The following is a 72,089-nucleotide window of genomic DNA, read 5'->3' on the forward strand; positions in this document are numbered from 1 at the left end:
GTGCAGATTTTTGGTTTCAACCTTTTGCAAGGCTTCATTAGTTTATTAGCTGTGCATGTGAATGTATGGAGGAGGATTCTATTGACGGTCTTATTTGAGTATATAATTATGTGCATCGAAGCTATTGACATTATTCAGATGTTTGAAATTGCCAAAATGATAAACGTTTATCTGATTAGTTTGGGGGGATTCATATCCATTGGGATCACCTCAGAAGAGCTCCCACCTGTCTCATGACCATCAAGATCCTCCCTGGAAACAGCTTGCAAATCTGGCCACTGCCGATCAGCTTCCTCTTCAACTAACTCCTCAAGAGATGAACATTTGTCTCCCTTGACTCCTCCTCTGAAAGGGGATCCCATCTCTGCAATGCCAGTTGTGCAGACTATGGGGATCCTCTGGATGGCGTGTGTTGAAGAGATCCACCCGATCTGTGAGGTACCGGAATCTCATGGGGAACAGATCAATGGTCTGCACAATGATGGACCTAGTGGTGCTGTGATTCTCAGTATAATGATGTTCAGGTTCTAACCAAGAACTTCTAACAGGTGTCTTCAGCCATTTCTTCAGAAGGTGATCCTTATCACCAAGCAATCATCCTCACAGAGTTTCTTGACCCAAAAACATCCCTGGCACCTGAGACTTCTTGAGGATCTAAGAGTTGTGGCTTCTCCCTGGATACGTTGCACACAGCTACCTGATACACTGCTGGCGGTCGTACTTCATCTGTATATTGATGGGGTGGTAACCATTTCTGTTTATAGTACCCCTGGTCATTGTGGTGATGGACGTTCACAGACACCCTTAAAGGGTCAATGACCACAGCCACCCAGCTGGTGACTTGATGGTGACACGGGTACAATCAATAACCCCATTCACCCTTGTGAAACCAGACATGGCTGCAAAGCCTCTAGCTCTTTCCAAATCACTACTGTTGAGTGTGGTGAAAGAAATGATTTGATGGACATGGAGAAACATGAGATCCACGAAAACCTTTGTGCAGTGACGATCTACAGGCTGGGGACGCGCTGGGGGTGGGAGGTGGAGAAACCCTACCCACCACGGGTACAGGGCAGCTGGGGGGAGGGGTGGACGGTGTCGCCTTTGGTAGAATTAGAAGGTCCCACCAGCGGGAAGGGCCAGAAAATCCTGCCCTTTATATCCACACCCTTTCCAGAGACACTGAAAAAAAATCGATTTACCCATCTGGCGTGTTTCACGCGCACCGTATTATCACGCTGCGAATATATTATCCCGGTTAATCTGGCTGCTAACAAGCTTAATCAGCCACTAATTCCAAAATGGTGGCCAGGCTGCCCAGTCTGGGGCACTCCCACCGTATTGTGCGCACCGGTGTGATAACATCAGGTTCGGGACTCGGCACCATCGTGCGCGATACGTATCCGCGGGACGACAGCGCTCTCACTTTCAGTTTGTAAAATTCAACCCCAGGTGAAACCATGGAAATGAAAATCAGGCACCAATCAGCTAATCCAGCTTTACATATGGGTAACAAACTGAAAATCACCCCCAGGGTCTTAAGCACCTTAGCAGTGGGAAAAATTAATTGGCTAATGGTTCGATCGAGACAATAAAGTCAATGGTGCAATAGCGAAAAATAGTTTTGTGGCCCAGTTTACATCCCTCTCAATTTTTATTTCCACAGACGTTATTGTAAATAAAAATCATGAGAGATGTAAAAAGGACTGCCTCGGCGCCATGAACTATGTTGTGGCATCATACCAGGTAAAATCTACCCCAGTAGTGGTTGAGTTGGAATGAATGACTTAGGTCCGGAGTTTTGCCGAAGAGGCTCTCAGTCGTGGCGAAAATGCCGGAAATGGATGTTCTTGAACACGGCATGATCCATTTTCACAGTGGCAGGAGTGGAGTCGGACTGGCATTGATGCCCATTTTACAGAGGTAGCTGGCATTGAAGTCTCCAGCTGCCTCCTTTGAAGTGGGATCCTGGTAGGCCAAGAGTGTGAAACTTGGAGTGTGCAGGTTAGAACAGATAAGAGATCTGAACTTGGTGGATTCTTTTGGATAGCCGGATATGGTCGGAGGACAACTTTGGGACAGGAAAAGCACTCTTTGGGATTGTTCAAGACATATCCAGGGAGACATGAAAACTCAGCATATGTATATAGGTTGAACACGATTATGCACTTTTTACACACAAACTCATTGAAACTGTCAAGCTGCCAGAGTGGCCAAAGCTGTCAAGGAACTTTCAAAGCTGTGAAAGGATACTAGGTGAGTTTGTTTGGAGGGGGGGTGAGGACAAAGGCTATGGGTGGGGAGCATGGCCTGGCATGAGTTAGCACTAAGTTGGCATAGGGGCTATAAAGGGTCATGGTTGGCATAGGCGTGTGAAGGATCATGGGAATTGCGTAAAAGGGATTCGGTTGGCATAGACTGGAATGGACAGGTCATATGCTGTTTGTGGGGGTATGAGTGGGTGAGTGCGAGAGGAATGTTTTTTTGTTTTATTCTTTATTTTAATTTCTTTGAACAGAGTGTAGCAGCACAGAGGTGGGTCCCCGCCCACCCCACCTCCACACCTGGCAGCCCCCGCACTCGTCCAGGGGCAGCGGGCCTGACCTCCCATCCAGTCGTGGCCCGCCCTACCTCCCCTCCCACCCAGAGTGAGCATGGAACTCCAACTCCGCCTCTAAGCACCCAACTTGTTGTAAAATCTGGGTCTTACTGACCTTTTCATCGACATACTGGTCTTTGGCTCCTGCATTGTATTGGTGGTTGAAAATGATGACAAATATCCGAACATAATTTCAAGACTGAGATGGTGGGAATTGTTCAAGAATTGTTGAAGACATATCCAGGGAAACATGAAACCTCAGCATATGTTTATGGGTGAGGATCATTCCCAGTCTTTTACAAATTATGAAGGTATTCCTTCTTTGCAGCTTATTTTGCTCACAAACGGAAGTTCAATATAGCGACAGAAATTAGTGAATAAGTGACAGGCCAACCAAAACACTGATGTTGGTTTAATAGTCTGCTTATCAGCAAGCCAGAACTGTTTCTTTTTGAAGGTGTTTGCGGGGAATACAATGGACGGGACATTTCTAAGTATTGACACTAGCTGTCCTTGATTCTAACTAGGTTCTTCCATTGTCTAATAGAGACACATTTTCAAATCGCCCAGTGTGAAACTGGAGCAGGGTCATTGAGCAACACAATAATGAGTGTATTCATGAAGCAGCGCGCCGGGGAAAACATCAGCTCGGAGATATGCAAGGAATGAAGAGAAGGAAAACAAAAAATCTGCCCGTTGAGGGAACAACGGCTTGAAACAAATGTTGTGCTACGATTTGAGTGCTGTTAATATTCTGATCAAGAACCATTATCATTTGGCATTTAAGATGACCAGTTCGGAGAGACAGACAACATTCGGCGAGAAATAGTAAGGTGTGGTTAGAGTAAGAGGGAATGGAGCAAGATAAATAATATTGGCGATCCACAGGGCACAGGTTGGCGGTGATAATGGAGCCCTGTCTCAAACAAGAAGAGCTGCACTGAGCACTTAAATATCCCTGGATACATGGAGTTCAGGAAGGAAAGGGGAGGAAAGAAAGGAGGAAGGGTGGCCGATTGATTAAGGAGGATTTGGAATGCCAGTGAGATAGGATATCCTATTGGGGTCGGTTAGCTCAGTTGGCTGGACAGCTCGTTTGTGATGCGGATGCCAACAGCCTAGGTTGTATTCCCATAGTGGCTGAGGTTATGCCTGAAAGCCCCGCCTTCTCAACCTTGACCCTCACCTGAGGTATGATGACCCTCAGGTTAAATCACCACCAGTCAGCTCTCTCTCAAAAGGGGGGGGAGCAGCCTATGGTCCTCAGGGACAAAGGCAGCTTTCATTTCCTAGAGGGTTGAAGAACAAAATCTATTTGGTTAGAGGTAAGAAGCAATAGAGGTACCACCGTGCGACTGGGATATTTTGACCACCAATCGGTGAGAAAGATGCAGAGGAATAAATCTGTATTTACAAGAATTTGCATGAACTAAAGAGTTATTATAATTGTCTGAATATAGACTGGGATAGTAATAGTGTGAAGGGAAGAGAGTTTCTAAAATGTGTTCAGGACAATCTTCTTGATCATTATCGTACTGGCACAAGGAGGAAGGAGGCACAGCTGGATCTGGTTCTGTAGGCTGAGGAGGGTGAAGAAGATTGAGTGTTAATAGAGAAACATTTGGGGAACAGTGATAAGACTGTCATAAGGTTCAGGCCAGTTGGCTGTGGAAAACTACAAGAAGCAATCCAGAGAAAACATACTAATTGGAGGAGGGCCAAATTCAGTGGGTCGGAACAAGATCTTGTCTAAGTCTATTGGAATGATCGACCGGCAGGCTAAACTGCAATGGAACAATGGATTGCGATTATAGAGGAGATGGTATCAATTAGGTACAATCCCATGAGGCAGAAAGATAGAGCCAACAAAGTCTGAATGATGAAAGAAATAGGGAGTAAAATCAAGCAGAAAGAAATGTGTATGACAGATGATGATACAAGTAAGAAGCAGCTTGAATATAAAACGCTCAGAAGAGAAATGAAGAAGCAAATGAGAGACAAAGAGAGACTATGAGAAGAGATTATCAGCTGACAGGAATGGGAATTCAATTATCTTCTCTGATCATGTAAGTAGTAAAATGAGGAATGAGGTGATTAGGGACCTAAAAGTCGATTAACACATGCTGACTGGCTAAGGTACAAAATGAGCATTTGCGGCCAGAAAGAAGCTGCCCCTGAAGTCATAGCAAAAGAGGAAATGATTGAGATTCTGGATGGGTTAAAAATTGATAAGGAGGAGGTATTAGAAAGACTGGCTGTGCCTCAAATTGATTTTTAAAAAACAGGGCCATTTGAGATGCAACCAAGCCTAGTGAGGGAAATGAGGGAGAAATTTGTAAAATTTTCTAATCCTCTTTAGATAGAGTGGATGCCAGAAGACGGAAGAATCAGAAATGTTATACCTGTGTGTGGAAGGTGAAGACCATTGAAATTAATCACGGTGGTGAAATCTTTTAGAATCTATCCTGGTTTACTTGGATAAATGTGGATTAATTAAGGAAAGTTAGCATGGATTTGTTCAAGGCAAATTGTGTTTAACTTGCGTGATTGAGTTTTTTGATGAAGGAACAGAGATGTTGATCAGGGCAATGTGGTAGATATACTGGCAAGACATTTGAGAAAGTGCCATATAATGGACTTACCAGCAAAGCTGAAGCTCATGGAATAAAAGGAACAGAGACAGCATGGATATGAAGTTAGCTGAATGACGGGCAACAGAGAGTATGGTGAATGGCTGTTTTTTGGAGCAGGTATACATACAGAAGGAATCCTCAGGGATCAATACCAAGAACACTGTGTTGTGCTCTCTGTTTTAGATCTTTCAGGGTGTTGAAGATTGTTCTGCTAACAAAAAACAGCAAGCTGTGTTTAATAAGCAAAGCTAATGTATTACACAACTCTGAATTAGATTTGAACATATTAGGAAGGAATTAGTTAAGTAATGATTACACTGCACTTCTTTTTTTAAATAAATTTAGAGTACCCAATTATTTTTTCCAATTATGGGGCAATTTAGTGTGGCCAATCCACCTACCCTGCACATCTTTGGGCTTTGGGGGTGAAACCCTGCAAACACGGGGAGAATGTGCAAACTCCACACAGACAGTGACCCAGGGCCGGGATTCGAACCCGGGCCCTCAGCGCCGTAGGCATCAATGCTAACCACTGCGCCACCGTGCTGCCCACACTGCACTTCTACACTATTAACTATATCATTAGTTCAACTATCTCACACCTACTCTGTGTTGCTCCCTTCCACTCTCTCCATCTATCTCCCAGAAATCAAGGAGGCATGCGATATTTATCCGGCTGTTCTACAGCACCATCTAGTGACTAGAGTAGTAATATTACATTAACCCTTTATGCACTTTACAATATCCACATATCGTGACACTGTTTTCCTGATCTTAATTGATGACCTAGAGTTAGGCACACAGGTCAGAATTTCAAAGATTTACAAATGACACAAAAGTGCATTACTATATAGTGAGCCATGAGGAGAATAGTGATAAGCCTCAAGAGGGCATAGACAGGATGGCAGAAATGGCAGACACCTGGCAGATGAAATTAAATGCAGAGAAGAGTAAAGTTTTGGTAGGAAGCCTGAGGAAAGGTAAAATAAAGAGTACAATTCTGAAGGTGCAAGAACAGAGAGACCTGGGGCTATTTATGCACGGATTGTTGAAGGCAGAAGAGCAGGTTGAGAAAGTGGTTGAAAAAACAAACGGGAACCTTGGTGTTCTAAAGAGAGGTGTAGTGATAAAGGCGAGGAAGATATGATGAAACTTTATAAAATGCTGGTTTGAACGCAACTGGGCACCATTCATTAAAGATGCGAGGGCTTCAGAAAGGGCGCAGAAGGATTTATGAATTTTACCTGCAAAGGTGAGGGACTTGCATTGTAAAGATAGATTGGAGGAGCTGGGGCTGCTGTCCTCATTGAAGGGAAGGTTGAGGGGTAATTTTATAGAGGCATTCAAAATCACCAGTGGTCTCGGCAGAATAGGTAGGGAGAAACTGGTCCTCTTGGTGGGCGGGTCGGTAAACAAAGGAAAACGCTATAAGGTGAATGACAAAAGAACCAATGGCGAGATGAGAAAAAATGTTTTAATGCAAGGAGTGGTTAGGATCTGGAATGCACTCTCTGGTCATGTGGTGGGGGCAGATTCAATCATGGCTTTCAAAAGAGAATTGGATAACTTTGCAGAGCAGTGGGAAGTGGCACTTTCATGTGCGGCCAAGTGACCTGCTTCCATGCTGTAACCATTTTCTGACTGTCTGATTCCAGAAGGAGGCACTCTCAATATGCTAGGAACACCGTAACCTGTTGCTGATCGATCTCTTTCACAAGCATGAGCTTTTGAAGCTTCTTCTTTGATGGGAAAGAGGATTCCGATTGGTTGAGCGAACTAAATCATAATTTCTGCTAAATTGTCCTGAACAAGCCCTCCCACATGTTGGTACAACACCCTCCCATTCCCGGCCAACTCGTACAAACATTCTACTCTTCTCCTACACACAGCTATGTAAACATCCGACCCCATCCAATTCCCCACCCTGATAAAGCAACAGTGGGGTGATTTTCACCACCTTGCTTAGATAGTAAACCAATGGAGTGGATCACCCAGTCGTTATACAGCCCATCCAATTTGTATTCCGATTGGTGCCTGTCACTGAACAGAATGGATGTATATATATGGCGGAGTCATTGAGAAGGTAAATGGATCAAGATCACAGGTTTCTATTGAAGTAAAAATTGGATGATCCAATTGGCCTCCTTGGTGCCATAGGCTTGGAGGGCCGAAGGGCCCATTTTTTGTGCTGTACTTTTCTTTGTTCTTTGTTCTGTCTGTGACCTTTGTTATCACCTGGATTAAATTTCATATTAGATGATTTAAACTATCAGATAATAAGTTAAACTCATTCATCTAAAAGCAAAAGCTGCTGGAAATGTGAAATAAAACTGAGCTCTCAAGAAAGGTTATCGAGCCTGAAACATTATTAACTCTGTCTCGTCGCAGATGCTGCTGGTTCCTTGCTGATTATTTCCAGAATTTGTTTCTTTTATCAAAGAAAAAGCATGCTCTGTAAAGCTTTGCCATGAGATATATATTCAGCCTACTTTAGCATAAACTTAACAGAGCAGTCATCCTGATGTTATAAGCACTTTTATATTTACTGCTTGTGTGGTTTGAGACACAGACAAGAGATTTGTTTTAATTATTTTTTTCCTATTTTGATTTGTTCAAGGGATATGAGTTTTACTGAGAACCCCACGATTTTGTGTCCACTGCTAAATGTTCTTGATAAAGTGGCCAAAAATGAAAATTCCACCAGCACATCTCCTGTCCCACCAGGGGCGACAACACTCTTGACCACTGCTACACAAAAATCAAGGGCGCCTACCGTTCCATCCCCTGACCGCACTTTGGAAAATCAGACCATAAAACGGTGCTCCTTCCCCCGGCATACAAGCAGAAACTTAAGCGGGAGAATCCAGCTAAGAAGGTCATGCAGTGCTGGTCCGAGGAGACAGAAGAGCTCCTAGGTGACTGCTTGGAGACAGTGGACTAGTCCATATTTAAGAACTCAACGACCAACCTAAATGAGTATGCCACCACCGTCACAACTTCATCAGCAAATATGTGGACAATTGCCTGCCAAAGAAAGCAGTACGTACGTTCCCCAACCGGAAACTATGGCTTAATCGGGAGATTGACTCCCTACTGAAGGACAGGTCTGAGGCGTTCAAGTCAGGCGACCCTGACCTATACAAGAAATCCAGATACGACCTCCGCAAAACCATCCGAGATGCCAAGAAGGAATATCAGACTCTCGGCGGTTGTAGCAAGGCCTAAACAACATAATGGGCTACAAAGCAAAGCCGAGCAGTATCTCCAGCAGCAGCACATCCCTCCCCAATGAACTCAATGCATTCCATGCTCGGCTCGAGCAGGAACCATCAATCCATTTTCGAGTCCCCCAGCAGCCCATAGCACACCCATACCCACTGTCACAGCTTCTGAAGTCAGATATGCCTTCCTGAAAGTGAACCCTCAGAAGGCGAAGGGCCCACACAGGATCCCTGGTCATGCACTCAGAGCCTGCGTGGTCCAGCTGGCAGATGTGTTTTCAGACATCTTCATCCTGTCCCTATTCTACTCCAAGGTCCCCAGCACTTCAAGAAGACCACCATCATACCGATGCCAAAGAAGAACCAGGCAACGCGCCTCAATGACTACCGTTTGGTGGCCCTGACTTCAGTCGTAATGAAGTGCTTTGAGGGGTTGGTCATGAAGCACATCACCTCCATACTCCCAGAACGCCTTGATCCACTGCAAGTCGCATACCGCCACAACCGGTCCACAGCAGACGCCATCCCCCTGGCCCTACACTCACCCTTAGAGCATCTCGACAACAAGGACTCCTTCATCAGACTCCTATTAATTGACCACAGCTCTGCCTTCAACATCACAATCCCAGCCAAGCTCATATCAAAGCTCCAAAACCCAGGGCTTGGCTCCTCACTCTGCAACTGGATCCTCGACTTTCTGTCCCACAGGCCACAAATTAAGAATAAACAACAACACTTCCTCCACGATACTCCTCAACACCAGGGCCCCACAGGGCTGCGTACTGAGCCCTCTACTATACTCCCTACACACACAGGACTGTGTGGCAAAATTTGGCTCCAACTTCATCTACAAGTTTGCTGATGACACGATCATAGTGAGTTGGAGCTCGAACAACGACGAGTCAGAATACGGGAGAGGTGTAGAAAACCTAGTGGAGTGGTGCAACGACAACAATCTATCCCTCAAAGCCAGCAAAACTGAAGAGCTGGTCATTGACATCAGGAAGCAAAGTACTGTACACACCCCTGTCAGCATCAACGGGGACAAGGTGAAGATGGTTGACAGCTTCAAATTCCTAGTTGTGCACAGTACCAAAAATCTTCCCTGGTCAACGATACCACCAGGAAAGCAAGACGGCGCTTATTCTTCCTCAGGAAACTAAGGAAATTCAGCATGTCCACACTGACTCTTACCAACATTTACAGATGCACCATAGAAAGCATCCTATCTGGCTGCATCACAGCCTGGTATGGCAACTGCTTGGCCCAAGACCCCAAGAAACTTCAGAGAGTAGTGAACACAGCCCAGTCCATCACACAAACCTGCCTCCCATCCATTGACTCCATCTACACCTCCCGCTTCCTTGGAAAGCAGGCAGCAGAATCAAAGACCCCTCCCACCCGGCTTACTCACTCTTCCAACTTCTTCCATCGGGCAGGAGATACAAAAGTCTGAGAACACGCACTAACAGATTCAAAAACAGCTTCTTCCCTTCTGTTACCAGACTCCTAAACAACCCTCTTATGGACTGACCTAATTAATAATACACCCCTGTATGCTTCACCCGATGCCGGTGTCTATGTATTTACATTGTGTACCTTGTTGCCCTATTATGTATTTTTATTTTGTTTTCTTTTCATGTACTAAATGATCTGTTTGAGGTACTCGCAGAAAAATACTTTTCACTGCACCTCAGTACAAGTGACAATAGATTAATCTAAAACTAATCCAATTGGGATAGTCATTAATAAATCCAATATGGACCTCTGGAGAAATGTCTTCAGTCACTGTGGTTGAAGTAAGGGGCTGGAGAATGTTCATTTGGAATATAACGCTGGGGTAGACCAGTTGGGCCAAATTGACCTGTTTCTCTGCTATACATTGATCTTAATTCTATGCAAAATAGTGACCATCAGACCATCTAGTGTTCAGTCAGTTTGTCCATTGACCCTATAACTGTCCCGTGAACGTCTATTTTTGTAAAGTTGAAAATCAGACCCAGTAAGTCCAGGAAAATTGTAGGGTGTATTGTCCTGCCTTATCAAAACACTTGCAAACTGTACTTTCAGAACTGCCCCTAAATCTCTCATTGCACTGAAGCTAATGCAGCATATCAAGTGAGGAGCTGGCTGATTTTTGATTACGTTTGATTTCAGATGCAGCAGCTGCTTCATTGGAAGATTAAGTTCCCTTAATAACGGTTTTTGTGTCGAGGAGCTCATTGATGAAGGAATGTTCCATTGCATGCCGTGCCCTTGCCATGTGGCAGTCAGCACAGCCTTTTGCTATCACTGGGCTGCACCACGTTTCTTCATGTGGCACAAAACCAATGTTTTTACTGTGTGAAGATCCGTATTTGGCAGCAGAATGACATTGTTTGGACAGAACAGCAAAAGGCTGAGTAAACTCATCGGCATGTGGCATGGGTCACAACAATCTGGGCTCAACATTCATCAGGAGTGTTTCCAAGGCTGTCGGAGGAGATGGGCTGTGTGAGACATTCACTTTGAGAAGTATGTGTCAGATTACAAAGTTCATCGCATCACTGTTGGATGATGTTGGACGCTGTGTTGGTCACTATTAAAGTTCTGGTGAGTTGTCATCAGGCAACACAGCATCAACAACACACCTATTGCCACCCATATAAAACACCTTTCTTCATTACTTTAACAAAGGGATTAACAATTGTGTTTCAGATGGATTGGTGGCTTTGTTATAATATGACTTCATAATGAATATATAAATGTATTTGTGCAAAGAGCTGGGCCCTAGGATTATTTATGTATTAGCCTGGCAGAGAGCTAGCACAGGCACAATGGGCCAAGTGACCTTCTGTGCTGCAAACATCTATTTTTAAAAAATAAATTTAGAGTATCCAATTCATTTTTTTCCAATTAAGGGGCAATTTAGCATGGCCAATCCGCCTACACTGCGCATCTTTGGGTTGTGGGGGTGAAACCCACGCAGACACGGGGAGAATGTGCAAACTCCACATGGACAGTGACCCAGAGCCGGGATCGAACCTGGGGCCTCGGCGCCGTGAGGCAGCGGGGCTAACCCACAGGGTACCGTGCTGCCCTCTGCAAACATCTATGATACATTTGCAATGAGCATTGCACGGCACAATTTCAAAATGCAGGTTGATTCGCCGTGCCCCTGCTCTCCAATGTTCAGCACGCTGTGAATTCATTGCAGGAAATCACTGGGGGGGGGGGGGGGGGTTCTGAATGACCATCAACTCTCACACAAGTGGAAACATCTCGAGGTCCACCCGATTCATCACCATCCCTCAGTATTGTTTCAACTATAAAGTTTTAAGATTGTTATGTTTTAGGACTATCTATTTATTTTAAGGTAAAATGGAGGAATCAAGGGAATCATGTGACCTGTTCCAAATATTGCCTGACAAGCTTTAATGGCTTGGTTGTTAAAGGTTAAAGGGGGTGGCAGGTTGCCTTATTGGGGAAAAGGTGCAAGATAGTCACAGCTGTAAACAATGACAAAGGCAGGTTGTGCTGAAAATGGATAGAATGTTAAGGCCAGGTTTTCTCAGAGCCAGGAAGACTTTGTGGATCTTTAAATATGGTAGCAAGGTTTAGACATGGATGTCCCCCCACATTCCCAATTGATTCATTTTTTTCTTATATTGGAAGGGACTGGGACTGATTCACACAGATGGGCTATTTGAACTTAGTCCTCAGTTCAAACACATCCCATTTTGGCTGGCCTTTACTTAGTACAAAAGTCATAAATTGATAGAATAGCTATAAATGCTCTTGAAGGGCGGATAAGGTGAATTTGAAATGTTTTAAATCCCCTGTTCTTTAAATCTTAATTACAAACAGGCTGTAATTTCCAGCGAGAGGTTTTTATTAAAAATTCATTACTGGTCGTCCAGTTTCAAGATAGTTCTTTGCTGACATCTCTATAAAAAGTTATTATTATGTCATTATGAATGTTTGGCTGAGGCTCAAAAGCTGTCTTATAGCAGCAGGGGGCAGGATTCTCTCACACCAGGGCCGGGCTGGAGAATCGCTGGGACCGGCGCAAATCGCGCCACGCCGCCCTGACGCCAGTCCGCCAATTCTCCAGAGAGCGAAGAATTGGCGCTGGCGCGGTCGGTGCGGCGCCGTTCGGGGCTGCTCTACTGGGACCCTCCCCGGCAATTCTTGGCCCGGAATGGGCCAAGCGGCCATGCAGAATAAGCCGAGTCCCGCCAGTGCCATTCACACCTGCTATTACCCGGTGGGACATCGGCTTGGATGCATCCGGGGGTGGCCTGATTTTGGGGGGGGGGGGGGGGGTCCGACCCTGGGGGGGCCTCCATTGTGACCTGGCCCGCGATCGGGTCCTACCAATCGGCGGGCCGGCCTCTCAGGCTGGGGGCCTCTTTTGTTCCTCGCTGGCCCCTGTAGACCTACACCATGTTGCGTCGGGGCCGGCGCAGAGAAGGGATGCGCGCATTGGCGGCGGTCCCGCTGCGCATGCGCAGACCTGCGGCACCCATCTGATGCGATGGCGTTTACGACAGCATCAACACTTAGCCTCAGGATCAGAGAATCCCACCCTGGGTGTCCTTAGTTCACAGTTTCATTGACAGCTTAAGGGGTCTACTGAAGGACTATCTCACATTGATGTGGAGCCTGAATAGATGTTGTTTTTTTAACGAGATTAACCAATGAGGAGATTTGTGAGATTTGAATGGGATTGGGGTGGGGATGATTAGGAGAATTATAATGATTTTTTTTGGAGCCACTTTCTTAACATCGGTTGATTGAGTTTATAGTAAATATCCGTTTGCTGAATTATGCAGCAGAATGTGTTTTGATGATTCACAGCTATTTTATTGTTATACTATTGTTCAGTACAAAGACCAGAGGCAGGATTCTGTGATATTGAGGCTAACTGTTGACGCCGTCAGAAACTCCGTCGCATTTCCCAATGGCATCAACATGGCCTCAGGATCAGCAATTCTGGCCCCTACAGGCCGCTCCAGCTGCTGATCCCGGCGTCAACTGGGCACCGTGGGGTCCACACATGCGCAGTGTCACCGGTGTCAACGTGTGCATGCGCAGTGACACCAATGCCAACGCACACATGCACAGTGGCTCCTTTCTCCGCACTGGCCCTGACGCAACATGGTGTAGGGCTACAGGGGCTGGCACGGAAGAAAGGATGCCCCCAGCACAAGAGGCCAGCCCGCCGAACGGTGGGCCCCGATTGCAGGCCGGGCCACAATGGAGGCCGCCCTGGGGTTGGACCACCCCTCCCCTCCCCCAGCCCCTCCCCTCCCCCAGCCTCTCCCCTCCCTACCCCCCCCCCCCCCCCCCCAAGCAGGCCGCCCCCAGCCCTTCCACGCCGAGGTCGCGCCGGCTGAGAGCAGGTTAGAACGGCGCCGGCGGTACTTGGGTTTTTAGGTACGGCCGCTTGGCCCATCCTGGGTCGAGAATCGGTAGGCGGGGCCGGGTAGAGTGGCCCCTGACCAGCACCGTGCCGACCACACCGGCACCAATGGCACCTATTCTGCGCTCTGCAGAGAACCGCGTCCCGGTGTTGGGGCGGCGTGGGGCGATTCACGCCGATTCTCCCACCCAGCCCAGGCTGAGAGAACCCCGCCCCAGTTTCTCACTCTTCCTTTCTGGATCCTCTCCCTGTCTAAAAGCACCACCCCTTTGTGGGAAAACCCCAGATCCTAAATACAAGCTTCAATGAGCATCACCTGTTCTTAATTCAATCTGAAGCAAGATCTGGTATATTTTTGAAGGGACTTGCATTTTTAACATTGAAAATCGCTTATTGTCACAAGTTGGCTTCAACTGAAGTTACTCTGAATAGACCCTAGTCAGGACATTCTGCCGCCTGTTCAGGGAGGCTGGTATGGGAATTGAACCCGCGCTTCTGGCATTGTTTTGCTTTACAAGCCAGCCGTTTAGCCCACTGTGCTAAACCAGCCCCATTGTTACATTGCTCTGTGATCAATTATCCTTAGAGAATCAGCATTGGCATCCAATTTCCCCATTGCTACAATCACTCTGCCGTTTGCATGCAGCATAATGAAAGAGAAACAAAAGCTACATTTACATAGCAGCTTTCACGATGTCCCAAATCACTTTACGATCAATTAAGTGCTTTTGAGTTGGAGGCAATGTATCAAATGGTGGAGAAGGCCCGATGGACTGAATGGCCTACTTCTGCTTCTAATATACATGTTTGTATGTCATTGATGATGGATGTGATGAGCTGCGTTAAATGGCCTTTATCATCGATAATCATCTTGTGAACAGTGGGTGGAATCAAGCCTGGACTTCCCTTTATTTTGTTGCTGATGGTAATTTACTGTGAGTGGGCTTTGTGGGGTGAAATTGCCAGGTCAGGAGTGCACAATGGATTCATAATGAATCAGCAAACTGTTTTACAGTACATATTATTCTCATTTCCATTTACTTCAATCTTGTCCTTTTGTCTACTTACCTATTGGGCGTGATTTTCCGACCCCCCACCGGGCTGGAGAATCGGCGGGGGGGGCAGCGTGTATCCCACCACACCGCCCCAACGCCGGGTGCCGGGATCTCTGGCACCAGTTTTTCGGCGGGGGAAGGAATCGCGCCGCTTCGGTCGGGGGACGCCGATTCTCCGCCCCGCGATAGGCCAAGTGGCCGCCCATTTTCGGCCGGTCCTGCCGGCATAAATTAGACCAGGTCCATACCGGCGGGACCTGGCTCAGTGAGCACACTGTGGAGTTCTTGGGGGGTGGGGGGGGGGGGGGGGGGGGTTGGGGGGTATGGCCCCGTGGGGGGGGGGGGAGGGTGGGGGGCCGCAGTGGCCTGGCCCATGATCGGGGCCCACCGATCTGTGGGTGGGCCTGTGCCATGGGGGCACTCTTTCCCTCCGCACCGACCGGTGTAACTGTCCACCATTGCCGACCCTGAGAAGAACCCCACTGCGCATGCGCTGGGATGACGCCAGCACACGCTGGTGCGGCGCCAAGCCCGCCAGCACCGGCCTAGCCCATGCAGGTGTGGAGGATTCCGCACCTTCCGGGCGGCCCAACTCCACCGTGTGGTTCGCGCCACTCCTCGGCGCCGGTACCGGCACCGGTTGGTGGAGAATCCCGCCCATTATCTCACTTGTTTTGGTCCTTTTACAAGTTTTCTGAGGAATGAAATAGTGTGATAAAGTTGTGTTGCTCAGTAGATATTGAAAATTTATTGTCATAAGACACAGCGATGAGGAGAATTTTCAGACTTACTGAACAAATAAACACAGATACAAATGTGAACCATTCAATCTTTGTCCTGTTTCTGTCCATAAACAGAAGGTGCTTTTAATTATTATTTTAAACAAATAGGTAGGAGCATGTTTTCCCAATTCTGCAGTTTTTGTGATCCAATTTTATTGATAACCCTCAGCAAACTCAAGTTAGGATTAACTGAGAAGGTTAGTTTATTGTCCGTACTCACAACCTGTGATAGGAGTGTTGGCCACATCCTACTCTGCACACACACATATACACCTGCTTACAGACAAACAATAAGGGAGGAGGGGTGGAGGGTGGGGGAATAAAGAAAAGGAGTTTTACAATACAAGGACCACAGAGAATTAATATTAGTTCACATGTTTTCCAGAGTCAGAGTCTAATGAGGAATTCTTTAGGCAATGGTCCAAAATCTTCTAGCAGATTAAGGCTAGATGGGCATGTTGTTCTGCCTGGAGGAACTGGATTCTTTGTGGTCTGCTAGTTTTAATGCTAAAACAGCAGACTATCTTTGAATCCCAAAGATGTGATATTAAAACTGTCCAAAAGGACAGGAATTCCAGTCATGTGACATACTAATGGTTAATAAGACCATAAGACCATAAGACATAGGAGTGGAAGTAAGGCCATTCGGCCCATCGAGTCCGCTCCGCCATTCAATCATGGCTGATGGGCATTTCAACTCCACCTACCAGCATTCTCCCCGTAGCCCTTAATTCCTCGCGACATCAAGAATTTATCTATCTCTGCCTTGAAGCCATTTAGCGTCCCGGCCTCCACTGCACTCCGCGGCAATGAATTCCACAGGCCCACCACTCTCTGGCTGAAGAAATGTCTCCGCATTTCTGTTCTGAATTTATCCCCTCTAATTCTAAGGCTGTGCCCACGGGTCCTCGTCTCCTCGCCTAACGGAAACAGTTTCTTTGCGTCCACCTTTTCTAAGCCATGTATTATCTTGTAAGTTTCTATTAGATCTCCCCTTAACCTTCTAAACTCCAATGAATACAATCCCAGGATCCTCAGCCGTTCATCATATGTTAGACCCGCCATTCCAGGGATCATCCGTGTGAATCTCCGCTGGACACGCTCCAGTGCCAGTATGTCCTTCCTGAGATGTGGGGCCCAAAACTGGACACAGTACTCCAAATGGGGCCTAACCAGAGCCTTATAAAGGCTCAGTAGCACATTGCTGCTTTTATATTCCAACCCTCTTGAGATAAATGACAACATTGCATTCGCTTTCTTAATCACAGATTCAACCTGCATGTTTACCTTTAGGGAATCCTCGACTAGCACTCCCAGATCCCTTTGTACTTTGGCATTATGAATTTTCTCACTGTTTAGAAAGTAGTCTATGCTTGGATTCTTTTTTCCAAAGTGCAAGACCTCACATTTTCTCACGTTGAATTGCATCAGCCATTTCCTGCACCACTCTCCCAAACTGTCTAGATCCTTCTGCAGCCTCCCCACTTCCTCAGCACTACCTGCCTGACCACCTAACTTCGTATCATCGGCAAACTTTGCTAGAATGCCCCCAGTCCCTTCATCCAGATCATTAATATATATGGTGAACAGCTGCGGCCCCAACACTGAACCCTGTGGGACACCGCTGGTCACCGGCTGCCATTCCGAAAAAGAACCCTTTATCCCAACTCTCTGCCTTCTGTCAGACAGCCAATCCTCAACCCATGCCAGTAGCTCACCTCGAACACCATGGGCCCTCACCTTACTCAGCAGCCTCCTGTGTGGCACCTTATCAAAGGCCTTTTGGAAATCCAGATAGACCACATCCACTGGGTTTCCCTGGTCTAACCGACTTGTCACCTCCTCAAAGAATTCTAACAGGTTCGTCAGGCACGACCTCCCCTTACTAAATCCATGTTGACTTGTTCTAATCTGACCCTGCTCTTCCAAGAATTTAGAAATCTCATCCTTAACGATCGATTCTAGAATTTTACCAACAACCGAGGTTAGGCTAATTGGCCTATAATTTTCCATCTTTTGTCTTGATCCTTTCTTGAACAAGGGGGTTACAACAGCGATCTTCCAATCGTCCGGGACTTTCCCTGACTCCAGTGATTTTTGAAAGATGGCAGATGAACAATCAATTTCTGTGCTTCTGGCCAGAATTCCATTGTTTCTCCTTAGGAGAAAGTCAAGGTGGTTATTAACATTCCTTCAAATATAATGGGGCTATGTTCCCAGTCCAACGTCAAAACGCGGGTCTTTCACTCTGGACTTTCCTGAAGAAAGCCCAGAGTGATTCTCCAATTTGCAGGGGGCTAGCAGGGCCCCGGAGTACTCCTCGCAGCTCTGCCTGCCGATACGGGGCCCTGCACTTCTGGTTGGGAGTCCGCGCATGTGCATGGTGGCGGCCTGCATCGGCTACCCCGTGTGACATGGCAGATTCACACCGTGGACCGGCCCCGAAAATATAGGCCCCCCTGAGATTGCGCGCGCCCAGGGATCGGTAGCCCCCAATCGCTATCCTGGCCGGTCGTGAGGCCCCCTCTGGAGAAGGATCCCCCCGCCCCCCACCAGGGCGGCCGCAGACTGACTCCGCAGCCACCACTGGCCATTCCCGACAGGCAAATCATGGTTAGAACCATGCCGTCGGGAACTCGGCCAGTTTTCGTCGGAGAATCATTGCAAGGGCATCTGTCAATGGCCCCCTACCCGTGCCGTGTAGACCGCGTGCATGCAATTCGCGCCGATTCTCCGGGGACCAGACCCGCGCCGGATTTCGGTGTCTACACCCATTAGGGGCTGGTTTAGCACAGAGCTGAAGAGCTGGCTTTGAAAGCAGACCAAGGCAGGCCAGCAGCGTGGGTTCGATTCCTGTACCAGCCTCCCCGAACAGGCGCCGGAATGTGGCGACTAGGGGCTTTTCACAGTAACTTCATTTGAAACCTACTTGTGACAATAAGCAATTTTCTTTCTTTCTTTCTTTCTCTGCCCCCGTGCAAATCGCGATTTTGGCGCAAAGGCTTGGAGAATTCCACCCTATAAGTTTCTGTCTCCCTCTTTTGTGACTGTTCAGGATGGGGGAGCCAGTTCGTCTGCACCTCCTCTGCTTTTGTTGATTGCACAATGTATAATTTGAACACTGATGCATGAAATTTCAAAAGCTGAGAAGATTATTATTTTGTTCCTGAAACCTCTGGGGATAGCTCCCCGACAAAGGATCAACCCAATGATCAGGTAACTTGTAGCAGCCATCTTTTCTTTGTTCAGCAGGAAAGTCTATTTTTTAAAAAAAATAATAATAAGGATGTATTTTTGAACATACAGTGTTGGATTTCTTTTTATGTCATAGAAATCTAACCGTTTTTATAATAATAATCAGTTCTCCAGCATCTTTACAGTTGTGCTGCACAGAGACACCTGAGGGTTCCAATGTTACTCACTGACTGTAAGATTTGTTCAATCACCCAATGTTGTTTCTGAGGAGTTATTTTATCTTTCTATCTTGTGCAATTACCAAGCTTTTATCAAATAATTATATTGAATAATATCAGGCACCCAGGCAGGAGGACATCTTCTAATTCTTCTACTGAATGAAAAATATTTTGTGCAATTTATCTAGATTGTAAGTCTTGAATCTTTGCCTCAAAAATTAATTTTCTGTCACCATGTCCATATGGTGGAATGTGAACAATGTATTAATAAGGGCTGAAGTAGTCACCAAAATCAGTTTTATCTATGGCTGTAGTCATGCTTTTTGAGTGTTGTTAGAGCTGCACTCATCCAGGCAAGTGGGGAGTACTCCGTCACTCTCCTAACTTGTGCTTTGTAGATGGTGGACAGGCTTTGGGGAATCAGGAGGTGGGTTACACGCCACAGGATTCCTGGCCTCTGACAGGCTCTTGTAGCCACAGTATTTAGCACAGTGGCAAAGTGGTTAGCACTGCTGCCTCACACCACCAGAGACACGGGTTCAATTCCGGCCTTGGGTGAAGCATTTGGACATGCTTCAACATCTGAGAAATAACAAATGGTGCTGGACATACATAGAAACATAGAAAATAGAAGCAGGAGGAGGCCATTTGGCCGTTTGATGATCATGGCTGACCATCAAGTTCAATACTCTGATCCCACCTTCCCCCCATATCCCTTGATCCCTTTAGCCCCAAGAACTATATCCAATTCCTTCTTGAAATTACACAACATTTTGGTCTCAACTACTTTTTGTGGTAGTGAATTCCACAGATTCGCCACTCTCTGCACTTAACCACTAAAGCAAAAACTGAAGCAGGAGAATCTGTCAAAGAAAGGCATACAATTTTGGTCTGAGGAATCGGATGATCTCCTACGGGACTGCTTAGAGTCAGTGGACTGGCCAGTATTTAAAAACTCTGCGACCAGCCTGAACGAGTACGCAACTACAGAAACTGACTTCATTAGTAAGTATGTAGAAGACTGTGTGCCAAAGAAGCAAATCTGCGTGTTTCCCAATCGGAAACCGTGGATGATCAGGGATATCCACTGCTTACTGAAGTCTAGGTCTGAGATGTTCAAGTCAGGTGACCCTGACCTCTACAAGAAAGCCAGATATGATCTAAGGAAATCCATCAAAGATGCCAAAATATAGTACCGGACCAAGCTCGAGTCCCAGGCTAGCCACACGGATCCCCGCCGTCTATGGCAAGGTCTGCAAGACATAACGGGCTACAAGATGAAGGCATGTAAAATCACCGGCTTCAATGCACCCCTCCTTGATAAGCTCAATGCATTCTATGCCCATTTTGAGCAAGAGGTCAGCGAGAGCGAGCCCTCCACCCTGGAAGCCTTGGATGAACTTGTATCTGAGGTCACCATTGCAGATGTCAGAGCAGCCGTCTCGAAGGTCAACCCACGGAAAGCCACTGGCCCGGATGGGGTACCCGGATGAGCACTCGGGTCTTGCGCGGAGCAGCTGGCGGGTGTATTTGCAGATATCTTCAACCTCTCTTTACAACAATCTGAGGTCCCTATCTGCTTCAAGAAGACGACCATCATCCCAGTGCCAAAGAAAAGCCAAGCAGCGTGCCTTAATGACTATCGTGCAGTGGCTCTGACATACATCATTATGAAGTGCTTCGAAAGGTTAGTCATGGCACGAATCAACTCCAGCCTCCCTGATTGCCTTGATCCACTACAGTTCGACGACCGCTGCAACAGGTCCACAGCAGATGCCAACACTGGAACACCTAGATAACAAAGACACCTATGTCAGACTCCTATATATTGACGACAGCTCAGCCTTCAACACTATTATTCCAACAAAACTCATCACCAAACTCCATGGCCTGAACGTCGGCTCCTCCCTCTGCGACTGGATCCTGAACTTCCGAACTCACAGGCCACAATCAGTAAGGATAGGCAACAACACTACCTCCATGGTCATCCTCAACACCGGTACCCCACAAGGCTGTGTCCTCAGCCCCCTACTATACGCCTATAGTAAGAAGTCTCACAACACCAGGTTAAAGTCCAACAGGTTTGTTTCAAACACTAGCTTTTGGAGCACTGCTCCTTCCTCAGGTGAATCAGAGCTCTGATTCACCTGAGGAAGGAGCAGTGCTCCGAAAGCTAGTGTTTGAAACAAACCTGTTGGACTTTAGCCTGGTGTTGTAAGACTTCTTACTGTGCTCACCCCAATCCAATGCCGGCTCTCCACATCATACTCCTTATAGACCTATGACTGTGTGACTAAATTCCCCTCCAACTCAATTTTTCAAATTTGCTGATGACACCACCGTAGTGGGTCAGATTTCAAACAATGGCGAGACAGGGCAGAGGAATGAGATGGAGAATCTGGTGAACTGGTGCAACGACAATAATCTCTCCCTCAATGTCAACAAAATGAAGTAAATAGTCATCGAGTTCAGGAAGTGTAGTGAAGAACATGCCCCTGTCTACATCAATGGGAATGAAGTAGAAAGGGTCGAGAACCTCAGGTTTTTAGGTGTCCAGATCACCAACAACCTGTCCTGGTTCCCCCCATGCTGACACTATGGTTAAGAAAGCCCACCAACGACTCTACTTTCTCAGAAGACTAAGGAAATTTGGCATGTCAGCTAAGACTCTCAGCAACTTTTGCAGATGCACCATAGAAAGCATTCTTTCTGGTTGTATCACAGCTTGGTATGGTTCCTGCTCTGCCCAAGACCGCAGGAAACTACAAATGGTCGTGAAATGAAATGAAATGAAATGAAAACCGCTTACTGTCACAAGTAGGCTTCAAATTAAGTTACTGTGAAAAGCCCCTAGTCACCACATTCCGGCGCCTGTTCGGGGAGGCTGATACAGGAATTGAACCGTGCTGCTGGCCTGCCTTGGTCTGCTTTAAAAGTCAGCTCTTTAGCTCTGTGCTAAACCAGTGAATGTAGTCCAGTCCATCAAGCAAACCAGCCCCCCATCCATTGACTCTGTCTGTAATTCCCGCTGCCTCGGAGAGGCAACCAGCATAATTAAGGACCCCATCCCGGACATACTCTCTTCCACCTTCTTCCGTCAGGAAAAAAATATAAAAGTTTGACGTCACGTACCAACCGACTCAAGAACAAATTCTTCCCTGCTGCCATCAGACTTTTGAATGAACCTACCTTGTATTAAGTTTATCTTTTCTCTACACCCTTGCTATGACTGTAACATTATATTCTGCAGTCTCTCCTTCCTTCCTGATGTACGGTATGCGTTGTCTGTACAGCATGCAAGAAACAACACTTTTCACTGTATATTAATACATATGACAATAATAACTCAAATCAAAATCAAATCAAATCTTTGGGTGAAGAAATTTCTCCTCATCTCAGTCCTAAAAGGTTTACCCCTTATCCTCAAACTATGACCCCTAGTTTGGACTCCCCCACCATCAGGCACGTTCTTTCTGAATCTACCCTTGTGATGGAAGGAAGGTCATTGATAACATGGATAAAGCAGCTTAAGATGGTTGAGCCGAGGGCAATACCCTGCGGAACTCCTGTAGTGCTGTCCTGGAACCGAGACGATTGGCCTCTTACAACCTCAACCATCTTTTGTGACACATGCGGCATATATATCAGAATATTTATAACCAGGTGTCAACAATGGGCATTACCATTTTACTAGCACCTTTCTGTGATTGGTAAATTGATTTGTGAAACTTGAAAAAGGAAAAAATATCATGCGTAATTGAGGGGCCCAGAAACAGAAGATACTCCAGCGCCCATGAATTCTCTCCCTCACCCATGGATATGGGAGAACCACTGGATGTTGTGTATTTGTACTTCCAAAAGCACTCAATAAAGTGCCACACAAGAGGTTGTTACACAAGATTAAAGCTGGGTTCATAAAATTGGGGTTAATAGATTATCATAGCTTTAGGATTGATTAATGGACAAAAGCTAGAGAGAAGGATGAAATAGGTCGTTATTGGATCAGCAGACTTTAATGGGTACAGTACTGCAAAGCCTCAACTTTATAAACCAAATCATTAATTTATATGAGGGCTCTGGGAGTACTGTATCCATGTTTACAGATGATGCCCAGTTAGGTGGGAAAGTAGACTTTGAGGAGGACACAAAGAGGGTGCAAATAGGTTAAATAGGTGAGCAAGAATATGCCAGGTAGAACATAAGGTGGAGAAATCTGAAGTTACCCACTTTGTGAAGAGGAGGTTGACAGGAATGATCCCGGGAACGAATGGCTTGTCATATGAGGAGCGGTTAAGGACTCTGAGTCTGTACTCGATAGAGTTCAGAAGGATGAGGGTGATCTTATTGAAACTTACAGAATACTGAGAGGCCTAGATAGAGTGGACGTGGAGAAGACATTTCCACTGGTTGGAGAGACTAGAACCCGAGGGCACAGCCTCAGACTGAAGGGACGATCCTTTAAAACTGAGATGAGGAGGAATTTCTTCAGCCAGCGGGTGGTGAATCTGTGGAACTCTTTGCAGCAGAAGGCTGTGGAGGCCAAATCACTGAGTGTCTTTAAGACAGAGATAGATAGGTTCTTGATTAATAAGGGGGTCAGGGGTTATGGGGAGTAGGCAGGAGAATGGCAGAGCAGATTTGATGGTCCGAATGGCCTAATTCTGCTCCTATATCTTTATCGGAACAACAGAAAAGCACCTTGGGCTGGATTCTCCGTCCTTGAGACTAAGTGAAAAATGAAATGAAAATCGCTTATTGTCACAAGTAGGCTTCAAATGAAGTTACTGTGAAAAGCCCCTAGTCGCCACACTCCGGCGCCTGTTCGGGGAGGCTGTTACGGGAATCGAACCGTGCTGCTGGCCTGCTTGGTCTGCTTTCAAAGCCAGCGATTTAGCCCTGTGCTAAACAGCCCCTTATAATGATGCCGGGGCAGTAATGTGGGCTTTCACGACAGGAAAGCTGGCATCGAACCTGGACCGATTCAGTGACTGTGGAGGAGCTAGCACGGTGGCACGTGGAATAAAATCGATTCCAATGAAAAAGGTAAAGGATTCGCCGGCTCCATGATTGACACTTGGGAGGCTGACAAGCTGCAGCCGCACATACACATTACAAACCACACACACACACTCATCCCTGCCAACAAGATGGCACTGGTTATGCTGGAGCGCGCCCATACAGCTGATGGGTCGGCTGGGGCCAGAGGGCATCTGTGGGGGTGGCCTGGGGTTGTCACCTATACAACCTGTGACCCTAAGTTCACAGTGGGCTGTCAGCAGTGTGTGCATCTGCATGGCTGCCTTTCTGGCTGCGGCAATGGTGTTCCTTGCCCGTCTACCCCGACCCCGCAGCCCACCTCCTGGCTACCCCCCACTACTCCCCCCAGCCCTGGCAGAAGCCCCTTGGCCAGCGGCACAAGTGTCAGCAAACTATGGCGATGTTGGACACTTTCCGTACCTCGTCTCTCTCCGTCAGCAGCCGCGATGCCGGTTTAATGATTTTTAAAAGCACAAGTGACCAGCGCCGTCGGGAACTCAGCCCATCGGAGGCGTGGAATCGCGGAGGCCCCAGAGAATATTGGGGCAGACCCACTAATAATATGCAAATGGTGTTAATTATGCGTGCGTTCCGGATTCCATTGATGCTGCTGTCGAGGTGACGGAGAATTGCGATTTGGCGTCAAATCGGCGCCTGCCATGATTTTGGTGTCGGAACCTATTCTCAACCTAATTGCGTTTCCCGATTTTGCCGTCCCTTATTTTTTAAATGCTAAACGACTGGAACATTTTGTTATTTTCTGTGCCCTTGTGCATAGATAAATGTGGTTGATTCTTAAATGCCATCTGAAATGGCCTGACAAGCCACTCAGTTCAAGAGCAATTAGGAATGGGCAACAAAAGTTGATCTTACCAGGGATGCCCACATCGCTTGAACAAACAAAAAGAAGCCCAGAAACATGCAGGTACAGCAAGAAATTGTGAAAACAAATGGCCAAAGGTATTGACATAAAAGACTAAAGATGTGTTACTATTATTGTGTCGGGCCTTGGCAAGACCAGACCTGGAGTATCATTGATAAGAAAGAAAGGTGATCTCATTGAAACATTTACAATTCTTAAGAGGCTTGTCAGGGTAGATGCTGTGAAGATGTTCCCCAGGCTTTGGAGTCTAGAACTCAGGGTCTCAGCGTAAGAAGTTGACCATTCAGGACTGAGAAGAATTGTATGAACCTGCTTTGAGCCCATGAAATTCTCTGCCGCAGAAAGCTGTGGGTGAGAATGAATCATTGAATATCCGCAAGTCAGAGATCTGCAGATTTTGGGGCACTAAGGGAATTAAGGGATACGCTGACAATGCAGGAGTGTTTAACTGTCCACCATAATCGTATTGAATAGCGGAACAGGCTCCAGTGGCCAAACGACCTACTCCTGTTCCGACTTGATGTTCTTGTGTTCTTACCGTCCGTTATTATAGAACATCACAAGGGGACCTATTGTGATATTATCATTTTAACAATGTAGTGGAGGAGTTTCTGGAGAAGGAATGGCTACAGGAGCAGACGGTTATTGGAAGGCAGATGGTAGCCTGCTCTTGATTGACACAGGAGACAAAGAGAAAGGTCTGATTCATAATAAAGACAAGACAAAACCTCTGCGAAACAAGCCAATTCCACATTTCTAGTCCCCTCGACTCCTCATAGGACTTTAGGCTTTTCCCTGAAGAACACAGGAAAAATCTTGCATTTAACCACAGAATCACAGAATTGCAGTAAGAGGCCATTTGGCCCATCGTGTCTGTACTAGCTCTCCAAACCAGCATCATGACTTAGCGCTATTCCCCTGTCTTTTCCCTGTACCCCGCATTGTTTCTTTTCTAGTAATCACCCATTGCCCTCTTGAATGCCAGTGTCTTTCACTACATTAAGATGTTCAAAACACTTTACAGCTAATAAAGTTCTTTCAAGTGTAGTAACTTTAGCAAGAGAGGAAATTACAATGTACCATTGGCTCCCACACAGATAGAGTTGCCAACTCTGGTCAGAGTGGGCTGCACAGTGGTTCTCATTGGCACTTCACAACGCCAGGGGTCCCAAGTTCAATTCCCGCTTGGGTCACTGTCTGTGCGGAGTCTGCACGTCCTCCTCATGACTGCATGGGTTTCCTCTGGGTGAATAGAATAGAACAGTACAGCACAGAACAGGCCCTTCGGCCCTCGATGTTGTGCCGAGCAATGATCACCCTACTCAAACCCACATAACCCGTATACCCGTAACCCAACAATCCCCCCATTAACCTTACACTACGGGCAATTTAGCATGGCCAATCCACCTAACCCGCACATCTTTGGACCATGGGAGGAAACCAGAGCACCCGGAGGAAACCCACGCACACACGGGGAGGACGTGCAGACTCCACACAGACAGTGACCCAGCCGGGAATCGAACCTGGGACCCTGGAGCTGTGAAGCATTGATGCTAACCACCATGCTACCGTGAGGCCCCTCCCACAAGTCCTGAAAGGCGTGCTGTTAGGTAATTTGGACATACTGAATTCTCCTTCTGTGTACCAAACAGGCATCGGAATGTGGCGACTAGGGGCTCTTCACAGTAACCTCATTGCAGTGTTAATGTTAGCCTACTTGTGACAATAAAGATTATTATTATTATATATTTTTGGAGGTTCCATCACAAGAACACCCATCTTCAACGGCCCTCTGTAGCCATGGGCCGGTTTAGCTCAGATGGGCCGGTTTAGCTCAGTGGGCTAGACAGCTGGTTTGTAATGCAGAACAAGACCAGCAGCGCGGATTCAATTCCCGTACCGGCTTACCTGAACCGACGCCGGAATGTGGTAACTAGGGGCTTTTCACAGTAACTTCATACTTGTGACAATAAAAGATTATTATTAGCCAAATGGCTATTTTCAAGACTCCTAAAAAATTTTACGCTAAAGAGTTCAACACAGAAAACACACTTTTTAACGCCCCTACAATTCTTCTCCTGACTTTCCTTCAGCTACATCCAGGAGATTCATCTTTATTTCTGGTGACTTCTGCTGGCAAGCATAGTACATGATGATTGACTGCTCTCGCCTCCCTCCCTCCCTCCCATAACCTTCTCCAGTATTTCTAAAATGACCCTTTCCCTCGAACCTATTCCATCAATCAAAACGATAATTATGTCGCATTTTTCAAAGCTCCCTGCAGGAACACTTATTTCAAAGAGTTAAATAATATATCTTTCTACTGTAATGCAAATGCCAGTCTGGTTCCAGTCCACTGGCTGTGGGGCACATACCACTGTGTATTCAAGGCAGATTGAATCCAAAAGTCAATGGAAAAATAAAGAGTCCTCCAACAAAGCTAATGATGGATGTGTTACATTAGAAAGAAACTGTTCTGCCCATCCAAAGGACTCTATTTAAATGTTTTAACTCCTGTATTTTTGCCGATAATACTTACAAAAGAAAATATATAAACATTGAATGGTGCCAAATTGTTGAGATTCTTGGATAGCTGTGCAAAATGCGATTTCAAGTGCCTTACTGAGAGGTTCATTTCCCCCCAAAGTCAGAGAGAAGCCAACATCAAGATTTACAAGAATGATAAAATGAAAAGAGTTGCAATCGGGAAGATTAATATGTTATGAATGATACACACTCAACTAGCATCTAAAGAGTTATGAACCAATAAAGAACAGAAACCTGCACCCAAAAGCAGTCAATCTCTGTCTTTTCAAATGGCGCACATTTATATAGTGCCTGACATAACTTCAGGGTGCCCCGAGTGCTTTCCAGTCAATTAAGTGCTTTTGAAGTGAGGGAACAGTTGTAATGTAGAAAATACACACACCAGATTCCACAAGCAGCAATGAGATAGTGACCAGATAATCTGTTTCAGTTGATATAAATTGAGTGATAACTATTGACCGGACACTGGGCAAAGCCCTTCTGTCCCTCATCGGTATAGCAGCATTTTGCACCCACCCGAGAGGGCATGTGGGACCCTGGTTCAGCGACTCCTCTGACAGTACCATATTAGAATTTCAGCTTAAACCCATCGCTGAAGTCTCTGGAGTGGAGTTTGAACCCACAACCTTGTGACTTAAGAGGTAAGAATGCTACCACTGAGCCAAGCCTGACACTATTATTCCTTCAATAGAACAGCTAATTTCACAGAAATATATGCAAGGAATTGACACAGCTCCTGGCACATTAAGCGTCGCATAGTTATCTTTCAACACTGTGACCACTATGGCAAATCAAGGCAGAAAACAAGGTGGTAAATGATAGTCTATGCCTGACAAATATATGTGTCATGCAGTGCTTACATTGCCCACAGCTTAATGTATTTCATAACAACGTGTACAGTAGGTCTTTGTATTTCGGTCAAAGTAGTGTGTGGGCTGAGACAAGCCCCCCCCCCCCCCTCCCCCAACACTACCACCCCCACCTCCCCCTCACCCCACTGGTCCTGTACTTGGAGGTGCAGAGTGGGTCCACATTTGTCCAAATGTCCCTGCACACGACAGCACACACAGCACAGACCAGACAGAATGTGTATTCTGCGCCCCTGGAAAAGCGGCTATTAAAAATGACTTGTAATCCCTTCAGTTCCAAAAACATCACTTGGCATGGTTAGCGCATCTGCACCAACTTTGAGGTGGAGGGTTGTTCGCTGGAGAGTTTGGAGGAAGGAGGGGGGAGACGGAGGGTTTCAAGAGCAATTGCTGCTGTGCTGACAGCTGTAGAGAGTGAAAAATATGAGGCTCTGTTGAGGCTTGGAACTGCTACTCGTCAATGTGGCATAAGGACAGAAAGTACCACCGCTTCCTCAATGAAAACAGGCTCTGTGAAAGAAGCCCTTTTTTTCTGGTTTGAATGCTGTTCCAAATTTCACCTTAGTCCACAATGTTGAAACTCCGAAGTTAAACACAATAATTTCTGGAATTGTGCAGCAGGTCAGTCAGCATTTAAAGGGAGAGGTTAACAGTCCCACGGTGATACCTCATCAAAACAAGCGACTGACTAGACCAGCCCGAAAACAAAGACTTGCATTTATTCAGCGCTTTTTACCGGACATCTCAAAGATCTTTACAACCAAAGGAGTTTTGACGGGTCACCACTGTTGTCGTGTAGGAAACACGGCAGCTCATTTGCGCTCAAAAAACTCCCACGAACAGCAATGTGATAATGACCAGATAATCTGTTTTTGTGATGTTGATTGAGTAATAAATATTGGCCGGGCGTTTGGGTTAACTCTCCCGCTCTTCTTTAAAGTTGGGACATGGAATCTTTCACGTCCACCCAAGCAGGACCTCAACTGGTTTAACATCTCATTTGAAAGCCAAAGGCCTGGACTAATGCTTTGGCAACGTGAGTTCAAATTCCACCAGAGCAGTTGAGGGAATTCAAATTCAAATAAAGAATAAAATGCTGCATGTTATGATGGTCATGAAACTATTGGGTTGCCATGAAGCCCAACTCGTTAAGTAACGTCTTTCAGGGGAGGAAATTTGCCATCCTTACCTGGTCTGGCCTCCATAACATCTCAGATCCACAGCAATGTGGGCTCAGCTGACCTATGGAATGCCGTGCCATCCACTCAGTTGCAGCAAAACCACCACCAAAATGTTGAATAAGATTAAAACTGGAAGGACCACCCAGCACTGTTCTAGGAACCAGAAAGAACAAAGGCACATCCAGCCTACTCAACTCTATAAAGTCCTGCTCGCTAACCTCTTGGGCTATTTTGAGGTTTGTACCACAGACTAGCAAAACAACAGTCTGCCATTGTCATATTCCCCAAATCACGCCTTCAGCCTCTGTCCCAAACATCTCCTTCACCATCCCAGGGCATGTCCTGTCCCACTGGCAGGACAGAACCAGCAGAGGGGCGGAACAAGCACGCCTGCAAGTGGGTGCAGCAGAATTCATCAGCTGTAGAGGCTTATGGGGGAAATTTGAGGGCATGGAGCCAAAAACACTGAACTCCTGGGTTAAAGTGAGGGGTCAGAGTAATAATAATTATCTTTATTAGTGTCACAAGTAGGCTCACATTACTGCAATGGTGTTACTGTGAAAATCCCCCAGTCGCCACACTCCGGCGCCTGTTCAGGTACACTGAGAGAGAATTCAGAACGTCCAAGTCACCTAACAAGTCTTTCGGGACTTGTGGGAGGAAACTGGAGCACCCGGAGGAAACCCACGCAGACACGAGGAGAACATGCAGACTCCGCACAGACAGTGACCCAAGCCGGGAATTGAACCTAGGACCCTAGCGCTGTGAAGCAACAGTGCTAGAAAGGTTTGCGACCCCCCCAGAAGAGGCAAACGTTAGGATGGTACTCAACCCTTCCCCATTTGGAAGACCAGGCATGGTTAAGCAGCAAATTGGTAAATAAAGGTAAATTTGTTTTACTTTTAGGGATAGGACAATGAGCATTGGGAAGAGTTGGCCTCTCAGACCAGTAGCATGTTGGTGCCTGGGGGCGCATTGTGATAATGGCAGAGATCTGAAAGCCAAAGACAGTCAGGTTTTGGTCAGCTCAGGTGGAATCCATTTACATGGACTCTGCCTGACTCCTGCTCAGATGAGGAAATTGTCCCAAACTTAAGCAATTCATGTGTTGCTGTCTTCAGTGCCTTGTATCCAGGCAACACTATAATGTGCAGACCCAGGCATTTTCTTTCGATTTTGAAGTAGTGTCTGTAGCCTATTACTTAAGGACCAACTTCCTAATTGACTGAAGGAACTAGAGCACAGCCTGATTGATTGTTTGCAAAAGTGATCTATAATTCACACTAAATATTTGAACATTGACCACAGTTACTGGAGGGTAATAATCAATGTGAGAAATGAATTCCTGCTTCTGCTTCAGATGTATGAACCAAGAGCCCCACTTATAAGAGCAGACCTATATTTTCTTTGTCTCACTTATGGTGGAAATCCTACGACTCAGAGCCCATGGGAGCAATAAAGTCTGTCATCTGCAGTTATGTCTCACTCCAACAATACGTTTTATTTAATTGATAATTTGTTTCTCTACCTTGTGTTCGTCTTGTTTCCACACGCACATTCCTTTGAGTTTGTCAAGAGGCTGTTATCTTACAACGGTAACCTCCAACGAGTTCATTTATCTTATTTATGTGTCGCCCTCACATAATCTATAGACCAGTCAACCCAGAATTCAATAATTGATTACTGCAGCCATTAGATGACACACACACAGATTGTCTATCAGTCACCTTGGCGTTTATACGCCAAGGCTTATTAAAGAATTCAATAGTTGTGCTGCTTTTTTCGTGCTGAATAAGTAGACATGCGAAGAAAGATGCTTTCAACATGTTAAACCATGGCACGTTGATTAAGCACGAGCCTCTGATGAGCAGGGTGTTCAGGAATTGGGTCCTACACACGTATAAAGGCATTCCTAATTTCGGCCGTGCTGCAAAACATTGCGATTAAAGCTTTTGCAGGTTTCAGCTAACCTTTCGTTAATAATTGACCATCAGCAGATCAGGGATAATGAAAGTTTCGGAAGTAGATAGTGGAACTGGGGGAAAAATAAACTTCAAATAATCACTCATGAATATTACATTAAATGTTGCTAAAGGCTAAATTGGCCACTGCAGCACCAAAGGGAATCTCACGAAACATATACACCCTTGGGAACAGACAGCTAGTGCACATTTTCCCTTGTACTCACACATCGGAATTCCACTACCTAGGGGAATGCTCGGATGCCCAGTACTCTGCTAACCCATAGGCCGCTTTGCCTAGTGAGAAACTAACTAGGGAATTTTAAATTGACCATACACCAAGAAAAACTGAGTGAAGTGTATTCGGAAGCTTCAAAGAAAATACAGCCAGATCTGAAACTTGTAGAAATTTCAAAAGTAGTTTGCTCGCAAACAAAATTCTTGACATGTTACTGTGCTTTCATAGAGAGTCAAATGGGAACGATGCTTGTGTGCAGCCCTGAGGGGTGTTGGGGGAGTCCAGTTCATTCTCCTTTATACCGTGAATACTGAGCAATGATGATCCCAACTCAATTCTAAACCTGGCCTAAAATTGGCTGCTTCAATGGTTTCGGCTCAAGGTGTTATGACAGACTTGGCAGGCCAGGTTTTGACCAGACGTCCGTGAGCACTTCAAAAATGCAACCCAGACGCTGGGCGGCGGCGAGGTTTTAAATAGCAATCTGTGTTTTCCATCACTTTGAAATTGCAGCGCGATGATCCCAAACAGCATTTTAGTGTGGCGTTGTTTTGAAGGTAATAATGGAGGATGATGAAGCTTTCACTTTCAATGCCGCACTCAGAGCCATATGGCCACGTGGAAGATCCTAAATATGATGCATGACGAGGCTGTCTGGGTTCCTAGCAGCCATGCATATGGCCTTGTGAGGCCACCAGCCTGTCCCATTGTACAGTGTGGATGAGTCTGCCTGATTCCCAATGAAGGTAAGAGGTAAATAGTCCCAGATAGCCATGGGTTGCTTTCCCCTTTGACAGGGACAGCTGACTGGTGGCAATTTAACCGGAGGATCACCACACCTCAGGTGAGGGCATGGTTGAGAAGACGGGGCCTTCATGAATGACCTCAGTCGGTACAGGAATTGAACCCCCATTGCTGGCCTTGTTTTGCATCACAAACCAACTGTTTAGCTAAGTGAGCTAAACTGGTTCCCAATCTGCCTGAATCCCAATATTACAGTTAGAAAAGCACATGCGACATTGTGAGGTGGGCACATCGACACAATAACTTGAGGTGGTGACAGGATCGGGGAGTGAACATCAGTTCACTTGACAATGCGATGCATCCATCTCATCGATGTAGGGTGGCTATCCCTCCAGAGGTTCCCAGGAATCTCCAGGAATTAAAGGATGAATCTTCCGAACACAGCTCTGAGCATTCCAGATTCCAGTAGAAAAATCATATGATGTTTTCTTTTCATTTACGATGAACATGTTCGTTGATTAGTTATAAAATATATTGGAGATGGGAAGAAAAAGCTGTTGGATCGGTTGGAGGCGGGAGGTTATGTGATAAAACATCCAAGAGGTTATCTGACTACATTTGCAACTCTTCACTCTATGGCATGTGTGCAGTAATTTTAGAAATTGCAGCATAGGATCCTGTTACAACATTAATGACATTGCACGGGTGTGAGTTGTTGAAACTTGAAGAGTCATTTAATAAAAACTGATGACAAATGCATTTCAGCTAATGGACTGCAAACGTGTAACATTTGACTCTCAGCTTCAGTGTTTGCCTCTGACGGACTTAGGCCGTCTGAAGATGAACCCTGTACCCTCAAGTCTGAGAAACATCAAACATTGGTCCCCAATTTTGGGAAAGATGCGATCAGCATGGCCGCCCCATGGTTCCTCGATGTGTCTTGTGTACCTTTCCACAGACCTTTGGCTCTTAAACAAACAAGTGTCTGTTGTAAATAGAATGAGTCAGGATTCTGCGGAAAGGGACATGAAACGGAGCAATGAAAAATGAAAACGAGGTACCAGAGAATAAACAAAACAAGCAGCATTGAAACGCTTTAAAAATTCGACTAAATAAAAACAGCATTCATACGTTATAGACTGGCCCTGTATAAATAGCTGCGTTAAAAATATTTTCTTTTTCATCAGGGGCTCCTGACATATCTGTCCTGCGATACCTGGCACTGCTGTTCGGGAATTCCTGAATAAAAACAGAAAGGTTCAGCACAGGTTAGGAGGGTACAAATGGGTGACTAGTCTTCTTGCAGATTCAAACCAATTGGACAAATTTAGTGTACGGGGAGCTCCCCTGAGATGTTTTATGGACACCAAACTACAATCAATGTATTCCAATCATTCATTCTTCAATGTATGGATAGGCTGCCCTATTTTACTCCGGCCAGGGTAGGTGGGGGAGTTTGGGGGGGGGGGGGGGGGGGGGGGGGGGGTTCTTGCCGGAGGACAAGAGAATTGCAAATGTGTACACTCGTGTTCAAAAAAGGGTGTGAGGTTAAATCCAGCAACTACAGACCCGTCACTTCAACTTTGGTGATGGGAAAACTTTTAGATATGAAATATCTGGGCCAAAACTAGCAGTCACTTGGACAAATGTGGATTAATTAAGGAAAGCCAACACAGATTCATTAAAGGCACCTTAACAAACAACTAACTTGATTGAGTTTTGATAGTGAGTTGATGTGTTGCATGTCGACTTCCAAAAGCCATTTGATATAGTGCCAGGAAAGTGAAAGCCCATGGAATAAAAGGAGGACCATGGATACATAGCTGACTCAAGTGACAGGAAACAGAGAGCAGTGGTGAATGGTACCAGAGTAAGGATTACAGTGGAGTTCCCCAGGGTCAGTGCTCGGATCACTGTGTTTCTTGATCTATATTAACGACTTGGACTTGGGTGTACAGGGCACAAACTCAAAGCTTGCTGTTGCACAAAACCAGTGTGAACCGAGAGAACCGAGTGGTAACGTAAGCCTACTTGTGACAATAGAGATTATTATTATGTATCACATATCTTTAATTTTCTGCATGAGAAACAATATCAACTCAAAAGTAAAATATGTTGCTTAATCGCCATGCAATGCTTACATTGCTCACAAGACCACAAGAAGATTCCTGTTGAGTGAGTGATTCAGCCCATCTGTAATTCAACGACCCAGTCAGATATTACAATCCGCTAATTTCAGGATTCTAATTACTTCTTTAATGGTCCAGGCATTTTTAACCCCTGTGACTCCTGCTGGATGTTTATTTCATTTGCTGATCACTTTTTCCTGTGAAGATGAACTTCCTGACATCAGACGAAAAACGATCGTTTGCCAATTTGAACCTGTGTTCCTTTGTTCAGTTCTCTCAGTCACATTCTCTTTCCCATTTTATCGTCTATCTTTTTGATCGCTTCCTTACCAGACTGAAAACTCCAAAGTTCTTCAATATTTCTTTATAACTCAGAGCCTTGGCCACCGAGGGGAAAATAAATACTGGCACATTTTCGAGGGGCAAATTGTCGACACCCTCAGAGTTCACGAGAGAAGCCAGAGGCCTGAGGCCCACTTTCCAATGTGCTAAAATACTGAGCGACTTGTGGCATTTTGTCCCAAAACACATTGAAAATTCCTGTAATAAAAGGCAAAATATTGAAGATACTGGAAAGCTGAAATAAAAACAGAAAGTCCTTGAAATGCTACAGTATTTTGTTTGATTTTAGTGTTTAATTTACTGTCACTTAGTTGTCTACTAGGAATACCTTCCTTGAAGAAGTTCTGCTCTTCTCTCTGAAGGGACTTTCATTTATTCCTTTTACCTTGGGAGCAAGGGCTGGCAGAGGGGCAGCTCGAACCAGCTTGCCTTCTGCCCCAAGGTGAACCCCAGGACCCAATGGGCACTGAGCAGGAGGAGGGGGCACTGGGCGGCAAGCCGCACCTGTCCCATGGAGTGGGGATGGTGGCCACCAGCTCACCCGAGTTCCACCCCTCTGATGAGGCCGCATCTCGCAGCCAGCACATGGGACAGGGTAGCACGTTTGTGCACGTACCGGTGACAAGTACGCCGGGGCCCTCCGGACCCAGAGTCCCTAGAGGCCGCCCGCCAGGGGCATCAAAAGCCGTAGGCTGCCTCCACCTCTGATGTGCATCCTGGGGAGACACTGGGGCGGAGCTAGAAAGGCAAATCGAGGATCACTGAGGGCGCAGGAGGAGAGGGAGGAGGGGGCAGATAGAGGGTGAGGGTTTGGGGGTGGGCGTGACACCATCAGGAGAGTGGGGAATTGTATTACACGTTAAATATCCTTGTCCACAACCAGTATGATGACCCTGTCACTTTCTTCGTCAATTCGGGCCGACCTCCGAACCCTTGGCTCATCTCTCCAGGCAAGCCCCCCCTCACCCCCCGCAGACACACCGCGTGCAGGTGATGGGTGTGAGTGAGCACTCAGCAGACAGGCAGGGGTCAGACTATGGCACAGATTGAGGAGCACCAGCGGGTTATCGTCATGCCCCTGCCCTCAACAGTGACCTGCTGACGGTGCCAACATAGTCCCAGAAACCTGGAGGGATGTGACACATACTCTGGGAGCATGGGAAATGGGAGGGGGGGTGACGAACCAGGCCACGTCCTAAATGAATCGGATGAATATGAGGGCCTCCCTGGCCCTCCGGGATTGCCGAACCCTCATCACTGCCGCCTGCCCTCCATCTTCCCGCTGGACCTCAGGTTCCTCCCCAGCCTCGTCTACCAGTTCCTGCTGGTCCATCGGCAATTCCTCGTCGTCGCCCTCCTCCTCCTTGTAGATGGTCACATGTTCCTCATTACCAACCTAAAGCTCCTCTCCCCGCTGCAGTGCGAGGTTGTGGAGGGCACAGCAGACCACCACAAAGCGGGCGACCCTCCGGTCGGTGTACTGCAAGGCGCCACCGGAGTAGTCGAGGCATCGGAACGGCGTTGTGATTAGTCAATGCACCGCTCAATCACAGACCGGTGGAATCATGGGCCTCGTTGTACCGGGTTTCCATTTCAGTCCGGCCTCCGTACTGGCATCATTAGCCAGGTCCTCAGCGGACACCCCTTAACCCCCAAGTGCCAGCCGCTCATCCTAGGATGGTCCTCGAGGAGGTCGGGATGACCGACTGCCCCAAGATTTGGCTATCATGCGCACTTCCCAGGAAGTGGGCACACAAGTGTATTATCTTCATCTGGCGGTTGCAGATGGGTTGTATGTCCAGGTATGTTTCAGTTAACATAGGACACCCCCAGGTGGTATCACATGCGTGGTATCAATGATCCCCGGACAGGGGGCATCCCGCTGATAGCGGAGAAACCGGCTGCCCAGGTATCTTGCTGGGCTTGGCTCATGTCAAAGGTGACATAGTTTTCCGCCTGGACATACAGGGCATTCACGACCTGCCGGATGCACCTGTGGGCTGTAAAAGTTTAGAACTGCAGTGACCATGACACCCAGTGTCCTCCTCCATATGGTGCCAAGTCCGCGATGACATGTATCGCACCGTCTCCTTGTTGAGGCAGAGCCGCCTGCGGCACACGCTGTCCATCATCTGTTCGAATGGCCAGCGTCGCCTGTACACCTAGGGCCGGCACGCGGGGGGGGGGGGGGGGGGGGGGGGTCTGGCACATGGGCCGCTGCCTCGAGTATCTGCTGCCGGTGCTGCTGCCACCTTCTCTGGTGTCTGGCTGCCCGGCCTAGCAGCAGCACCACTCGGGCAAGTTCTGCTGGGTCTAAAATTCCTGCCATAGCGTTCAATATCTGTGAGACAAAGGGAGAGGGTGTCAGATTGACAAACAATAGTGGCTCTCACCCCGGGACCCTCCATCCCCCGATTAATCCCCCCGCCCCTTCCCCCACTTGGAACGCCTGCCGCACGCACTCCCGGCTGCAGCCGGTTCCCCTCATCGGTCTCCAGACCCTGTGACCGGACACACACTCATAGCGTTATCTGGAGCGGGCACTGACCCACTCCCTGTGGCACTCACCCACCCTCCAGCCATGGACATGCCTCTAGAGCTGAGTCCCATCCCCTGGGTGTTCGGATGTTGGCTGCTGCATGTGTGGTGTTGCTTTCTGCAGTGTTCAGGCACAGTGTTCAGGTGTGCGGTCTGATTGGGACGCTAGACAATGACTCCCACATGCTACATGGCCCCCCCCCCACCCACGGGAATCCACTTGGGTTGTATGAAGTGCTCACTTAACTACGATTCCCTAGAGGCTATAGCCTTAAGCTGCACAACCGGAGGGCTCAGCAGTCAGTGGGATTATAGTTGGTCAGTGGGGTAGAGGGGCAGGCACAAGGGTTGCCCCCAGAACTGGTAAATGCGATCCAGGGGTTGGCATAGTGGTGCCACGAGCGGTTGACCCCCCCCGGTTTCCCCCACCAGTCCATCTCTCTTCCACATTGCGGCCCACCCCTGCGAAGTGTCTCCACTCCCAGCCGAGCTTCCTCCCTCCCCCCGCCCCCACCCCCTGTCGAGTACTGGGATGGCAAGCCCACTGGCCCCGGGCTCTTTGCCTGTGAGCAAAGATGGCTACTCACCTCCTCGGCTCCCCACAGAAGCCCTTCCGCCAGGTTCACGTTTTTCAATAGGCATACCAATCGGTGCCAGCGTGACCACTTGCTGAGGAGGCCAATGAATCACGAGAGGGCGTTAGATATGGAGTGGCTCTCGTTAATTGTATGGAAATTGGGCTTAAGTGGTGATAATTGGTTTCTCGCCACGTTACAGCGAGATCCTGATTTCGCCGAGAGGAGCGGGCTGGTTAAATCGCAAACTGTTTGACACCTGGCACTCTTCTCGGTTTTGGCCTCTCCCGCTATTCACCGGCCTCATCTCGCTTGACCGTGAGCGTGGCGAGGCCAGAGGATCGCGCCCACAGAGTTTTTTCTGGGCGAGAATTGAGGTCAGTCCCATCTCCTCAGAGACCTGGGCATCAATTCAAAAGGTTAGCCGATCTCTAAGTAAGCTTGAGGGTCCCCCACAGCCCCACCCACAGGCAATATCACCCCCGCCGCACATATGGGTATGACCCCACATCCCCCAAGTGATGATTACCCCTATAGGGTCGCTGAGGGCCCACCTTTTCAAGCATCTCCACCCACCCATTCAGCTCACCCTTTCAGGACCTCACCCTTCACCACCCGAAAACTTTATGAAACCCCTTCATACCCATCCTTCAACACCCCCACTCTTCATACCCTCCCTCCACCCCCCTAACTTTCATGTGCATGGCCCCCTCAGGCCCTGACCCTTGGCAGTGACACCCTGGCACCTTGATACCCTGCCATTGCCATCCAGGCATCCTGGTAGTGTCCCATGGGCATCTTGACAGTGCCAGACTGGCAGTGCCAAGGTGACTGGGTACCACCCTGCCCTGCCCCTGATTACCCAGGGGTCTCCAATGGCATGGGTGTCCCCCCCCCCCCCCCAGGTGCCATTACGCCTGGCCCACATGATGGCTCATTTAAAGATGCTGATCTGGATCTTGCCCTGTGAGGGCAAAGTCCAGAGAGTGACATTTCCCCAGGTTCGGTTGAATTTCGTGAGACGCCAAGAGCGCTGCGAGCCTCACGAGAGGCCTCTCGCGGGATTTACCAGCCTCGTTGCGTCCTCAAGTCTGGCGTGACGAGGCAGGTAAATTGCGCCCCTTGTTGCTGTTTGCGTCTTGGCATTTGTCAAATCTCACTTTCACCGCCTCATCTCCTTTCTCAGCGACTGTCTCTGGCTCTGACTTACTCCACGCCGATTCCAACTGAAGTCCCAGCATTCATGTTTTTTGAATCCACCCAGGATGACAGGCAGCTCCGAGACAAGCAACCATCCTCTGACTTCAGTTCCTGCGGCGTTCTGGCATCCACTCAGTGCCACGTGCTGCCACACCTCTCTCTCCGGCTGCGCCAGATCAGCTGTCCTGGTGCACAGCTTCACTTCGTCCCTCCTCTCGTTTGACCCTTTAACAAAGAAAATTGCCTCTTTGTGTTCAGGTTTTAAGGGAGCAGTTCCGAAGAAGGGTCATATTTGATTTGAAACTATTTCTTTCTCCACAGATGCTGCCGGAGTTCCTGAGTGTTTCCAGCACTCTGTGTTGTTATTATTGAAACCCCTGTGTCAGGCTTTGCCAATGGCTTTTACGTGGAGTACCAGTTACATCTGCAGGTGTTGTTGAGATGGGGGACAACAGAATATTAAGAAGATCTGCCACGTGTAATTAGCTATTAAAAGTTAAATATGTTACCATCATCAATCTTTTTGAACCAGAATTTATTCCAAACGCACACCACTAGGTGGCCCTGCAGCAACATGTCAGCTGGAAGGGCTCAATGTGAATACTTTTTAATAGTTGCTGTTCATTCTCTCCCGGAGGCAATTAATTTTGATGAGGCTGGATTCTCCCAAAATGGGACTATGTCCCCACGCTGGCGTACAAATGCTGGCGTTTTACTCTGGAGATTCCTGGCGAAAAGTGGAGTTGATTCAGTGCCCTACAGGGAGCTAGCAGGGACCCAGAGTAATTCACGCAGCTTTAGCTGTGGATACGGGCCCCCGCACGTCCGGTTTTGAGTCCGCCATGATACTCAGCGCGGTCAGAAAATCCAGCCCATGCATGACTTTGGTGCACACTGTCCCGAGAGCAATAAGGCCACTTATACCGAATGAGATGCAGTCACTCCAACTACAGCAGAGGAATAAAGGTTGTCAGTATTGCCTCCAACATCGTAACGCCAAGTACCTTTGCTTGCACTCTGACCCCTCCCCTCTCCCATCCCCACTAGCCCACCGCTGGGAAAGGATTCTGGGTCGGGGAGTGCAGGAAGGATTCTGTCCACCAACTTTCGTCCTCACTGAGAGTTTAAAACCTGATGAAAGGTTATTCCCCCAGTACTGACATCTTTCTGGCTCTCAGGGAGAGTCCATCTATATCAGAGTGACAGCATTGGCTGTATCAGAGTGACAGCATTGGCTGTATCAGAGTGACAGCATTGGCTGTATCAGAGTGATAGCATTGGCTGTATCAGAGTGACAGCATTGGCTGTATCAGAGTAATAGCATTGGCTGTATCAGAGTGACAGCATTGGCTGTATCAGAGTGACAGCATTGGCTGTATCAGAGTGATAGCATTGGCTGTATCAGAGTGACTGCATTGGCTGTATCAGAGTAATAGCATTGGCTGTATCAGAGTGACAGCATTGGCTGTATCAGAGAGACAGCATTGGCTGTATCAGAGTGACTGCATTGGCTGTATCAGAGTGACTGCATTGGCTGTATCAGAGTTACAGCATTGGCTGTATCAGAGTGACAGCATTGGCTGTATCAGAGTAACAGCATTGGCTGTATCAGAGTGACAGCATTGGCTGTATCAGAGTGACTGCATTGGCTGTATCAGAGTGACAGCATTGGCTGTATCAGAGTAATAGCATTGGGTGTATCAGAGTGATAGCATTGGCTGTATCAGAGTGACAGCATTGGCTGTATCAGAGTGACAGCATTGGCTGTATCAGAGTGACAGCATTGGCTGTATCAGAGTAACAGCATTGGCTGTATCAGAGTGATAGCATTGGCTGTATCAGAGTGACAGCATTGGCTGTATCAGAGTGACAGCATTGGCTGTATCAGAGTAATAGCATTGGCTGTATCAGAGTGACAGCATTGGCTGTATCAGAGTGACAGCATTGGCTGTATCAGAGTAATAGCATTGGCTGTATCAGAGTTACAGCATTGGCTGTATCAGAGTGACAGCATTGGCTGTATCAGAGTGACTGCATTGGCTGTATCAGAGTGATAGCATTGGCTGTATCAGAGTGACAGCATTGGCTGTATCAGAGTGACAGCATTGGCTGTATCAGAGTAACAGCATTGGCTGTATCAGAGTGACAGCATTGGCTGTATCAGAGTGACAGCATTGGCTGTATCAGAGTAATAGCATTGACAGTATCAGAGTGACAGCATTGGCTGTATCAGAGTGACAGCATTGGCTGTATCAGAGTAATAGCATTGGCTGTATCAGAGTAATAGCATTGGCTGTATCAGAGTAACAGCATTGGCTGTATCAGAGTGACAGCATTGACTGTATCAGAGTGACAGCATTGGCTGTATCAGAGTAATAGCATTGGCTGTATCAGAGTGATAGCATTGGCTATATCAGAGTGACAGCATTGGCTGTATCAGAGTGACAGCATTGGCTGTATGAGTGTGACAGCATTGGCTGTATCAGAGTGACAGCATTGGCTATATCAGAGTGACAGCATTGGCTGTATCAGAGTGACAGCATTGGCTGTATCAGAGTGATAGCATTGGCTGTATCAGAGTGACAGCATTGGCTGTATCAGAGTGACAGCATTGGCTGTATCAGAGTGACAGCATTGGCTGTATCAGAGTGACAGCATTGGCTGTATCAGAGTGACAGCATTGACTGTATCAGAGTGACAGCATTGGCTGTATCAGAGTGACAGCATTGGCTGTATCAGAGTAATAGCATTGGCTGTATCAGAGTAATAGCATTGACAGTATCAGAGTGACAGCATTGGCTGTATCAGAGTGACAGCATTGGCTGTATCAGAGTAATAGCATTGGCTGTATCAGAGTAATAGCATTGGCTGTATCAGAGTGACAGCATTGGCTGTATCAGAGTGACAGCATTGGCTGTATCAGAGTGACAGCATTGGGTGTATCAGAGTAACAGCATTGGCTGTATCAGAGTGACAGCATTGACTGTATCAGAGTGACAGCATTGGCTGTATCAGAGTGACAGCATTGGCTGTTTCAGAGTAACAGCATTGGCTGTATCAGAGTGACAGCATTGGCTGTTTCAGAGTGACAGCATTGGCTGTAGCAGAGTGACAGCATTGGCTGTATCAGAGTGATAGCATTGGCTGTATCAGAGTGACAGCATTGGCTGTATCAGAGTGACAGCATTGGCTGTATCAGAGTGACAGCATTGGCTGTATCAGAGTGACAGCATTGGCTGTATCAGAGTGACAGCATTGGCTGTATCAGAGTGACAGCATTGGCTGGTGTAATGTCACATGTACGCAATGACATCAGTGGAGCATTTTGCGGGATTTTGTGGAGTTCACCATTGTACCGTGTTTGAGCAACATCTTATAAATAAACCTCTTGCACGATGTTATACAAACGCATTGTGTGACACCTCTAATACTCTCTTTTTGCCGCCATAACAAAAGAGAATCTGATGACGAGACGGGCTGTAAGCAAAATGGAAAGAAACAACTTTCGACGATAATTTTGTGAGCCAGAAGAAGGAATCATCGACAGAGATTGGGGCAGCATGGTAGCATTGTGGATAGCATAATTGCTTCACAGCTCCAGGATCCCAGGTTCGATTCCAGCTTGGGTTACTGTCTGTGCGGAGTCTGCACATCCTCCCCGTGTGTGCGTGGGTTTCCTCCGGGTGCTCCGGTTTCCTCCCACAGTCCAAAGATGTGCAGGTTAGGTGGACTGGCCATGATAAATTGCCCTTAGTGTCCAAAATTGCCCTTAGTGTTGGGTGGGGGTTCTGGGTTATGGGGATAGGGTGGAGGAGTTGACCTCGGGTAGGGTGCTCTTTCCAAGAGCCGGTGCAGACTCGATGGGCCGAATGGCCTCCTTCTGCACTGTAAATTCTATGAGATCCAGGCCCATACACCATCAGGAGTGTCATCAGGAGAAATATCGTCAGCCTCCAAGGTGAAATCATCATTGTGGCAGTAAAAACAATTCTCAAGTAAATACTTGGACAGCGTACAGATTGTAACGGGGCATTGGAGAATCATCCGGCCGATCGTGACAGCCGCTCGCCCGAGTAAAAGGGTTTTTGAAAAAAAACTATTTCATAACAGTGAGTTCCAGGAGGCGGGGGGGGGGGGGGGGGGAGAGGGGGGTTGTATTTCAAATGCAGGATTTAAGTTTTCAGCACACTGACTGTTGCAGTGGGTAGAACTGCGGTGAACGCGCACGATGCACTGAAATGGGCCGCAGGAGCGCAAACCATCGGGGCTGCCGATTCTGTAACCTACTGCCCGGGGGTCGATAGTGAGGCACAGACACAGCTGGTCTGCTTGTGCACTGTGAGTTTGTCTGCTTTAAACAGAGAGAAAATAAATAGCAAGGAAGAAAGGCTGAAGGCTGAGGAGCACAGATCAGGGGACTGCAATCCATAATGGCGGGAAGAAAAGGCACCATGGACGCATTTGGTGAGGAGGAGACATGGAACTCGTATGAAGAAAAGTTCCAGTCGTTCCTTAAAGCCAATCAGACCTGCACACGGCAACCTTTCTCAGCTCAGTTGGGAGGAAAGCATTCATTTTGCAACAGAATTTAGTATATCCAACTAAACCTGGAGACCAGTCATATGATGAGTTCATGACTGTCTTGCAAGAAAATTTCTCTCCTTGTCCACTATTAATAGCTGAAAGATTCCACTTTCACAAGAGGAAGGGCAAAACATTAAACAATTTGTTGCATGGCAGCGAAAGCTAACAAAGTACTGTGAATTTGCCCAGACTTTGGATGATACGCTTCGTGACCGATTAGTTTGTGGAGTTCACCAGTGAACCCTGTTTGACAGTATCTTGTAAATAAACCCCTTGCATTGTGTTATATAAACTTGATGTGTGTCATCTCTGATTATTGCTTTTTGCAGCTATAATTAACAAAGAAAATAACACCACCTGGAAGCCTTTTCCTTCCCTTGAGAATATTTTAGCTTTGGGGGTCAGGTAGATCCACTTCACCCCCACCCAATGAGGAGGGTTGTGTGCATTGGGTGAGAATGAGACTGCAGCAACCCAGATCCTCCCTCATAATGTAGAATGGACTGTTCCCCTGGCCTTATTATCTGCCTCCCCCATTTCATCTTCTGTTCCAGCCCCTTTTTTTTTTCAGATCACCCTCACACTTCTCTTTCTCCCTTTCCCATCCCTGTCCACCTTTCCCATTCTTCTTCCTCTACCATCATCTCCCACACACCCTCCTTTTCCAATCTTCTCTTCCCTCATCTCTTCGCCCTGCCTTATTCTCCTCTGCCTTCCCTCTTTACTTTCTGTTCCTACTCCCCTCCACTTCAAACCTTCTTCAACCAAACCCGTGTTGTAGCCTTCCCCCTCCCCTTTCTCCTTACCTAGCCTTATCCAACTATCTCCACTGACCTCTAATTTTCCTTGATCTCAACCGGGAATTTGGGGTCGGATTCTCTGGTCCGCCAGCCATGTTTTCCTGGCCGGCAGCGGGATTCTCCGTTCCAGCCAATGGAATTTCCCATCCACCACACCGGGAAACCCGCGGGCGTGGTTCCATTGCCGGCGCAATTTTCCATGCCTGATCATTTGGTGGCGAAATTGGAGAATCTTGCGAGGTCTGAAAGTGTGTTTCCCGGGGAATCCAGCCCCTCCCCCATCATGGTGGGCTGTCGAATGTTGTAAATAGAACATAGAACATACGGTGCAGGAGGAGGCCACTTAAGCCCTCACTTCCACCCTATCCCCGTAACCCAATAACCGCTCCTAACCTTTTTGGTCACTCAGGGCCATTTATCATGGCCAATCCACCTAACCTGCACGTCTTTGGACTTAACATGAATTAATTTTAAAAAATATTTTAAATAAATTTACGGGATGTGGCGTCGCTGGCTAGACTATCATTTATTGCCCATCCATAGTTGCCCTTCAGCAGATGTTGGTGAGCTGCCTTCTTGAACCTCTGCAGTCCCTGAGATGTAGGTGCACCCACTATGCTGTTAGAGAGGGAGTTTCAGGATTTTGCTCTCGTGACAGTGAATGGCAATATATTTCCAAGTCAGAGTGATGAGTGAATTGAAGGGGAACCTCCAGGTGCTGTGGTTCCTGGGTATCTGCTGCTCTTGGCCTCCTAGATGGTAGTGGTTGTGGGTTTGGAAGGTGCTGTCTAAGGAACCTTGGTGAGTTGCTGCAGTGTATCTTGTAGATGGTGCACAAAGCTACCACTGTCCGTCGATGGTGGAGGGTTCGAATATTTGGGGAAGGAGGAGCAATCAAGCGGGAAGCTTTGTCCTGGATGGTGTCAAGCTTCTTTGCATCACACCAAATTTAAAGCCCATGTTGGCATGATTTAATGACAGGGTGATTCACAACTGCTTTAAAAGGCGTACACCAGGCGACCTGAACTTTAAGGGTAACTCGGAAGTTAGTGCACCCAACGTTATGCAGTACTCACCGTGATCTCAATGTAATGAATTTCACAGGAAAATCTCCACAGCAATTTCTTCATAGCTGACTTGTGGTGCTGGAGCAAGAGTAACAGTGCTGGGGAGAAGGGAGAGCAGGGAGCCTTGAGGCAAGGGAGTCAGTGCAAGAGGGGTGGTGCGGGGTCCATGGCAACACAGACTGAAATTTGAACACAAACAAATTCTGAGCCGGCGGGGGTGGGGGGGTGGTTGGGGGGGGGTTGGTGGAGAGGGGTGCGGTGCAAATAACGGTCAGGCAAATGCTAAAATACGCCAAACATGAGCACTCTTCTGCAGCCGAGAACATTTAGCTTCAGCTCAGTTGATAAGCTTAGAGTCAGCCAGATCAAGCAACTGAGCCCACTTAAGCAGCAATATTTACTGAGAATGCCAATGATCGCTCCTTTAACCCCGCGTGTGCACATTTCAAACCCTTCTTTTTTTAATAAATTTTGAGTACCCAATTATTTATTTTCAATTAAGGGGCAATTTAGTGGAGCCGATCCACCTACCCTGCATATGTTTGTGTTATGAGGGTGAGGCCCACGCAGGCACGGGGAGAATGTGCAAACAGACAGTGACTCGGCACTGTGAGGCAGCAGTGTTAACCACTGCGCCATCAAGCCACCACATTTCAAACTCCAATGTGTGTGACGGCGCTGCAGAACGATTGGCTGACTGGACAAGCTTGAGTACACCTTTGGAAAAGGTCACTACGGACCACTGACCGCAGGATGTGCTCCTCATCCCTTGCTTTATGTTTAAGTAGATATTGAAGTCACTCTCGTGGTCTAATCCCTAGGAGTGTAGGTGAGCACAGCGCCTGCCCTTGAGGTGGGAGTTCAGGATGCAGTCAAGTGGTCAAGCTGTCACCACTCATCCATGTGGGATAGGGTGGTGCTGGGTGGGGATGTGGTGAACCTTCATGGACAATAAACACTGGGCATCCATGCAGTGGGTAGGACTCTCCTTATTGTGGCCACGCACCTGAATCACCCCCCACATCAAACTTAAAGCCCATGTTGGATTGATTTTACGACAGTGTGATTTAAAACTGCACCTGGCGGCCTGAACTTCGAGGCAAACTCAGAGGTGAGTGCCCTCAATGTTGCGCAGTGCCTGCTGTGATCACAGTGCATCATGGATGCAGAATGGGGTTTTGACAGGCAGCCACAGGCGATAACCTAACCAAGAGCGGTCCTTGGGAGACAGATGGTGACCCTCACGTGAGTCTCCTTGATCCTGCAGTGAGGAGACCATCAGGAACATGGGGCCTGGTGATATCCCTGTCTGCCACATTGCTTACAGGCAGGAGAGAAGACAGAGAAGAATATGACAGCAATGCTTGGCTCAACAAAGGCAGGAACAGAACTCTCAAACTGAAGGATCGGCAGGACCACCTCCACATGTAGAGGATGAACCCCACAGAACAGTCATTTACAGGTGCATCTGTTGCTCTTTTATAACTCGTATAGTGGACAAATAATCACACAAGTATTTTAGTTCAATCCGAGTTTATTTACTAGACACAAGGTTATTTACTTAAGTAATCACATGTTCATGCACATTGGACTATAACTAACACACATAAACAACCTTAACTTCCCTTCCAGGTGACAGGCAGATATACGGTAGATAAGGCCTTATCTGGTTCCAGACTTCTGGCGGGGCTGGAGTTCTTGGAGGTTGTCTGTGTTCTGTGGTCGTCCTTCGATGGATGCCATGGGCCCTTGAACTTGACTGGTGTTTTTTTTAATAAATATTTTTATTCTCCTCCTTTTTCACATTTTCTCCCAAATTTACACCCACCAACAATAAACAATAATCAGTAACAAATATTTCAATCCCCATATCAATAACAACAATCCCATCCTCCCACCAAACCCCCTAACGTTAACCCTCATGTTAAAATAAACAAATAACAAAAAGGAATCAGGAATCACCCAGAGTCACCATTAACACAGTTCCCCTCCCCCCAACCCTCCCAACACCCCCCCTCGAATGTTCGATGTGAACAATGTCCATGAATTGTAGTACCGCTATGACCTTCACCTCAGTTCAAATTTGACCTTTTCAACAGTCAAGAATTCCAGCAGGTCCCCCCCCCCCCCCCCCCCCCCCCCCGCCATGCCAAGGCTCAGGGTGGAGAGGTTGATCTCCACCCCAACAGGATCTGCCTTCGGGCAATCAACGAGGCGAAGGCTACAACATCTGCGTCCGCACCCGTTGGTCTGACACCCCGAATATGGCCTCCCGAGGGCCCAAGTCGAGTTTCACGTGCACCACTTTAGAGATTACCCAAAAAAACCTCCTTCCAGTAATCCTCCAGCTTTGGACAGAACCAAAACATACGAACGTGATTTGCAGGCCCCCCCCCCACCCGCAATGTCCACACACATCCTATACCCCCCTCAAAGAGCTGTCTCATCCTCGCCCTTGTGAGGTGTGCTCTATATACCACCTTTAGCTGTATCAGCCTCAACCTCACGCACGAGTTGGAGGCGTTCACCCTCCGGAGCACCTCACAGCAGAACCTCTCCTCCATACCCTCGCCCAACTCTTCCTCCCACTTTGCCTTGATCCCATCCAGCGTTGCCTTCTCCTCCTCCAAAATAGCCCCTTAATCCGCCGACACTACCCCATTCTCCAATCCCCCCATCGTCAGCACCTCCTCCAGCAGTGTGGAGGTCGACTCCACCGGGAAGCTCTGTATCTCCTTTCTGGCAAAGTCTCGAACCTGCATGTATCTAAACATTTCCCCCTGCTCCAGCCCATACTTTGCTCCCAGCTCCTTCAATCCTGCAAACCGACCCCCAAGAAACAAATCTTTTATGGTCCTAATTCCTTTCTCCCCCCATCTCTGAAAATTTCCATCCCATTGCCCTGGCTCAAATCTATTGTTCCCCCGAATCGGCACTTCCCTTGACCCTGCACCCAACCCGAGTACTGGCAAAACTGCCTCCAAATTCTCAACGAAGCTATTACTGAACTTGGCTGGTGTTGATAGCTGTGCTGCAGTCGAAGATCAGTCAGTCGAAAGAGAACGAGTGAAGGCCTGCGCTGCCTTTTAACAGGCTTGATCTTTCCCTGCCCCTTTTGCGGAGGGTCTCTGGGTCTCTGTCAATCAATTGATCAGGGCTCCACCCCCTGATAAGTCACATCCAATCAGGGGCTGGCACATCAATTTTGGGATGGGCACTCAGTGGTCAATCCTGGGAGTGCTCCGAGCAGGGACTGGTGCCGCTTCATCTGGGAGACGATGTGATGGACAGAATAGTCCGATTGTTCCTTTTATTGCCTTTTAATGGCTCTTTTGCAGGAGTGAGTGTCTGCATAAAGTCTGAGCGGCAGCTTGTATATTTGCAAACTGTAGCCTGTCTATGTCCAAGCTTGGCCAAATTTTCCATCACTCTTTGCGGGAGGCCATTTTAGATGGCCACATTCAGGTGCCAGGTCTATAGGCAGTGCATGGGCTCTTGTTGCCAATACCTGGGTATGTCAAGGGAACGAGTCACACACCTAGGCCACCTTCTGCAATATTTTCCACCACAGGGACTCAGAAGGCATCCACTAGCAGCGGCAGTTATGTTACCGCTGTGCTCAATTTCTATAGCAGTGGCCCTTTCCAAGCCTCCACTGCGGATTTGTGTGAGACCTTGCAAACCTCCATCTCAAATTTGTCCAGGAGGTCATGGATGCCCGTTTTGCCAGAGCTCATAACTCTGTCAACTACAACAGAGATGGGGCTAGCCAAGATGGAAGAACGTTGCGGTTTGCTGAGATTTCCAGATTCCCACAGGTGCAGGGCTGCACTCACATGGCTCTTAAATCTCCCCAGTAACAAACGGTTCAGGTGGGGAGGCGGTGGCTTAGTGGTATTATCCTGGATAAGTACACCAGAATAAACCAAAGACCCAGAGTAATGCTCTGGGTTCCTGGGTTCAAATCCCGTCACAGCAAATGGTGAAATTTGAATTCAATTAAAATCTGGAATTAAAAGTCCAATAACGACCATGAAACCGTTGTCGATTGTCGTAAAAACCCACCTGGTTCACTAATGTCCTGTAGGGAAGGAAATCTGTCATCCCTACCTGGCCTGGCCTACATGTGACTCCAGGCCTACAGCAAAGTAGTTGGCACTTAACTGCCCCCTCAAGGGATGCAATTAGGGATGGGCATTAAATGCTGGCACAGCCTGCGATGCCCACATCCCATGAATGAATAAAATAAAAAGTTTTGTGAACCACAAAGGCTTCCACTCTCTCAATAACAAACCTACTTGTGATAATAAAGATTATTTACATTTTTTACATTTACAAACATATCGAGCGGGTCTGTGCAAGATACCCTGGAAGCATTCACTGCCCATATATCTTCAACCTCTCCCTACTCCCTTCCGAGGTTCCCATCTGCTTCAAGAAGACCACCATCATACCGGTGTCAAAGAAGAACCAGGCAACGTGCCTCAAGGACTACCATCCGGTGACCCTGACATCTATCATTTTGAAGTGCTTTGAGATTGGTCATGACACACATCAGCTCCATACTCCCACAATGCTTTGATCCACTTCAATTCCCATACTGCCACAACCGGTCCACAGCAGACGCTGTCTCGCTGGCCCTACACTCATCCCTGGAACATTTTGAAAACAAGGACTCCTACGTCAGACTCCTATTTATTATCTACAGCTCTGCCTTCAACACCATAATCCCAGCCAAGCTCATATCAAAGCTTCAAAACCTAGGTCCTGACTCCTTCTCTGCAAATGGCTGCTCGACTTTCTGAGGTGTCAAGCATCACCATGGTTTGCTGTATGCTCCACAAACTCATGATGCAAATGGGAGAGGACGTGGATGCTGATGAGATGCAAGAGCTGCACACTTCCTCTGATGAGGAGGAGATCAAGTGGGATAATGGTAATGAGGTCCTGTAAGGCAAGGGGGCAAGGAATGAGCCCATTGCAATGGCCAAGGGAGACAGGCATGTTTGTGAGGCCCTCATCACAACAAGGTTCTAGGAGGAAGATGACAAGATGCAGTGAGGACACTCCTGAGATCTTTGCATTGCACCTGGGAACATCTGACACCTGCCTGACTGAGGGCAATGCACATCCGCTTTGTGAAGGGGGTCATACCATGGACACGCTACTGAGATACAGCGGGTGCATAGACTTCAGCAGCACAGGATTGTTTAATAGTCTTCTTGGCCTGTTACCTTAAAGCACCCCAGCTTCTTTTTTTTCTTTTTATAAATTTAGAGTACCCAATTATTTTTTTCCAATTAAGGGGCAATTTAGCCTGGCCAATTCACCTAACCAGCACATCTTTTGGGTTGTGGGGGTGAAACCCACACAGACACAGGGAGAATGTGCAAACTCCACATGGACAGTCACCCAGGGCTGGGATTCAAACCCAGGTCCTCAGCGCAGTAGTCCTAGTGCTAACCACTGCGCCACCGTGCTGCCTAGCACCCCAGCTTCATCAGTCAAGAATGATGATGAGGTGGGGAGGGGATGGGGTTGGGTGGCAAGCCAGCCTCTAAGGTGCAGAGAGCACACAGAGATCATCAAGGAACCCTATGATGCTTGGTTAAGGGGCGGGGGGTCCCGGCGGGACGGAGTGGCGTGAACCACTCCGGCGTCGGGCCTCCCCAAAGGTGCGGAATTCTCCCCGGGGGTCGGAGAATTCCGCCCGAGATTCTTGCAGTGAACACAAGCCACGTCAAGGCACATGTGTCACTAATCTGAAGAGTGATTCTGAAGCTAAATAATCACTGTGTCCAGAATGTGACACACTGCACAGCAGGGAGTCCCTGGACTGCGACAATAGCGTTCATTTTGTGCAGGATGCAAGGTTTCACATCGAACTGATACGAAAACTGCTCGTCATAACAAGAAGCCATAGACAGGGAGTGTATTTAAAACGGTCAACATTAAGTACAAGTGATTAACATCCATGTCCACATTATACAACTACATCTTCTTGACCTTTCCCCCGATATCCATAGTGGAGGTGGAAGCAGTCTGCTGACAGCTAGGCCTTGATGTCTGTGATGACCTTGGCAGGCCTCGTCTGGGCAGCTGAGATGAGGACCCCAGCCTGCTTTCAGAGTCCTGCTATGTGGCCTTGGCCTCTGGAGCTGGACATGCTGGGGTCACAGGAAGAGGGGATTCGAATGGGCTGGACAATAAGAAATAGGAGCAGAATTAGGCCACTCGGCCCATCGAGTCTGCTCCGCCATTCAATCATGGCTGATATTTTCTCATCCCCATTCTCCTGCCTTCTCCCCATAACCCCTGATCCTCTTATTGATCAAGAACCTGTCTAACTTCGTCTTAAAGACACTCAATGATTTGGCCTCCACAGCCTTCTGTTGCAAAGAGTTCCACAGATTCATCACCCTCTGGCTGAAGAGATTCCTCTTCATCTCAGTTTTAAAGGATCGTCCCTTTCGTCTGAGATGGTGTCCTCTGGTTCTAATTTTTCCTACAAGTGGAAACATCCTCTCCATGTCCACTCTATCCAGGCCTCGTAGTATCCTGTAAGTTTCAATAAGATCCCCTCTCATCCTTCTAAACTCCAACGAGTACAGACCCAGAGTCCTCAACCGTTCCTAATATGACAAGTTCTTCATTCCAGGATCATTCTTGTGAACCTCCTCTGGACCCTTTCCAAGGCCAGCACATCCTTCCTTAGATACGGGGCCCAATGCTGCTCACAGGCTGCTCAAAGGGGTTGATTTAGCACAGGGCTAAATCGCTGTCTTTGAAAGCAGACCAAGGCAGGCCAGCAGCACGGTTCAATTCCCGTACCAGCCTACCCGAACAGGCGCCGGAATATGGCGACTAGGAGCTTTTCACAGTAACTTCATTTGAAGCCTACTTATGACGATAAGCGATTTTCATTTTTCATTTCATTTCACAATACTCCAAATGGGGTCTGATCAGCCTCAGAAGTACATCCAAGGTGACACTCCGGGGTCACCTGGATGGATGGACTTTGGGTCTGCACCTGCACCTCCACCTGTGGGTCCCCGAGGGCCTCTGGCTGACTCTTTGAGTGGAAGGGGCAGCTGAAGTGAGTTTGAGGTGCCCCACTGCCAACTCGCATTGACACTAATGGATTCCAGCAAGTGTCTCAGCGATGGAGTGGAGCTCCTACAGCAGTGCCATCCGAGAACAAGGTCTCCACAATGGCCACCACCCTACCAGTGTTGACCTCGGTGTATTGGTGTGCTGCTGTTATCACCTCAGACTGAAGATGGATGGACTCCTCCATCCTACCTTCCAATCTGAGGAGTGCGGCGGACGTCCCTTCCCAATGTTCCCGAACTTGTCTTTGCAGCTCCAGCAACTCAAACATGACCAAATCCAGAAGCATCTGACTCGGACACAGCACATTTCAATCCTCCAGCAATCCTCCGAGTGCCGCCAACCTGGGAAGTCCCAGCCTCCGCCGGCTGTGGGTCAGTGCGATGTGCTCACCAGATTGTAAACTCGAGGCTATTCTGGAACTAGGTCGTACCAAGGGGTCTGTATCTGCAGTGGTGGATGGTGTGGGTGAGCACTGTGATGGTCCTTCAATTTTGCTCTCTTTGGATTCCTCTTTCATGGTGTCCTTGGGGCTAGAGTGGCGGACCTGGCTCGTGGACCCCCTTAGCTGCTTCCTGGATGGGCCTGCCAAAGCAAGGCGACACAATTAGTGGGTGGCAGGGTATCGCAGAATAGTGCTCACTCAAAGCATGGCTGTCTGATGGATGTCGCACTTCACTTCATGGGATCTTCACTTGGTTGAGCCCTGATTAACTCACCACCAACACCGGAATGTGTAGTCCGCATTGTTGCCAGCAAATCTGGACCGCTCTGTTTTCAAAGTCTGTGAGGATCTTGATGTCGGGCATCCTCCACCAGGTGCCGGAATGTGGTGACTAGGGGCTTTTCACAGTAATTCGCTTATCTACCAGCTAGTCCTGTATGAAGACAGATGGAGAGAGTGTAAGCAGGACGCCTGTCAGTCCAGTTGAGAAGAATGCAGGCGTGTGTGGTTGGTGAGTGATGCCAAGGACAGGGTCAGGATACAACAGTCAGGGTAGATGAAGGTGTGTGTATGAGAGCGAGTGGTGATGTCCCTTGAGCTGGCAGTGAGTGAGATCTCTGTGGATATGTGATGGGTCTGTGAGTGTGTTAATTGAAAGTAATGAAATGATGACTTCCCTGATGTGGTGATATGATTTGCATAGCTGTCTGCCATTGGTGCAGAACACCGGCTTACCATTGGCCCTGGTCAGTCATGTGCCTCTCGACCGATTGATTGAGACCAGTCATGTGACAGCTCTCCGATTGGTCGAGAGGCTGAGTTAACCATGCCTCCATACCAAGGTATAAATAGTCGGAACGCCCGGCAGTCGTCCATTTTATTGTAGTCAACTGCAGGGCTAAGTTCGAGCTTATTAAAGCCTAACTTTTGTATAGCAACTCGTCTCTCGTGCAATTGATGGCTCATCACCTGACAGAACAGAGATCATTCATTCCCTTTTAGCACTGAGTGCTGTCCATCACTGCCTTTAAATATGGCACCCAGATCACTGACGGCCTGAGGCCACAGCAGACTGGGAGATTCAAAGGCCTCCCCACCAGTGCTCCGGCGCAACATGCGTGATTCTCAATTTTTCAAAGTGCTGCATTCTGATTTTCCCGCTCAATATCGGACTTTGCCGATTTCTGGGACAATTCTGCTTGCTTGATATTGCAATTTAGTGCAGAATGTAATTTTATATTTAGCCTGGGAGATACAGTCTGAACAACCACATTAAAACTTGGATAAAAGCAAATTACTGCAGATGTTGTAATCTGAATCAAAAACATAAAGCACTGGACAATCGCAGCAGGTCTGACAGCATCTATGGCGAGACAATGGAGCTTATGGTTCAAGACAAAACTTAAGTTGTGTCATCACTACTAATTAATTGTTTCTTTACTGTTGAATGCATTCGTTTGCCAGTTCAAGTCATAGTCTGGTGTACTGTTGCCTTCCTAAGTCAAGGATAATTAGTTGAGGGTATGTTGTATAACTAGTCAGGTAAAATTAAAGCAAGTTAGGTTATCTGTGCTTCTTAATAATTTTCCTGCATAGGGCAGCACGGTGGCACAGTGGGTTAGCCCTGCTGCCTCACGGTGCCGAGGTCCCAGGTTCGATCCCGGCTCTGGGTCACTGTCCGTGTGGACTTTGCACATTCTCCCGTGTTTACATGGGTTTTGCCTCCACAACCCAAAGATGTGCAGGGTAGGTGGATTGAACACGCTAAATTGACCCTTAATTGAAAAACATGAATTGGGTACTCTAAAATTATAAAGAAAATTTTTTTTCCTGCAGAATTGAAGAAGTCACTCTCCACAACAGAGTACGAAGGTTTCCCTAATAGGAATCATAGACCATGAAAAATACTGAAAGAGAAAAAGTTAAAACTCAACTGTAGCAACAATCCCTTTCAAAGTAATTCTTGTTGCGTGCGTCTTACAATCACATTCTCTCGGTGCCTCACAACGTGACTACAGGATACTTGACCTAGTACACTGGCTAATCGAATCATGTCAGGAACTCCTGTTTGATTTGCTGTCGCTGTAGCTGGGATGTGCAAAAGGCTCTCCTAATCCTCATGTCAAATGATATATTGTGGGGCCTGTGCCAACTATGCCAATTGTTGGTCGTGGTAAAATGTCAATGGGGTAAAAGGTAAAGACAGCACTTAACTTGACCACCATCAGCAGGCACCTGAGGATAGGGGCCCGGACATTCCTCCCCACTGCATTCATGCTATTTTCCAAAGCAGGGCATTAGTTCTACTCACATGTCAATTGGAACCCCCACTCCATTCCTCGGAGTTGTGGTAATTACATATTTTGTGCGGGTGCCCACGATATTGCCAATGGAACTGTCATACCAACCTCACGTGGAATGGGGAGATGGCGGGGGTTGCTCGGTAATCGGGCCGGCTGTGCCACTGGTAGATTTTAAAACCTCTTTTTTTTTCAATTTTGAGATTCATCTGAATGGAAATAATTGCTTGGCCACTTAAAAAGCTGTTTCCTTCTCCCTTGTTCCTCACACCCGAAACTCCTTACCAACACTGCATGCCCAGGGATAAGCAGGCGTTACAACTAAAATTATGTCTCCTCATAAAACAAACTGGCCAAAGATGGGTGGCAACATTTGTTCCTTTCTGATCAGAGGTTGCTGACACTCTCCATCCTGATTACTGGGTTAGCACCAATTTATGTGAGGAAATCCAAGCCCAGAAACTCTGCTTCCACATCAAAGTTTTGGAGAATGCAATTTTCTTTATTGTTGACACTGCCGGTGAAGTCAGTAGTTGCTCATCTCTAATCGGCCTTGAACTGAACATTTTGGAAGGTTGGTTAAGAATCAACCGCGTTGCTGTGGGTCTGTAGGCCAGACCGGGTAAGGTTGGCAGGTTTCCTTCCCTGAAGAGCGTTACTGAATCGGACGGGCCTTTACGACAATCGATGATAGTTTCTTGGTCACCATTACTAATACTGGCTTTATTTTGAGATTTCTCAATTGAAATTAAATTCTACCATCTGCCGTGGTGGGATTTGAACCCACGCTCCCAGAGCTTTAGCTTGGGCCTCTGAAATTCTGGGGTGAAATTCTCCGACCCCCCTCGCGATCTAACCAGCCTGCTCCCGGTGGTGGGTCCCAGATCCCGCCCAAATGTGGTGAAGTACCAATTGATACCAATTAAAAGCAATCTTCATCTCATTAGTGAGATGGTAGTCCAATCTAACCGTCTCCCAGCAACTAACCAGCACCCAAGCGAAATTTCACCCAGGCGCCATTTAGCAGTCCTTTATAAAAACAGGAAGCTGGCGCAATAGCTGCTGAGGGGAGCTGAGGTGAGTAGCCATTTACATTCCCTGGCATGGTGCTGCTCCAATGCTCGGAGGGTTGGCGGGACCCCAGGGGGGATGGGCCTGGTCGGGGGGGGGGTCATAGGCCGGGGATCGCTGCTTGGCTGGGGGGGGGGGGGGGTGAGGAGCTTGGTGTCTCCGGGCCTACAAGCCATCCTGCAGTATTGTGTATATCCATAACAGGGGCAACTTCATCTGCTGCCTGTCTATCTGTTAAAACGCTTGCAGGGCAGAGCCCTGTTCTTAGTTAGACAGCGAAGCTAATGTTATCTCCCTTTGGCTATGAGCAGCTTCTAGCTGCACAACTGAAGGATATTGCTAATAAGGAATTTGCATTTCTAGTTATGTGAGCACTTCACAGCTCCGAAGCAGCAAGTTGTATTTTCTGCGTGCTCCTGCTTTTGGCTGCAAAATGGCTGAAGGCTTAGTTTTTATTTGCTGCCACCTCTTATGCTTCTGTGGCCAGCGTTATGGCACAGGGAGGCTGTAAGCCAGGGGTGGGCAAACTTTTCCGTGCAAGGGCCGCATTCAGAAATTCACAATTCACAAAGGGCCGCATAGTATATTAAGTAAAATAATTACTTCACCCGGTTATGATTCTGGGCGCCTCATATAGAACATAGAACAGTACAGCACAGAACAGGCCCTTCGGCCCTCGACGTTGTGCCAAGCAATGATCACCCTACTCAAGTCAACGTATCCACCCTATACCAGTAAGTAACCCAACAGCCCCCCCCACCCATTAACCTTTTAAAAAAAAATGTAAAAAAAAAAAAAATTTTTTTTTTTTAATTTTTTTTTTTTAAATGACTTGGTGGGCCGCAGAAATACCTTTGGCGGGCCGCATGCGGCCCGCGGGCCGTAGTTTGCCCACCCCTGCTGTAAGCAGACCCACTACTAATCCAATGAAGGGGGGGGGGGTTTCTTTCAACCCTTCTGCTCTATGTTAGGGTGACTTCAGGTTACGATTGTTCCTGCCTTGAGAGTCTCCTGCTGGTAGCTGTCAGAGAGGGAGAGAGAGGACGACTGCCTGACTGCTGTTGCTGCCACTTGGAAACTGTGTGTCTGCTTTCTGCTGCTTCTGCTGCTTCTGCTGCCTGGAGTGAGGACGGGGAGAGAGTAAAATGCAGCGACTGCCATGCTGACAAAGAGGTAAGTTAGCATCTGCTTCAACTGAGCAGCTTGCTGAAAGTATGAAGAACTGGTGGCAGCTTACTGGTGCTTTCATTGTACTGCTGACTGTTCAATGTTTCATGTCTGGAAGCCGTGTCTTTGCCTGCTTCCACCTCTTTTACTTCTGTGGCCTGGACCAAGGATTGGGTGGCGTTGGTGACCAGCTAATTTCTACTGCGAGAACAGAGAGGGGGCATTTAGAGCTGCGCGCTTCGTGCATCGGGAGGGGTGGCATGTGTGGGCACTGGACCTGGACATGAAGGGGTAATGCTGGTGGGTGCCAGCTGTGCTGGGCCACAAACGTGGTGATGAGATATGGGAAGGGTGTGAGTTGCCAGCCACTGACCCATTGTTGGGGGGGGGGGGGGGGGGGCGAGGTCAGGGGTCTGGCAAGCGGAACTAATGCCACAGGGGCCGGTGTTAACTTACCCTTGGGTCCCGGTGGAGGTCATTGGTCTTCTTCCTGCACTGGATGGCAGTCCACCTTGTCATGCTGCCCGAACTGATGATCGCTGCCACTGCCTCCCAGGTGACAATGTCGGCCCTGCAGCTGGTCCCCCTACTCCCTTGGGGGAACAGGATGACCTTTCTCACCTCCACGGTGTCCAGACGCCTGGCCAAGTCGGCATCCCCGAAGCATGGAGCAGGTCTGCGTACTGCTAGGCCCGTGTTCAGACTGGGAGTAAGTTGGGAGGGAGCGTTTAAAAGCAGCACCCCCTTGTTGGCGGGAAGCTGCCAGAGGCAAGTCTGGTGGATCAGCTGGTGGGACAGTCAGTACTGACGTGACACCCGTGATGGCTCATTTTCATCATGAAGTGGCGTTAAACACGGGCAGCGATCCCGCCGGCTCAGCTGGCGGGAAACACAGGAAATCGGGCCCGATATGACTTAGAACTTAGTCCGTTAAATCGCCTCCCAGGATTCTTATTTTCTTGCAAGTGCACCTAAGCTTTTTGAAAATGACCAGGATACACATTTGGCAAGTATGGTCTTTTTATTTAGAAATGAGAAGGGAGGCAGCATTGTTTAATAGAGTTGGCGAAGACTGTGCATTGACAATGTATTGCTTTCTTAATTTTTTGCTTTTAGATCAAATCTGTGATAACACCATTGTTCAATTAGGTACTATGATGAAGAAATCATCAAGCAAATCCTGATTAAAAGAGTAGGAGGTGGGGGGCAAAGATTTATAGAAAGAACATGTTACTGTGGAATAATGTGCCCAGTCCTTCAATTGTCCTTTTTTAAATCCTTTCCCTTTTTTTGAAGGGGGGGGGGGGGGGGGGTGTTCTTTTAACAGAAAGGGCTCAGGAGAGGGGTGAGGCAAAACTAATCCCCTTTAAATTCACTTATCCCGTCAAAGGACTTTCTGTCCTTTTAATGCATAGAAATGTGTCAAAATTCTTGAAGGCTGAGCCATTTTCAAGGTTTTTAATCTCATCTCAATTTCCTGCTGGGAGTCTGCAGATTCCGGGAGTTAATCTCAACACCTCTCTTGAACCTTTAGGCTTGTTCTTTTCTGGCAAAAACTGCTAATGTGTGCTGCTGTGGTTTGCTCGTGCAAACACAATAAGAATAAAAGTCAGCTGTGTCTCCCCGCACTGAATTACCTGCAGCCTGATGAGAAAACATAAGTGACATTCTGGCAAAACAGAAGCTTGACAGCTGTGTGGGGAGACTATTCACTCTGAACATTGTGCATTAAGGTTGCCTTGTAAAGCATCTAAAAATCTAATTTACAAATATTTCCGTTCGACCTCCAAATATACTGCTCGCTTACAACTTGCCGTTTGAACCTGTTTAATCGTTTAATCAAACCATGGGTTTCACTGGAAGGATCCTGATGCTTTTTCCAGTTGCCCAAATGCTCAAAAGAAACTTCTTTTAAGGAGAATCTTTCATTTTCCACTTCATTTCTCATCTACATGCTGCACCTCAGCACAAGATCGAAAGGCACAATGTTAGTTTTCACATGTATGCTGACGACAGCCGTCACCACCATCTTCCTCCACCTTTTGTGAAATTATTAGACATTCCTTTCTGAAATCCAGTACTGAATGAGCAGGAATTTCCTCCAATTTAATGTTGGAGACACTGAAGTGGAGATGCCGGCGTTGGACTGGGGTGAGCACAGTAAGAAGTCTTGCAACACCGGGTTAAAGTCCAACAGGTTTGTTTCAAACACTAGCTTTCGGAGCACTCGGGTGAGGAAGGGGCAGTGCTCCGAAAGCTAGTGTTTGAAACAAACCTGTTTGACTTTAACCTGGTGTTGTAAGACTTCTTACTGGAGACACTGAAGCCATTGTTTTGGTCCCCATTACAAACTCCAGTCCCCAACTACTCTGCCTGGCAACAGTCTGAGGTTAGGCCGCTCTTGTTTGCAATCTTGGTGCCATCACGAAGACCATCTATTTCTATCTCGGTAACAGGATACCCAACAGGATCGGACAGAGTCAGCATGGATTTATGACGAGGAAATCATGCTTGACAAATCTACTGGAATTCTTTGAGGCTGTAACAAGTAGAATTGATGAAGGGGAGCTAGTGGATATGATTTATTTAGAACCATAGAATCAAAAAGTTTACAGTGCAGAAGGAGGCCATTCGGCCCATCAGGTCTGCACCGGCCCTTGGAAAGAGAACCCCACTTAAGCCCACACCTCCACCCTATCCCCGTAACACAGTAACCCCACCTCACCTCTTGGACACTAAGGGATAATTTATCATGGCCAATCCTCCTAACCTGCACATCTTTGGACTGTGGGAGGAAACCGGAGCACCCGGAAGAAACCCACGCAGACACGGGGAGAAAGTGCAAAAGCCACACAGACAAAAAGTCAGAATTGAACTCGGGACCCTGGAGCTGTGAGGCAGCAGTGCCAACCACCGTGCCACCCCAGAAAGCCGACTGTCAGAAGGCTTTTGACAAAGTCGCATAGAAGAGATTAGCGTGTAAAATTAAAATGTATGAGATTGGGGTAATGTATTGAGATGTTAGAAAACTGGTTGGCAGATAGGAAACAAAGAGTAAGAATAAATGGGTCTTTTTCCAAATGGCAGGCAGGCAGGCAGTGACTGGTGGGACTGCAGGGATCGCTTTTGGAATCCCAGCTATTCACAATATATGTTAATGATCTAGATGAGAGAACAAAATGTAATTTCTCCAGAATTGCAGGTGACACAAAGCCGGGTGGGAGGGTGAGCTGTAAGGAGGTTGCAGAGATCCTACAGTGTGATTTGGACAAGTTAAGTGAGTGGATAAATGAATGGCAGATGCAGTATAATTTGGATAAATATGAGGTTCTCCACTTTGATAATAAAAACAGGAAGGCAGATTATTATCTGAATGGCCATAAATTAGGAGAAGGGAATATGCAATGAGGTGCTCATACACCAGTCACTGAAGGTAAGTACGGAGGTACAGCAGGCAGTAAAGAAGGCAAATGGTGGGCAGCACGGTGGCACAGTGAGTTAGCCCTGCTGCCTCACGGTGCTGAGGTCCCAGGTTTGATCCCGGCTCTGGGTCACTGTGTGTGTGGAGTTTGCACATTCTCCCCGTGTTTGTGTGGGTTTCACCCCCACAACCCAAAGATGTGCAAGCTAGGCTGATTGACCACGCTAAATTGCCCCTTAATTGGAAAAATGAATTGGGTACTCTAATTTATTTAAAAAAGAAGGCAAATGATATGCTGGCCTTCATTGCGAGAGGATTCGAGTACAGAAGCAGGTATGTCTTGATGCAGTTATACAGGGCCTTGGTGAGGCCACACCTGGAATATTCTGTGCTGTTTAGGTCTCCTTGTCTGATAATGGGGGTGACCAGAACCAGGGGTCACAGTCTGAGAGACCATTTAGGACTGAGATGAGCAGAAATCTCTTCACCCAGGAGAGTGTTGAGCCTGTGGAATTCGCTGCCACAGATAACAGTTGAGGCTAAATGTTTTCAAGAAGCAGTTAAATATAGGACTTGGTGCGAAGGGAGTCAAATGGGGGAAGGTGGGATCAGGCTATTGAGTTGGATGATCAGCCATGAGCATAATGAATGGTTGACCAGGCTTGAAGGGCTGAATGGCCTCCCTCTGTTCCTATTTTCTATGTTTCTAAGTTTCACCTTCGGCTCAGCCTGTCTTCTGCTGAAACCCTCATTCATGTCGAGATTGCATCTAGACTTGATGACACCAGCTCACTGCTGACTACTCTCCCTCAGTCTACCCTTCAAACATTTGGAGTCATCCAAAACTCTTTTGCCTCTGTCCTAACTCACAGCATGTCTCTGTTTTCCTATCACCTCTATGCTCATTGATCTACATTGGTTCCTGTTCAATCAGACATTAAATTTGTCATTCAGTGGTTAGCACTGTTACTTCACAGCTCTAGGGACCCGGGTTTGATTCCCGGCTTGGGTCACTGTCTGTGCGGAGTCTGCCGTTCTCTCCGTGTTTGCGTGGGTTTCCTCTGGATGCTCCGGTTTCCTCCCACAAGTCCTGAAAGACTTATTAGGTGAATTGGAAATTCTGAATTCACCCTCTGTGTACCCGAACAGGTGCCGGAGTGTGGTGACCAGGGGATTTTCACAGTAACTTCATAGCAGTGTTAATGTAAGCCTACTTGTGAGACTAATAGAGATTATTATCCTTGTTTTCAAATCCTTCCATGGCCTTGCCCCTCTCTATCTCTGTAATCTCCTCCAGCTCCACAACTCACTGAGATATCTGCGCTCCTCTAATTCTGGCTAATTTTAGTTGCTCCACCTTTGGTATCACAGCCTTAGGCCCCTCGAGCTCTCTGCCTCTCTTCCTTGCTTTCTTCATTTCAGACATTCTTTGAAAACCACTTGGCCCTGCAACCACACACCCTGAACCCCCAGCCTTTGCCACAAATACGGAACAAAGAATACAGCACAGGAACAGGCCCTTCGGCCCTCTAAGCCTGCGCTGACCATGGTACCTGCCTAAACTAAAACCGTCTGCACTTACGGAGTCCTTGTGAGAAATTCTCCGAAACCCCGCAGGGTCAGAGAATCGCCCAGGGCCGGCGAAAATCCCGCGCCCGCCGTGGCAGAAATCTCCACCACCCAGGAATTGGCGGGGGCGGGAATCACGCCCTGCCGATCGGCGTGCCCTCCGCACCAATCGGAGAGCCCTCTGTGGCAATTCTCCGGCCCGCGATGGGCCGAAGTCCCGCCACTGAGAGGCCTCTCCCGCCGCAGTGGTTTCAACCACCTCTGGTTGCGGCGGGATTGGCGGCACGAGCGGGCCCCCGGGGTCTGGGGGGGGGGGGGGGGGGGGGGGGGGGCGCAGGGCGATCGGATCCCGGGGGGTTCCCCCACGGTGGCCAAGCCCGCGACCAGGGCCCACCGATCGGCGGGAGGGCCAGTGCCGTGGGGGCACTCTTTTTCTTCCGCCGCACCACGGCCTCCACCATGACGGAGGCGGAAGAGAATCCCCCAGCGCACATGCGCTGGTGGTGACGTCAGTGGCAGCTGACGCACCGGCGCATGCGCGAACCGGCAAAGGCCTTTCGGCCAGCCCCGACACCGGGCGGCGGGCATCAAAGGCCGCTGGCGCCGGTTTTGGCACCAGTCGGCATGGCGCCAACCACTCCGGCGCAGGCCTAGCCCTCAAAGGTGTGGAGAATTCAGCACCTTTGAAGAGGCCCGACGCCAGAGTGGTTGGCACCACTCCGCTACGCTGGGACCCCCCGCCCTGCCGGGTAGGGGAGAATCCCGGCCCTTATCCTTCCATTCCCACCCTATTCATATATTTGTCTAGATGTCCCCTAAATGCCGCCTGCGTACCTACTCCGACCACCTCCCCATATATTTACCACCCTCTGTGTAAAAAACTTGGCAGTAATTCCTGAACTTAGGTCCTCGGCAGCTGAAGGCACAGCCACCAATGGGGGAAATCAAGGAAAACTGGGAATTCACAAGAGGTAAGAATTGAAGGGAAGAGAGATTTGGAGCGTGGAAGAATATTTTAGAGATAATTTAGGCAGTGGGGAGGATTTGAACGCAAGGATGTGAATTTTAATAACGAAGCGTTGACAGGCCGAGGGTCAAAACAAGCACAGGTATGATGGATGAGTGGGACCTGAAGTGAGTTCGGACATTGATTAGAATTCAGGACCGGCATGTGCCTGTGAGGATGAAAGATAAGGGTGGCAAGTATAGGGAACCTTGGATAATGAGAAATATGAATCTTGTCAAAAAGAAAAAGGAAGCACTCGAAAGGTGTAAAAGGCTCAGGACAGATGAAGCCCTTGAAGAATGTAGAGCAATTAGGAAGGAACTTAAGGTAGGAGTTAGGAAGGCTAAAAGGGGTCATGAAATGTCATTGGCAAACAGGATTAAGAAATATCCTAAGGTGTTTTATACATATGTAAAGAGCAAGAGGGTAGCCAGAGAAAAGGTTGATCCATTCAAGGAAATTTGGACGCAATTTATGTATGGAACCAGAGGAAATGGGAGAGATACTAAATGAATACTTTGCTTCAGTATTCACCAAAGAGAAAGACTTTGTGAATGAGAAGTATAGGGTAGAGTGTGTAGATATTCTGAGTCATGTTGATATTAATAATGAGTAGGTGTTAGGCATCTTAAAGAGGATTAAAGTAGATAAGTCCCCAGGGCCTGATGGGATCTACCTCAGAATGCTGAGGGAGGCAAGGGAGGAAATTGCTGGGGCCTTGACAATAATCTTTGTATCTTCATTGGCTACAGGTGAAGTTCCAGAGGACTGGAGACTGGCCAATGTTGTTCCATTGTTTAAGAAGGGCAGCATAGTGGCGCAGTGGTTAGCACTGCTGCCTCACAGTGCCACGGTCCCAGGTTCGATCATATGACCAGGGTGGGAATGGAAGAATGCGGACTTAGTAAGTGCAGACGGTTTTAGTTCAGGCAGGTGTCGGCGCAAGCTTGGAGGGCCGTAGACTGGTACAAAAGGTGAAGTCACATGGGATCAGAGCAGAGCTGGCAAGTTAGATAAATAGAACATACGGTGCAGAAGGAGGCCATTCGGCCCATCGAGTCTGCACCGACCCACTTAAGCCCTCACTTCCACCCTATCCCTGTAACCCAATAACCCCTCCGAACCTCTTTGGTCATGAAGAGCAATTTATCATGGCCAATCCACCTAATCGATACAGAACTGGCTTGGGTACAGAAGCCAGGGAGTAGCAGTAGAAGGGTGCTTTTCTGAATGGAAAGCTGTGACTAGCAGCGTTCTACAGGTATCAGTTCTGGGGCTTTTGTTGTTCGTGTTGTATAAATGATTTGGAAGAAAATGTTGCTGGTCTGATTAGTAAGTTCGCAGACGACACAAAAATTGGTGGAGTTGCGGATAGTGAAGAGGATTGTCAGAGGATACAGCAGGATATAAACTGGTTGGAGTCTTGGGTGGAGAAATGGCAGATGGAGTATAATCCGGACAAGTGTGAGGTAATGCACTTTGGAAGGTCCAATGCATGTAGGAATTACACAATAAATTGTAGAACTTTTGTGAGTACTGACTGACAGAGAGATCTGGGCGTGCATGTCCACCAATCACTGAAAGTGGCAATGCATGTGGATAAGGTTGTCAAGAAGGCAGATGGCAAGTTGTACTTTATCGGTCGAGGCATTGAATATAAAAATTGACAAGTCATCCATGGCTGACGAGGGAAGTCAAGGACAGCATGCAAGCTAAAGAAAAAGCATATAAACTAGCGAGGATTGGTGGGAAGCCAGAGGATTGGGAAGCCTTTAAAAGCGAACAGAGGACAACTAAAAAAGCAATAAAGAGGGAAAAGATGAAGTATGAGTGCAAGCAAGATAGTAATATAAAGGAAGATAGGAAGAGTTTTTTCAATAAATAAAAGGTAAAAAAGAGGCAAAAATAGACATTGGACCACTGGAAAATGTGGCTGGAGAAGTAATAATAGGAAACAAAGAAATGGCAGAGGAACTGAATAGTTACTTTGTATTAGTCTTCATGGTGGAAGACACCAGTGGGATGCCAGAGCTCCAGGGGGCAGAGGTGAGAGCAGTGACCATTACTAAGAAGAAGATTATGGGGAAACTGAAAGGTCTGAAGGTGGATAAATCACCTGGACCGGATGGACTACACCCCAGGATAGCTGAGGAGATTGTGGAGGCATTGGTGGTGATCTTTCAGGAATCACTAGAGGCAAGAAGGGTCCCAGAGGACTGGAAAGTGGCTGAACTAACACCCATGTTTAAGAAGGGAGGGAGGGACTTCCGGTGGCGGCCATGAGGATGTATGTCGCACATTTGGTGGCTCCCGCTCGTGACAGACCTTTTGGACCTTTTTCACCCACCTTTTTTTTGGAATTTTGTTGAGGGGCCAGTGGTGAATGAGACTGTGAGGAGGAATCCCACCCAGCATATGGAGACACGGTACAGAAGTGGATGTAAGGGAAGGAAGAACCTAATCGAGCAGACACGTGTAGATTCTGCAGCAAAGGAAAGCATGGCAGATCTGCAGAGTACTGGCTCGGCAGCCCAGTTGACACCGGACCAGCTGGTGGGGTTTATTCGGGAGGGCTTTGCCAAGCAAAAAAAGGAATGCCTGGACCCGATCAAGGAATTGATCACTCAGGTGGAGCAGAGGCTGGAAGCCCAAGATCGGGCAGCCCAGAAGGTGGAGGAAACAATGGCTGAGAATGAGGAACACCTAACTGCGCTGGAGGCGCAGGTGGGACTGATGAAAGAGCAACGGAAAAGGCTGCAAGACAAGGTGGAGATCCTAGAGAATAGGTCCCGCCGGCAGAACCTGAGGATCGCTGGCCTCCCTGAGGGATGTGAGGGAACGGGTGCAAGGGCTTATGTGGCGAATATGCTCGAGAAGTTCATGGGTGAGGGGTCGTTTTCTAGACCCCTGGAAGTGGACAGAGCGCACAGAACGCTTGCGAGGTTGCCACAGGCGAATGAGCCACCGAGGGCGATAGAACATAGAACATAGAACAGTACAGCACAGAACAGGCCCTTCGGCCCTCAATGTTGTGCCGAGCCATGATCACCCTACTCAAACCCACATATCCACCCTATACCCGTAACCCAACAACCCCCCCTTAACCTTACTTTTTGTAGGACACTACGGGCAATTTATCATGGCCAATCCACCTAACCCGCACATCTTTGGACTGTGGGAGGAAACCGGAGCACCCGGAGGAAACCCACGCACACAGGGGGAGGACGTGCAGACTCCACACAGACAGTGACCCAGCCGGGAATCGAACCTGGGACCCTGGAGCTGTGAAGCATTTATGCTAACCACCATGCTACCCTGCTGCCCCAATGGTGGTACGAATGCACAGATGCCTGGATAACGAGCAGATTTTGCGTTGGGCCAAGTAGACACAGACCTGTAAGTGGGAGAATAACATTCTGCGCATCTACCAAGATCTGGGTGCGGACCTGGCCAAGAGAAGAGCCGGCTTCAACCGAGTGAAATCGACCCTTTTCAAGAGGAAGATGAAGTTTGGTCTACTTTATCCAGCACGTTTAGGGGTCACCTATGAAGAGCGGCAATTTTACTTCGAGTCGCCGGATGAAGAAATGGACTTTGTGAAAAGCAAAGGTCTAGATAGAGACTGAGGTGACTGATCTTTGCTGGAGGGATTCTGCTAAAATTGTTCTTACTTTTGTACTACATGAGAAATGCCTTCTGTAACGTTTTGTTTTGGGCTGTTGCTAAGTTTTGTGAGTAAACTTTATACTGGTGGGGGACGGGTGGATGAATCTTTGATATTTTTTCTTTGGATGTGTTTGGGTGGAATCGTGCCTTACGAATAGGTATGTCCAAGCGGGGGGAGGGGAAGGGAACATTAGGAGGTAAGATGTCTGGCGCCATGGAGGGGGAGTCACCATGCCAGCTGGGCGGGTTGGCTCCCGGAAGCGCAGTGGGGGGTGAGCAGATGTTTTGTTTGTTGAAGGGAGTTGCATTTATTGTGCTGTTAACGGAGGGGGGAGCTGCTCTGCTGACAGGAGAGGGGCGGTTGCTTGGAGATAAATGGGAGGTCGGGGATGGAGGCTACCTGTGGGCGGGCCAAAGGGAGCGCGGGGCAAGAGCTGGAGGCTGGCCTAGGAAGGGGATGCTTGATCAGCGGGGGGGGGGGGGGGGGGGGGGTGAGAAGCCTTACGACCAAGCTGATCACGTGGAATGTCAGAGGGCTGAATGGGCCGGTTAAGAGGGCTCAAGTGTTCGCACATCTGAGGGGATTGAAGGCGGATATGGTAATGCTACAGGAGACATACCTGAGGGTAATTGATCAGACCAGACTGAGGAAGGGATGGGTCGGGCAGGTATTTCACTCGGGTCTGGATTCTAAGATTAGAGGGGTCGCGATCCTGATTAATAAGTGAGTGTCATTTGAGGCGGGGGGAATAGTTGTGGATATGGGGAGGTAGATATATCATGGTTAGCGGGAAGCTGGAAGGGTTGCCGGTGGTGCTTGTCAATGTTTACGCACCAAACTGAGATGATGTGGAGTTTGCAAGATGGATGTTAGGGTAGATCCCAGATCTGGATTCACACAAGCTGATCATGGGGGGGGGGGGGGGGACTTCAATGAGGTCATTGACCCAACACTGGACCGGTTGAGTTCAAGGACAGGCAGGGTGCCGGCAATGGCGAAGGAACTAAAGGGGTTCATGGAGCAGATGGGTGGGACAGACCCATGGAGGTTTGGACGGCCAAAACGAAGGAGTTCTCCTTCTTCTCACATGTACATAAAGTATACTCCAGGATCAACTTTTTTATTTTGAACAGGGAGTAGTTGCCACCGAGTATTCAGCGATTGCTGTCGGACCATGCCCCACATTGGCTGGACCTACAGGTGAGCAAGGAGGGTGGTTAGCGCCCACAATGGAGATTGGATGTGGGACTGTTAGCAGACGAGGGGGTGTACGGGCGGGTGAGGGAATCCATCCAGAACTACCCGGAGATTAACGATATGGGAGAGGTCACAGCCACAATGGTTTGGGACGCACTGAAGGCAGTGGGCAGAGGGGAGCTGATTTCGATTCGGGCCCATAAGGAGAAGGAAGAGAGAGCAGAGGAGTATAGGTTGGTCAGGGAAATACTTCAGGTAGACCGGGGTTATGCAGAGGCCCCAGATGTAGGGTTACTGAAGGAACGACAGAGGCTACAGATGGAATTTGGCTTTTTATCTACGGGGAAGGCGGTGGAGCAGTTGAGGAAGGTGAGGGTGGCGATATATGAGTATGGAGAGAGAGCTCGTAGAATGCTGGCACACCAGCTCAGGACAAGGGAGGCAGCTAGGGAGCTAGGGAGAGTGAAGGGCAGAGAGGAAACACAATCTTGGACCCAGCAGGGGTTAACGGGGTGTTTAAGGAGTTCTACAGCAGGCTATACGAGTCGGAACCCCCAGCAGGAGTGGAAGAAATGAGGCAATTTCTAGGAGGGCTGGAGTTCCCGAAGGTGGACGAAGGGTTGGTAGAAGGGCTGGGAGCCCCGATAGGGATTGAAGAAATAGAAGATGGACTGGAGGCCATGCAGTCAGGCAAGGCCCCGGGACCAGATGGTTACCCAGTGGAGTTTTATAAAAAGTTCTCTGAGATGCTGGGCCCAATGTTGGTGAGGACGTTTAACGAGGCAAGGGAGCGCGGTGTTCTTCCTCCGACAATGTCACAGGCCTCGGTCTCACTGATCCTGAAGCGGGAGAAGGACCCTGAGCTATGCAGTTCTTACAGGCCGATCTGCCTGTTGAATGTTGATGCCAAACTGCTAGTGAAAATCATGCCCTCCAGGATAGAAAACTGTGTCATGAGGGTGATAGGGGAAGACCAGATGGGGTTTGTTAAGGGTAGGCAGCTAATGGCCAATGTTAGAAGGCTCTTGAATGTAATCATGATGCCCCCAGAGGGAAAGGAGGTGGAGGTAGTGGTGCAATGGACGCGGAGAAGGCCTTTGACCGGGTGGAATGGAACTATCTGTGGGAGGTGTTGGGGTGGTTCGGGTTTGGTCGGGGTTTCATCGACTGGGCTGCTGTACCAGGCACCAGAGGCGAATGTTCGAATGAACCAGCTGACAAACTGGGCGATGTTAGACTGCACCGGGGGCGTAGGCAGGGATGCCCCCTCTCTCCATGCTGTTCGCTCTGGCCATTGAGCCACTGGCTATGGCATTCAGAGCTTCCAGGGATTGGTGCAGGGTGGGGTGGAACACAGGGTCTCGCTATACGCCGACGACCTGCTCCTGTATGTTTAAGACACGTTAGAGGGGATGGGCGAGATCATGAGGATTTTGGGGGAATTTGGATGTTTTTCAGGTTACAAATTGAACACAGGGAAAAGCGAGATGTTTGCGATCCAGGCAAGGGGGCAGGAGGGGAGACTGGGAGAGCTGCCATGCAGAGTGGTGGGAGGAAGCTTCCGTTATTTTAATGATCCAGGTGGCACGAGACTGGGGGCTGACCTTGACCCAGTTAGTGGAACAAATGAAAGAGGACTTCCCAAGGTGGGATATGCTCCCGCTATCATTGGCGGGGAGGGTACAGACAGTGAAAATGAAGGTCCTCCCGAGATTCCTGTTTGTTTTTCAGTGCCTTCCCATCTTTATCCCAAAGGCCTTTTCAAGCGGGTGAATAAAGTGACCTTCGGTTTGTGTGGGCGGGTAAAACCCACGAGTGAAGAAGGTGATGCTGAAGGGAGGGTGGGCTGGCGCTGCCAAATTTTAGCAACTATTACTGAGCGACAAATGTAGCCATGATTAGGAAGTGGGTAGTGGGGGAAGGGTCACTTTGGGAGCGAGTAGAGACAGCATCTTGTAAGGACACGGGTTTAGGGGCATTGATCACGGCACCTCTGCCATTCTTGCGGGCCCAGTACTCCACAAGCCCGATGATAGTGGCGGCCCTGAGAGTCTGGGGGAAGTGGAGGAAACGTGAGAGCGGAGGCAGCATCGGTTTGGGCTCCAATCTGTAGCAACCATCGGTTTGCCCCAGGGAGACTAGATGGAAGGTTTCGGGGATGGCAGAGAGCAGGGCTCAGAGGATGGGGGATTTGTTTATAGATGGGAGCTTGCCCGGTTTGAGGGAGTGAGAGGAGAAGTTTGAGTTGACGGGAAGGGATGGGTTTAGATATCTGCAGATTCGGGACTTCTTGCAAAGGCAGGTTCCAACCTTCCCGCTCCTACCGCCACGGGGGATCAAGATAGGGTCATTTCTAGAGTAGGGGTGGGAGAGGGGAAGGTCTCAGATATCTATAAAGAACTCATGGTCAGAGGAAACGCAGACATAGGAGCTAAAGCACAAATGGGAGGAGTCAGGGGCAGAGATAGAGGCAGGTCTCTGGGCGGATGTGTTAAGCAGGTTCAACGCGTCCACATCATGCGCCAGGCTCAGCCTATTACAATTTATGGTCGTTCACCGGGCAACCATGACGGTGGCCCGAATGAGCATATTTTTTGGGATAAAAGACAGGTATGCGAGGTGCGCGGGGGGGGGGGGGGGGGGGGGGGCAGCGAACCATGCCCACATGTTCTGGGCATGTCCGATGCTTAGGGGATTCTGGCTGGGGTTTGCAGACGTCATGTCCACGGTGTTAAAAACAAAGGTGGCACCGAGTCCAGAAGTGGCGATTTTCGGAGTGTCGGAGGACCCGGGAGACCAGGGGACGAGAGATGCTGACGTCTTGGCCTTTGCCTGCCTGGTAGTCGAGAGCTGGATACTGTTAGCATGGAGCGATTCGAAGCCCCCAAAATCAGAGACCTGGGTCAATGACATGGCTGGCTTTCTCAGTTTCGAGAAAATCAAGTTTGCCCTAAGAGGGTCAACGCGAGGGTTCGTCCGGAGGTGGCAGCCGTTTGTCGACTTCTTCAGAGAAAATTAACTGTCAGCAGGGGGGGGGGGGGGGGGGGGGGGGGGGGAAGAGAGGGGTGAGGGGCGAAGTTGTGGTGGGGGTGAGGGGGAAGGGGTGGGGGGGGGGAGGGGGAAGTGGTGGGTGGGGGTTTAGTCTAGATTACTGTTTTAGGAAGGTGGGGTCTGTGAGGGGGGTAGAGGATCGTTGCACTATGTTTATAGTTGTTTGTATATGGTTTACTGTTACTGTTATAAAATCACAAATGCCTTCATAAAATATTATACGAAAAAAAAGATGGGAAATTATAGGCTGGTTAGCCTGACTCAGTGATTGGTAAGGTTTTAG

The sequence above is a fragment of the Scyliorhinus canicula genome, chromosome 3, assembly GCF_902713615.1.
Source record: "Scyliorhinus canicula chromosome 3, sScyCan1.1, whole genome shotgun sequence".
Taxonomy (NCBI): domain Eukaryota; kingdom Metazoa; phylum Chordata; class Chondrichthyes; order Carcharhiniformes; family Scyliorhinidae; genus Scyliorhinus; species Scyliorhinus canicula.